The sequence below is a fragment of the Salvia splendens genome, chromosome 6 (assembly GCF_004379255.2).
Source record: "Salvia splendens isolate huo1 chromosome 6, SspV2, whole genome shotgun sequence".
NCBI classification, from domain to species: domain Eukaryota; kingdom Viridiplantae; phylum Streptophyta; class Magnoliopsida; order Lamiales; family Lamiaceae; genus Salvia; species Salvia splendens.
In genome coordinates, this window is record NC_056037.1 from 23,927,332 (window position 1) to 23,999,420 (window position 72,089).

Genomic DNA, 72,089 nt, shown 5'->3' on the forward strand with positions numbered 1-72,089 from the left:
AGAATCCGTCTTCTTTATTTAAGTCCTAGTACTCTGATGAGATCAGCCCACACTGATATCAGATTACAGTCCAGGAACCAGTCAGAAGATCTCTGGTTTAGTACTCAAGATCTTCACGTAGAGAAGGCGAGAGCTATCTTCGATTCTTCAGTGAATCAACGAGGTAAATTGGCTTACTCCGTAGCAAACATGTTTTAGGTGTTGATTGCGCTAAAGCATGTTTAAATCAAGTTATGAGCATGATACATGTGAGAATTACTCGAATAGAATTTGTCTAAATAATCTGCTAAATAGATCAGAATTGTTATGTTATCCGTTTAAACGCACGCTTCCGCTGCCAACCCCTTCAATTGGCATGAGAGCCAGTCTTTGGCTCAGATTATTTGGATTTAAATTTCGCGAAATTCATGTATGCATGTGTTATTTGCCTCAACTATATAAAACAATGACCACGTTTTAATTTGCCTCAACTATATAAAACAATGTTGAACTACGAAGCGAATGCCTCTTCCTAAATACTTTAAGTACGATAATTATATAATCCATACGTTCGAATTTCACGATTTATAACTAACATGGATCTGGAAATTTAAATAAAACAAGCAAGGATCGAATAAAATGGAAATGTGTCCGTTTATTCCTTAAGTAAATAAAATACAACGGGTTACTTTCCGAACTATGTCCTAACTTACGAATGTATGATAATGGAAATGAATGAAAAACAATACATTCTAACTTTATAAAATGGTTCATACATGTTGAAAGAAAGGAAATGTTTGGAAAAGCACTATCTCACTACAATTAGGAATGCTAAGTTTCGGCCCTTCCTGAGGCCCGGTTTCGGCCCGTTTGTAGACGGTCCGTTGGGCCCAAGGCGTCAAGGTGGCAGCCATTGTGTAATCAGTCCCCTTGCCCCTGCAGAACACAAACGAAGCAAGCGAAATTAAACAAAAACACTTACCTTTTCAATAATTGAGGATGAGCCTCACCTAATGCAGGCAAGGTCAGCCCTGCCACTCCTGAACTCCCCAGCCTGAGCAAAGGCTGGGACGGGCCACACAAGGCAGCCTCTCCACCTGCAACAGCCGTGAGTTTCAGTTGCACAATCCCTGCCCATTCTTGTGCACCTGCCACACCAAACGAATGCCAGCATCCATAAGGTGCCAAATACAGTTAAAAGTGCTGCAGGATAAAGCAAGAATTCAGTAGCCAATAAGATCCTCACAAGCCATCACCTTTGCATCAATTAGGAAGCATCACAGATAGCAACATCATCAAGTAAAATCCATAAATGTAGAAACAATAGAAATAGTAGCAATAGCAAATAATTCCAGAACCGATTAAAAACTCTGCTCAAATGCCTTAGACGGATCTACTGAACTAGCATAATAACACTAGGCGATATGCTCAAGAGATTGCAGTTCACACTCTAGTTTGAAGCCCATAGGAGAAACACCATAATCTGCCCAAATTATAAATCAGTAATAAGAACCAATTTCGTCTAAGGAAACCTAAATTTAGTGGAGTTAGAGACTTAGCTGCTGCGTCACGGAGGAGAGGCGGCAAAGCCGCTGTCAAGCCTACGCCTCGCATCACACTCTTAGACCCATGTTGAGAGGCGGCAAAGCCGCTGTCAAGGATGAATATTCAAACGAACCAATTCTACATTGTAGTTAAAGGGATTATGTTCAAGTTAATCTAAGACCGAGTCTTGCGACACTCTTAGACCCATGAACTTGTTATGTCCTAGGAACGCTCCCACTACGACACGGTTCTAACAATCTTAGGTGTTGAAGTTGATTTTATTAGTGCATAAGCTTCTAATGGTATTAGTCCTTGGTAACGTGGAAAATTCGATATCTCTCTTTGTACTGAGAGTTATCACACTGTTAGGCTTTTAGTTCCTTTCTTGATCTTCATACAAGAATTCAATCTTTGAAGATTACAGAACTTATAACCTTACATCATTTGGGAAAACCTTAAAACATGCCTGATCAGTACTAAACTCCAATTACTTGGATACCTTTCCAACATGCATTGGAACAACATTACACCTTGAGATGTGCTAGACTAGAGACGCTCTAGTCCACAACTCGTGTTTTGTAGAAGATACTGATGATGGTAGTTTCTTTAAGGTGTATCTCGTTATATTTAACGCTTGTCCCATCAATGATAAGATTTTCATGAGTACAACTCATCATTTCATCAAACTTGTCTTAGAAAGACTTTGATTCCTTCTTACATAATTATCCCGTTCTTTGAAAGAATGCTTGGATTTGTTAATGGAGATTAGACTCCCACTACTGATCATAACGCTTTGCTCGTCTCCTCATTGGTGTAAACCATTGAGACTTGCTAGTCTTTCTACGTTGCACTTATATAAGTATTCTGAATCAAATGATTCTAACTCATAGTGCATCGAATAGACATTCTCGACTTTCAAACTATTTAACAAATAGTTAAAATCTTGATAGTCTAGGTCAGTTTGAACAATAACCAAGTATTTTCTTGGCCTTAAGACTAAGTGCCATAAATACTTTATCATTCATTGTTTAAGAAGTTGATGTGTTGTTTCATACTCAATCTTGTTGCATTTGTATCGTTTCAATACTATGATGCCTTAAACATCAACCATAAAACAATAATTGAGCATTAACAGCTCCCACTGCAACAAAAACCTAACTGGATTAAGATCTCTTACTTAGAAGTTGCATTGTCATGTAAGTCATTGTCCTTCTATAAAAGATGTCAATCCAACTTACAAAGCATCTTCACTCGCTTTAAACAAACTTTGATGACAATTCAGGCTCTCTCATTTCCATATCTTGTCTTTTGTTTAAATGAACTAGGACTTAGGAAAAATCCAGCCTTTACGAATTCGTCATCTATCATGTTACTTTCCTCTAACAGTAATATAACGACTAATATTCTGAAGGTTTCTACTTTTCGGTTAAACCTTCTTTTAGTCATTTCTTATTACTTCAAGCGATGACTTGAGTCAGAAACTATTTGAGTGATCAAAAGATTCCTCAAAATATTCTGTCCCTTTAGGATATTCCAATCGAATCATCTTGACAGATTCTGTTGATATCCATCTTTCATCGTCACTAACCAAGACTTGTCGTGCTACTTAAAAGAAAATAGCTTGACCTTATTCCTTAAAGAACTTGTCAAGTACATGCAAGATGTATTCTCGAACAATCTTCATGGAATTATGTCGAGGAAATGGAGGACATGAATCCATGAGTGTAAACTCCAAGTTTTAGCGATGAAAATCTTATCCATTTACGTTTCCAGTCTACATAATTTTGGCATTCGAGTTTATTTCTTTAAGGATCGCAGACAAGATACTGAATGACATAATGAAGATTTGGCAAATAAACTTATTATTTTACTTATGCTCAATACATAATCACAAATAACCACAAAACAATTATGTATCTTGCAACTGTAAAATTAAAATTTTGTATCCTCCAGAGGAAGTCAATACGCATTAAAATCTTACAATTTTACTGGTCACAACACCAACGAATAGTCCAGAGACCACAGAGTGGCATGGCCGCCTAATGTTGCCTAAGGAAAACCACGGAATTTAGCATTACAGAGTCTCATTTCTACAACATACTCCCATAACAATGCTCATGTGCTGCTAACAAGATCAAGCTATCTCATAAATTCTGTGTGAACTTCTGAATCTCGCAGTTTCTTAGGATTATTGTCCCCACAGAGCAGGTGGCGATAATATTGGAAACCACATTCTAGTTCATACTATTTATTTTTTAGAAGTCCGCCCTCATGAACTCGCTATTTCTAAGGATTATTGTCCCCACAGAGCAGGTGGCGATAATATTAGAAAAAAGCTTCATAAATTGCAGACCAATTGATGGAGACCATATACAACGCACTTGTTGTAATTATCGCTTAGATATTTTATGTGGTTTTTGCATAATTATCACATAAGCAGATAAAACAGATAATCCACTTATAAAGTTAAACACCAAATAAATAGATAAATCCATTTAATGCATGACATTTAAACACACTGGATAATTAATGATAATTATTTAATCTAGTCAAGGGAGAATCAATTAAATAATTATGTTTTATCTTGGATAATTATTATCCAAATTCATTTAGGATTTATCAAGATAGTGTTAACTATCTAAATCCATTTAGGATCATTCTAGATTTTATTTCGATAAAATCAAATCCTTCAATTCAAGATAACGTTGATCTAGGATTATCATTATTTAAATCGTTCTAGGATATTACTAAATAGAAACGATTCCATCATAATCCATACGATAAATGAAATCCAATTAACCAAGATTTATACAAACATTAATTCTATTTAGAATAGACATCTAGAATATATCATGTATTACTTAGGATTTCTTAGATAAATTAATTTATCTAAATCCAATTAAATACAGATTTTCTTATATATTATCTTTATCCTAATCTATCTAGGATATAAATCCAAAATATAAGGATAATCATGGATTAATATTTATTTTAATCCATCTAGGATTTGTCTTAAATCTATTCAAATCCATAGGATAAAATAAATTAATATTAATATTAATCCTAATCCATCTAGGATTTATTCTTGGAGTAAATCCATAAAAATCCATAGAATTAGATAATATTATATTATAATTATTCAAATCCATCTAAGATTTATCTAGGAACAAATCCATATAAATCTATAAGATAAGAATAAAATATTTTATTATCACTATCCAAATCCATCTATAATTTATCTATGAATAAATTCATTTAAATTCATAGGATAAGAATAAAATAATATTATTATTATCTAAATCCAACTAGGATTTGTCTAGGAATAAATCCATATAAATCCATAGGATATAGACAAAATTTAGATTATTATTTTCCAAATATAACTAGGATTCATCTAGGAATAAAATCCATATAAATCCAATGAATAAGGAAAGAATCTAATTAATCCATGATTTAATATTAAATCAAATCTTATATAATACATAAAATCCATAAAATATATATTCAAATATTATTTCAAAATTCATCTTGAATATTTGCCAAAATAAAATCCAAGAATCTAGGGAAATCTTCCCAAAAGATTCTATTTCCATTAAATAATAATATTTTAATGATATCTTATAATAAAATAATTAAATAATCATTAAAATAATCCTTCATCGTTATCTCATCGAACAAGGTTCGCACGAACGATGAACGACGAAAATCCGACGAGTTCTTCGTCGGAATACGACGCACACAACGTCTCGGCCACCGGCGCGCAGGCGGCGCGCCAGTGTCTCGGCCAGCGGCTCGTCAGGAGTCGCCAGCATCTCGGCCAGGAGCGGGTGCGTAGGCGCGGCTCCTCTCTGCCAGCGGCGAGCGCCCGTCTCGGCGTCGTGTTCCAACGAGTGTCGACGCTTCTCGGCCAGGCGAGCACGCGGCGGCGCGCGCCTCTCGGCTAGCGTCTTGATACCCGTCTTGGCCATCCGAGCCGTCGGGTGGCGCGAGCTCTCGGCCAGCGGCGCGCACGGAGGCGCGCCTGCTCTCGGCCAGCTCCGACCGCCCGTCTCGATCCTTCTGCCTAGGGTTGGAGCTCTCGACGCCTGGTGTCTCGGTGGTTCTCGGACGAACCACCGCACCTCGCCAGCTTCATGCGTCGATCTCGACGCGGGTGCGTCTGGGGCTTGCGGTCTCGGCCTGCGGCGCGCGCGAGCCCTCGCTTGTCTGCGCGTCGCCCCGTGATCGTGGCTCCCCGGCTCCCACTGTCTCGACATCCCTACCTCAATTGCGCGTGGTGCGATCCGTCTCGGCGCGAGCGCCGACGGATCGCACATCTCGTACGATCGAGTAATTCAAGTTCTTTGATTCGATAGTTCTTGAGTTCATCATGCATAATAAATTAAACAAAACACCAATAACATGCTTCGAAATCAAATAATACATGCATACATGAATTTCGCAAAATTTAAATCCAAATAATCAGAGCCGAAAACCTAGCTCTGATACCAATTGAAGGGGTTGGCAGCAGAAGCATGCGTTCTAACGGATCACATATACGGATCTATTTTGCAGATTATTTAGACAAATTCTATTCGCGTAATTATCACATGTATCATGCTCATAACTTGAATTTCAAACATGCTTTAGCACAAAAAAACCCTAAAACATGCTTGCTACGAAGTTAGCCAATTTACCTTGTTTATTCTCCAAAGAATCATCGATTCCTCGCGCCTTCTCCACGATGATCTTCAATACTAGGCCACGGATCTTCTGACTGGTGTCCCGAACTGTATTCCGACATCAGGGTGGGCTGATCTTATCGAAACACTAGGACTCGAATAAAGAAGACACAAATTCCTCACGGAGGAGGAGCTGAAAAACTCACGGAGGAGATTTTTCTAAGGAAAAATCGTCCCTCTCTTTAAAATAAGAGTGGGCGAAATTTTCCACTAAAATTGTGTGTGTTTTCTGTCTCCTTTATTCTCCTATTTATAATAGTTCATATTGGGCCCAGTCAGGGATCTATGGAAGGTTTTGGATATGGACTCCCCCAATTAGCTGTTTACTAATTAAATTGAACCCACAATTTAATACAAGCTTATATTGGAATATTACGAGCAGCCACTACAGAAGTAATATTGAACTCCCCATCCAAATCTGAAATTATAAGTATTTCGGGTTTCCATTTTGTTTATTATTTATTTCCCGCTTTTAAGATATAAATGTCCATTAATTAATTAAAGTCCTCTATGGACTTAATTAATTAACATCTTATTATTTTCAAGAGTGGACTTAGCAAGAAACACTTATTTATTATTCATAGAGTAATAAAACTCCAACTGGCCAGTTTTCGAATAATAAAACCTTGTTCAAGCTCCTCTTGAGGACATTATCAAACGAGACTCCCCTCGCGCACGATTCAACATAATAGCAATCCTAGCACCGCTAGATAATGATCACCACTACCCAATATACCTGGATCGTTGGGTGGTGAAAAACCTGCACCTTTGGTAAGTCAAAGTAGTAGATACTCAATATCATATGCTCAATGCTAAAGTACATTGATTAAGAAATAGATATTTATCAAGACCTCGTCTTTCAGTAGATAGCATAAAGACACGTCTTGCTGTTAGATCCATTCAGTGCTATACCACACCAACGTCATCTTATTTCAATAAGGCTTAGAAATAATCGGACTGACATTGCAACCTTTCAGGATAGGTAGCCAAAACCTATCTAGGTTGCTAAATTCTTCTTTTTCTTTTGCAAAGCATTACATAGAACCGACTGTAGTTACCTTAAAGTGGACGACGCCCACAACCAGTCTACTAAGCAAAAGACTTAGGCTTCGTTTACTTCTTATGCATTTAAATGTTTATAAAATATCTTATAAACGCACAAGCAAACACAATGTAATAATATATTGATTCTATTCGTGCAAACTGCTCGAATGATACTGAATCGGGTCAAAAGTGGATTGTAGAGTTTTTCCGTACACAAGCAAGATTCTATTCGTGCGAAGTCGCTCGAAACATGCTTTTCAGTATACTAACCCTAACATCGGACCCCATAGTGGGCACCGATCAGACCGAGGGGAGCTTTTGGCAGCGCGTCCTGATGGCATACGACGAGTTTAAACCTACCAAACGGTTTGCGTGCATATACCAGAACAACCTTCTCCACGCTGAGAGTGGCCGAAGCGAATCAGACGTGAAGGCCCTGTCGATGGGCCAATACAACACGGAGGGCTGGCCGAAGTTCACAATGTGGAAAGAGTATCTAGTCCTCGCGGATTGTCCGAAATGCAAGGCAATCTGCACACAAGAGGTCACTGGAGCTCCCGGGCGGAAGCGTACAAGACACAACCTTGCCGGGGACTACAGCAGCGGAAGCGGCTCGCACTCGTTCGAGCAGAACGACGAGCAAGTCGAAGAGCCCACCCCTACACACACTCGGCGAGGACGGCCCACGGGACAACATGCCTCTATCCGCAGCGCCAGAAGGGCTTGAAGTGCCTCCCGCCTATCGTCGGCAGCGTCTGGATCACGCATCCCGCAACGCGCCCCAATCCCACAGCACATGGTTCCTGGTCCCAACGAGGTCTTGAGGGAGAACCTCGATGTGCAGTTGATGCAACAACTGCAGGACGTCTGCAGCAAATACCTAGCCACCGATGACCCGTACATCAAGAATATATACCAGAAGCTCATCACTCGGATTGAGCGTCGTCTAGGGTTGGCTGATGATGCTCCTGGGGGAACCGCGGCTGGCAGCAGCGAGGGAGGAGGAGGAGGAGGAGAAGAAGAAGACTAGGAAGCCGACTCCGACACCGAGTAGACGGTGGCGGAGTTTTTATTTGTATTTTATTTTAAATATTCGTTATATAATTTTACAATTTTCAATACAACGAATATTCAGTCCCAATTACCTCGTTTTCTAATTATTTACATTGCGATTATTTTAATTATACCTGATTGAATCTAAAAATATTTTAAAATGAAAATTTATTATAAAATTTGGGGCTATTGGAAGTATCCACCATAGTGGCGAAAATAAATTTTTGGAGCTGTGGACAAAAACTGGAGCGGGACTATTAGGGTATCCGTTTTATAGTGGACACTCTAACTGCTATCTTTTGATCATTGAAAATAACAAATTAATAAACATTATTTATGGAAAATATGGAAACAACTACCGTCAACTAACACTCACGCCAGCTAATCAAATACTGATTATTTTATTTTATTTTATTTTATTTTATTTGATATTATTATGGTATCATTGCCGAAATTTAATTGATATAAAAAAAGTTCAGATACATAATTAAAAATCCCCAACTCCAAAACTACACCTAATCTTAGCCGTGCATCGCATGTACAAATCCCATTCGGATACGAATTCTTCAGTTCAAACGGATTACAGCCGTACGACCAAATCTCCAAAACCTACATGTCGTGTTTAGAGCATCCACAATGGCAATAGGTCAACCATAGCCTAGCCACAAATTCCTCCTGCCACATTATCAGCACTAAAAACTCCTCCTGTCACATCATCAGGACAAAATTATAAAAATAATAATCAAACAAAATACGGAATTCAGCTTACGACACAGATACGAGAAAATGCAATAATTTTATTTAAATTAAAAAAAGGTACATTAAAAAAATTACATAATTAAAAAAAAACTAACGCCGTGCAGTCCTCAGTGCCCACAACTCTTCAATTAAATCCTTTTGGAGTCGAATATGAGTTTCCACTTGGCGCATGTCGGCATGTGCTTGGAGGCGGCCGGTTTCATCGTGAGGTACCCCACTTCGTACGTTGGGGGCGGCCACGCCGTGGCTTGGACCGGCTTCATTATCGTCATTGGTCCAACTAGTCAGTTGTACACCTTCATCTTCGACAATCATGTTGTGCATGATAATACAGGCGTACATTATATCAGTAATGCAGTCGATGTGCCACAAACGCGCTGGACCCCTAATTGCCGCCCATCGAGACTGGAGCACACCAAATGAGCGCTCCACATCCTTGCGCGCCGACTCCTGCCGTTACGCAAAGTAGGTCTTCCTCTCATCTGAAGGGCATCCGATCGTCTTCACAAAGACGGGCCACCTAGGGTATATCCCATCCGCCAAGTAGTAGCCCATATCATGCTGGTTCCCGTTGGCGATAAAACTGATGGCCGGACCGACGTCGTGGCACTGCTCGTTGAAAAGGGGCGACGAGTTGAGGACGTTGAGGTCGTTGTTCTACCCGACTACCCCAAAATATGCATGCCAAATCCACATGCGGTAATCAGCTACGGCCTCGAGGATCATTGTGGGATTCTTTCCCTTGTAGCCGGTCGTGTAGAACCCTTTCCAGGCAGCGGGGCATTTCTTCCACTCCCAATGCATACAATCTATGCTGCCTAACATACCCGGGAACCCATGCTTCTCCCCGTGCATCTGCATCAACTCCTGGTAGTCTTCAGGGGTAGGGCTTCGAAGGTATTGTTCACGGAATATTTCAACCACGCCCTGACAGAAATACTTCATACATTCTAGGGTAGTCGTCTCACCGATGTGGAGGTACTCGTCCCACATGTATGCCGCGCCTCTGTAGGCCAACTGCCTAATTGCCGCAGTGCACTTTTGAAAAGGTATGTGGCCGGGTCTTCCAGCCGCATCGTGCCTGAAGCGGAAACACATATATCGACGCTCCAAAGCGTCAACAATACGCATAAACAGGGCCCTGCTCATCCTAAAACGCGGCTCCGGTGCGAAGTAGTCTTCATATAGCCGCTGATGTGCAGCTACGTGATCCCGCTCAATCACTGCTCTGTTAGGTTTAGTATACTGAAAAGCATGTTTCGAGCAATTTCGCACGAATAGGAATCTTGCTTGTATACGGAAAGACTCTACAATCCACTTTTAACCTGATTCAGTATTATTCGAGCAGTTTGCACGAATAGAATCAGTATATTATTACATTGTGTTTACTTGTGCGTTTATAAGATGTTTTATAAACATTTAAATGCATAAGAAGTAACCAAAGCCTAAGTCTTTTGCTTAGTAGACTGGTCGTGGGCTGCGCTCACTTTAAGGTACTAAGTCGGTTCTAAGCAATGCTTTGCAAAAGAAAAAGAAGAATTTCAAAACCTAGATAGGCTTTGGCTACATATTGTGAAAGGTTGCAATGTCAGTCCGATTATTTCTAAGCCTTATTGAAATAAGATGACGTTGGTGTGGTATAGCACTGAATGGATCTAACAGCAAGACGTGTTTTTATGCTATCTACTGAAAGACGAGGTCTTGACAAATATCTATTTCTTAATCAATGTACGTTAGCATTGAGCATACGATATTGAGTATCTACTACTTTGACTTACCAAATGTGCGGGTTTTTTGTCACCCAACGATCCAGGTATATTGGGTAGTGGTGATCATTATCTAGCGGTGCTAGGATTGCTATTATGTTGAATCGTGCGTGAGGTGAGTCTCGTTTGATAATGTCCTCAAGAGGAGCTTGAACAAGGTTTACTATTCGGAAACTGGCCAGTTGGAATTTAATTATTCCATGAATAATAAATAAGTGTTTCTTGCTAAGTCCACTATTGGAATTAATAAGATGTTAATTAATTAAGTCCATAGCAGACTTTAATTAATTAATGGACATTTCTATCATAAGCGCGAGAAATAAATAATAATAAACAAAATGGAAACCTGGATTACTTGTAATTTCGGATTTGGATGGGGAGGTCAATATTACGTCTGTAGTGGCTGCTCGTAATATTCCAATATAAGGTTTTATTAAATTGTGAGTTTAATTTAATTAGTAAAAAGCTAATTGGGGGAGCCCATTTCCAAAACCTTCCATAGATCCCTGATTGGGCCCAATATGAACTTAATATAAATAGGAGAATAAAAGAGACAGAATCATTATTCAAAATATGAGAAAATTTTGTCCCTCTCTAATTGGAGAGGGGGGACGAAAATTTCAGGAATTTCTCCTCCGTGAGATTTTCAGCTCCTCCTCCGTGAGAAAGTTCTGTCTTCATTATTCGAGTCCTAGTGTTTCGATAAGATCATCCCACCCTGATGTCGGAATACAGTTCGAGACACCAGTCAGAAGATCCGTGGTCTAGTATTGAAGATCATCGTGGAGAAGGCGCGAGCAATCGACGATTCTTTGGAGAATCAAATCGGTAACTCTAAACCGTAGAATTCTGTGTTAACATGCGAATAGATTAATTCCATAATCGGTCAAATAGATCCTACGTCTGATTTATTTGTTTGTACAAGTCTTCCGCTGTGCAAGAGGCTCCAAAACCCCAACAATTGGTATCAGAGCCAGGTTTTTGGCTCTGATTATGTGGATTAATTTCATGTTATGTGAATTGCTTGAATGCATGTTTTTCTTCATTGCGTGGTTGTTAATTTTCGAATTAATGAATATAACGTATGAATGAAGAATTGAAAAGCCGTGACATGTGGAATTTTATTTGCCAACACATGTAGTCAAAATAACAGCATCATTACGTGTGATGATTGCTCCAATTTTTTTAATCCATTCGTTGATGACTACCCATGTGTAAAAATCGATTCAATTCATCGGCAATTTGGAGTCATCCCCGACGGGGCAGCAGTGACGTCTTGAGCGATCTGTTGCGATACCGGGCAGATCAGTTTGCTGTTATGCCGGAGGTAACGCGGAGCAGAGTACGCAGAAGAGATGACGCAGCAGCAGCGGCGATCGGGCGGCGGCGGGTGCGACGACGAAGCGACAGCAGCGTCGGTATCCCGCAGTGCAGCGCCGGCGATTGGACGACGACGGAGCAAGGCTGGCAGCGCTGTCAGGCAAGCTGTGACGCTGGGCAGGCGATCAGTGAGCAGAAGCAAGCAGCGCCGACGAGCGACGTCGACGCAGCAGCGTCGGAGACGGCTCGCGAGACGAGTGCGGTGCGTGCAGCGGTGATGAGGACGACACACTAGCGACGTCTTCACGCAGGCCGCAGCGGCGAATTTTGAGTGGGAGTACGATGGCGCAAGATTAGGGTTTCCGTATGCGTGACGTCGTTTTGTCTCGTCTCGTGACTTCGCTTTCCAAATTTTGATTAGGGTTTCCAAATCCTTGGATTCAATTTTGGAAATAATTCAAGATTAATATGGAAATTAGATTTGAATATATCTTTTGAGGATTTTATATATCATATGAGATTTGATTATGAATCAAATCTTGGATTGATTAGATTCTTTCCTTATTTAATGGATTTATATGGATTTTATTCCTAGATTAATCCTAGTTATATTTGAAAAATAATTATCTAATATTTATCTATATATTATGGATTTATATGGATTTATTCCTAGATGAATCCTAGATGGATTTAGATAATCACAATATTATTTTATTCTTATCCTATGAATTTATTCATTGATAAATTCTAGATGAATTTGGATAGTGATAATATAATATTTTATTCTTATCTTATAGATTTATATGGATTTGTTCCTAGATAAATCTTAGATAGATTTGAATAATTATAATATAATATTATCTAATTCTATGGATTTATATGGATTTACTCCAAGAATAAATCCTAGACGGATTATGATTAATATTAATATTAATTTATTTTATCCTATAGATTTGAATAGACAAATCTTAGATGGATTAAAATAAGCGTTAATCCAAGTTATCCTTATCTTTTGGATTTATATCATAGATAGATTAGGATAAAGATAATATATAAGAAAATCCATATTTAATTGGATTTAGATAAACTTATTTATCTAAGAAATCCTAAGTTATGTATGATATATTCTAGATATCTATTCTAAACAGAATTAAGATTTGTATAAATCTTGGTTGGTTGGATTTTATTTATCGTATGGATTATGATGGAATCGTTTCTATCTAGTAATATCCTAGAACGATTTAAATAATGATAATCCTAGATCAACGTTATCTTGAATTGAAGGATTTTATATATCAAAATAAAATCTAGAATGATCCTAAATGGATTTAGATAGTTAACACCATCTTGATAAATCCTAAATGAATTTGGATAATTAATATACAAGATTAATATGGAAATTAGATTTGAATATATCTTTTGAGGATTTTATATATCATATGAGATTTGATTATGAATCAAATCTTGGATTGATTAGATTCTTTCCTTATTTAATGGATTTATATGGATTTTATTCCTAGATTAATCCTAGTTATATTTGAAAAATAATTATCTAATATTTATCTATATATTATGGATTTATATGGATTTATTCCTAGATGAATCCTAGATGGATTTAGATAATCACAATATTATTTTATTCTTATCCTATGAATTTATTCATTGATAAATTCTAGATGAATTTGGATAGTGATAATATAATATTTTATTCTTATCTTATAGATTTATATGGATTTGTTCCTAGATAAATCTTAGATAGATTTGAATAATTATAATATAATATTGTCTAATTCTATGGATTTATATGGATTTACTCCAAGAATAAATCCTAGACGGATTATGATTAATATTAATATTAATTTATTTTATCCTATAGATTTGAATAGACAAATCTTAGATGGATTAAAATAAGCGTTAATCCAAGTTATCCTTATCTTTTGGATTTATATCATAGATAGATTAGGATAAAGATAATATATAAGAAAATCCATATTTAATTGGATTTAGATAAACTTATTTATCTAAGAAATCCTAAGTTATGTATGATATATTCTAGATATCTATTCTAAACAGAATTAAGATTTGTATAAATCTTGGTTGGTTGGATTTTATTTACCGTATGGATTATGATGGAATCGTTTCTATCTAGTAATATCCTAGAACGATTTAAATAATGATAATCCTAGATCAACGTTATCTTGAATTGAAGGATTTGATTTTATCAAAATAAAATCTAGAATGATCCTAAATGGATTTAGATAGTTAACACCATCTTGATAAATCCTAAATGAATTTGGATAATTAATATACAAGATAAACATTAAATAATTGTCATTAATTATCCAGTGTGTTTAAATGTCATGCATTAAATGGATTTATCTATTTATTTGGTGTTTATCCTTGTAAGTGGATTATCTGCTTTATCTGCTTGTGTGATAATTATGTAAAAATCATATAAAATATCTAAGTGATAATTACAACAAGTGCGTTGTATATGGTCTCCATCAATTGGTCTGCAATTTATGAAGCTTTTTTCTAATATTATCACCACCTGCACTGTGGGGACAATAATCCTAAGAAATAGCGAGTTCATAAGACGGACTTCTCAAATATAGATAGTATGAACTAGAATGTGGTTTCCAATATTATCGCCACCTGCACTGTGGGGACAATAATCGTAAGAAACTGCGAGATTCAGAAGTTCACACAGAATTTATGAGATAGCTTGATCTTGTTAGCAGCACATGAGCATTGTTATGAGAGTGTGTTGTAGAAATGAGACTCTGTAATGCTAAATTCGATGGTCGTGCTTAGGCAACATTTGGCGGCCATGCCGTGCTGCGGTCTCTGGACTATTCGTCGGTGTTGTGACCAGTAAAATTGTAAGATTTTAATGCGTATTGACTTCCTCTGGAGGGTACAAAATTTTAATTTTACAGTTGCAAAATACGTAATTGTTTTGTGGTTATTTGCGATTATGTATTGAGCATAAGTATGTGATAATAAGTTTATTTGCCAAATCTTCATTATGTCATTCATATTTTGTCTGCAATCTTAATGAAATAAACTCGAATGCCAAAATTATGTAGACTGGAAATGCAAATGGATGAGATTCTCATCGCTAAAACTGGGAGTTTATACTCAATAATTCATGTCCTCCATTTCCTCGACATAATTCCACGAAGATTGTTCGAGAATGCTTTTTGCATGAACTTGACAAGTTCTTTAAGGAATAAAGTCAAGCTATTTTCTTTTAAGTAGCACGGCAATCTTGGTTAGTGACGATGAAAGATGGATATCAATAGAATCTGTCAAGATGATTCGATTGGAATATCCTAAAGGGACAGAATATTTTGTGGAATCTTTTGATCACTCAAATAGTTTCTGACTCAAGTCATCGCCTGGAGTAATAAGAAATGACTAAAAGAAGGTTTAACCGAAAAGTAGAAAACCTTCAGAATATTAGTCGTTATATTACTATTAGAGGAAAGTAACATGATTGATGACAAATTCATCAAGGCTGCAGTTTTCCTAAGTCCTAGTTCATTTGAACAAAAGACTAGATGTGGAAATGGAAGAGTCTGATTAGTCATCAAAGTTTGTTTAAAGCGAGTGAAGATGCTTTGTAAGTTGGATTGACCTCTTTTAAAGAAGGACAATGACTTACATGACAATGCAACTTCTAAGTAAGAGACCTTGATCCAGTTAGGCTTTTGTTGCAGTGGGAGCTTATAATGATCCAGTTATGGTTGATGATTAAGGCATCATAGTATTGAAACAATATAAGTGCAACAAGATTGAGTATGAAATAACACATCAACTTCTTAAACAATGAATGATAAAGTATTTATGGCTCTTAGTCTTAAGGCCAAGAAAATACTTAGCTATTGTTCAAACTGATCTAGACTATCAAGATTTTAACAATTTGTTTGTTAAATAGCTTGAAAGTCGAGAATGTCTATTTGATGCACTATGAGTTAGAATCATTTGATTCAGAATAATTATAGAAGTGCAACGTAGAAAGACTAGCAAGTCTAGAAAGACTAGCAAGTCTCAATGGTTTACACCAATAAGAAGACGAGCAAAGCTTTATGATCAGTAGAGGGAGTCTAATCTCCATTAACGAATCCAAGCATTCTTTCAAAGAATGGGATAGTTATGTAAGAAGGAATCGAAGTCTTTCTAAGACAAGTTTGATCAAGTGATGAGTTGTACTCATGAAAATCTTATCATTGATGGGATAAGCGTTAGATATAATGAGATACACCTTAAAGAAACTACCATCATCAGTACCTTCTACAAAACACGAGTTGTGTACTAGAGTGACTCTAGTCTAGCACATCTCAAGGTGTAATGTTGTTCCAACGCATGTTGGAAAGGTATCCAAGTAATTGGAGTTGAGTACTGAGGTATGTTTTAAGGTTGTCCCAAATGATGTAAGATTATAAGTTCTGTAATCTTCAAAGATATAATTCTTGTATGAAGATCAAGAATGGAACTAAAAGCCTAACAGCGTGATAACTCTCAGGACATAGAGAGATATCGGATTTTCCATATTACCAAAGAGTCATACCATTAGAAACTTTTGCACTAATAAAATCAACTTCAGCACCTAAGATTGTTAGAACCATGTCGTAGTGGGAGCGTTCCCAGGAACATGACAAGTTCATAGGTCTAAGAGTGTCGAAAGACTCGGTCTTAGATTAACTTGAACATAATCCATTTAACTACAATGTATAATTGGTTCATTTGGATATTCATCCTTGGAAAGGTGATAGATTCCAAACTACAATATTAGATAGACAACATGTTTTACAAGACTTGCAATACTACCTACAGGTTGTGTCAGTCAGTGAGAGCTAGTACATTTGCAAGTGTAAATGTGGATCTCAAATGGCTAGACAATGACAATGGGCTATGCCCAAAGAGAAATATCATCTTCTCGCTGTCGTTGTGCCAAGATTTGTTCGATCCTATTGTCTATCAGCACTTACATAATTAGAATGTATGTATCATGATTGTCAAGACAGCTTTCTATTAATAGAAGTCTTGAAGAAATCATCTACATGGAACATCCTAATAGGTATGTAATAGAGGGCAAGAAACACATGATTAGAAGCTTATGAAGACCTTTGTGGTCTTAGGCAAGCGTCTAAATCAGAGATAAGTGTTTTGTCGAGATTGTCAAATGTTTGGAATTTGACATGTGCTCTTTAAGTGTGTAGTAAGCACAAGGAAGTTGAAAGTGCATTAAATATGGTATTATTGATACTCTACGATGATGAAATCTACAAAAGTTGTAAACAACTAAGATTGACATCTAGCGTAGGAAACTGGTTGTCTACCCAGTTTAAGATAAAGGATTATAGAGAAACTAATTACATTCTAAGCATCTAAAGTCTTTAAGATTGCTAGAAAGAATGTTGAGATTCTCTTAGGAATCCTATATCTACACATAGCTTGGAACATTTTAGCATTAGAATTTCCATGCAAAGGTTTCTATCTTTCAAGATGGAATTGTCTTGTCTCTAGTCAAGTGTCGTTTGACGCTTAGTGAGAACAAGAATTATGAGACTAGTTTTGCAGATAGATGTCTCATGTATGCTATGATGTGTACTAAGTTTGATATTAGTTGTGCTTTTGCATAGCAAGTATATATCATATTAACCATGGCAAAGGACTTTGATTGAGGTAATGAATATACCATAGTACTTGAGAAAGACTAATCGCTATATTCTAGTTTACCAGTCATTCATGTAATGTCCTTAGGGTTACACTGACTAAGTCTTATGACTAATCAGTGATCGAGTAAGTCATCCTCAGTTTATGTGTTTACATTAGGAGTATACTCCTAGTAGCTTTGATCGTAAGTTTGAGTATACCTATGAGTATTTTTACTATAGCAAAGGCTAACTCAAGAGGAACACGAGATCATAAGCTAAACAATCACATAGAAAGATGAAATTAATTAAAGATTAAGTACGCAGCAAAGACCTAGTGACGCAAAAGATATTATCAGAGAACAACCAAGCAGATTTTTCACAGAAAAATGCCTTTGTGGCAACATGTTTCAAACATGATGTGAAATGAATGATAGTTCGATATATCTAGCTCCAATACCTGCTTTGTTTATAAGTGGGAGATTGTTAGGTTTAGTATACTGAAAAGCATGTTTCGAGCAAATTCGCACGAATAGGAATCTTGCTTGTATACGGAAAAACTCTACAATCCACTTTTAACCCGATATAGTATTATTCGAGCAGTTTGCACGAATAGAATCAGTATATTATTACATTGTGTTTACTTGTGCGTTTATAAGATGTTTTATAAACATTTAAATGCATAAGAAGTAACCAAAACCTAAGTCTTTTGCTTAGTAGACTGGTCGTGGGCTGCGCTCACTTTAAGGTACTATAGTCGGTTCTAAGCAATGCTTTGCAAAAGAAAAAGAAGAATTTCACAACCTAGATAGGCTTTGGTTACCTATTGTGAAAGGTTGCAATGTCAGTCCGATTATTTCTAAGCCTTATTGAAATAAGATGACGTTGGTGTGGTAAAGCACTGAATGGATCTAACAGCAAGACGTGTCTTTATGCTATCTACTGAAAGACGAGATCTTGATAAATATCTATTTCTTAATCAATGTACATTAGCATTGAGCATACGATATTGAGTATCTACTACTTTGACTTACCAAAGGTGCGGGTTTTTCGTCACCTAACGATCCAGGTATATTGGGTAGTGGTGATTATTATCTAGCGGTGCTAGGATTGCTATTATGTTGAATCGTGCGCGAGGTGAGTCTCGTTTGATAATGTCCTCAAGAGGAGCTTGAACAAGGTTTTATTATTCGGAAACCGGCCAGTTGGAATTTAATTATTCCATGAATAATAAATAAGTGTTTCTTGCTAAGTCCACTCTTGGAATTAATAAGATGTTAATTAATTAAGTCCATATCAGACTTTAATTAATTAATGGCCATTTCTATCTTAAGCGCGAGAAATAAATAATAATAAATAAAATGGAAACCCGGATTACTTGTAATTTCGGATTTGGATGGGGAGGTCAATATTACGTCTGTAGTGGCTGCTCGTAATATTCCAATATAAGCTTGTATTAAATTGTGGGTTCAATTTAATTAGTTAAAAGCTAATTGGGGGAGCCCATATCCAAAACCTTCCATAGATCCCTGACTGGGCCAAATATGAACTTAATATAAATAGGAGAATAAAAGAGACAAAATCATTATTCAAAATATGAGAAAATTTCGTCCCTCTCTAATTGGAGAGGAGAGGGGGGATGAAAATTTCAGGAATTTCTCCTCCGTGAGATTTTCAGCTCCTCATCCGTGAGAAAGTTCTGTCTTCTTTATTCGAGTCCTAGTGTTTCGATAAGATCAGCCCACCCTGATGTCGGAATACAGTTCGGGACACCAGGCAAAAGATCCGTGGTCTAGTATTGAAGATCATCGTGGAGAAGACGCGAGCAATCGACGATTCTTTGGAGAATCAAATCGGTAACTCTAAACCGTAGAATTCATGTTTAGGATTTATATTCTATGAGCATGAATTATTTGCGTTCTAGCATGCAATTCTGTGTTAACATGTGAATAGATTAATTCCATAATCGGTCAAATAGATCCTATGTCTGATTTATTTGTTTGTACAAGTCTCCCGCTGTGCAAGGGGCTCCAAAACCCCAACATGCTCGGCGGTGGACAACAGGTCGAGGTCGAGGTACCGCCGGCTGCAAGGCCCTTTGTATCAGCCGGTTTATCTCATGGGACGTATAGGCCTCCAACTCTTCGTTCATTCGCCGTTCGTACTCCTCAGCATCCCCACCACTACCACCATTACTACCACTCGCGTTATTGATCTTGTACATAAATTAAGATAGAGAGAAAACTCGTTAAAACAAGTGGTGCGAATGAAAATGACGTGCAAATCGCGTATATATAGTATTTCGAAAATTAAATAAAAAATAAATAAAAAATCGGCTGGTCGATCGCTCGCCGATCGGGAGCCTGCAATGGCAGGCCAGCCGATCGGCGAGAGCATCGGTCAGCACCCGGGAATCAGCGTGCACTCGCCATTTTTCTCGCCGATTTTGCCGCTCGCCTGCTGCAATGGTTCGACTAGCGGACCGGCCAGCACCGGGAATCGGCTAGCCGGTCCGCTCGCCGCCATTGTGCATGCTCTTATAATAGATTGGCCTTGGCTTGCAATTGACGCAAATATCCCCACAAAACCTATCGCCCCACACACTAACGCACCTTTCAAAACACACAGAAATAAACCGTAGAGAGAAATTGAGAAGCAGCAATCATGGCGGCGACGGTGAAGACGGCGTGGGCGAAGCCAGGCGCGTGGGCCCTGGACGCGGAGGAGAACGAGACGGAGCTCCTCCAGCAACAGAAGGAAGATACGTCGGCCGCGGCGACCAATGGCCACTCCGAGACGGCGGATTTCCCGTCTCTGGCGGCGGCGAAGACTAAGAAGAAGAAGAAGCAGGTTCTCTCGCTCCAGGAATTCACGACCTACAGCGCGGCGAAGCCGGCGGCGTTCCAGGCTAAGGGATTGACGACGGACGAGTTGATGGCTCTCCCGACGGGTCCGCGCGAGCGAACGGCGGAGGAGATCGATCGGAACAAGCTAGGAGGGGGATTCAGATCCTATGGCGGCGGAATGAGGGATGAGCAGCCCCGGCGCCAGGGGAGCTTCAATCGAGAGTCGAATCATGAATTGGCGCCGTCTAGGGCTGATGAGATTGATAATTGGGCGACGGGGAAGATGTCTCCTGCCAGTGGTGGGTTTGAGAGGAGGGATAGAGGGGAAAGAGGGGGTTTCTTCGCTGATTCGCAATCGCGAGCGGACGAGGTTGATAATTGGGCGTCGAATAAGAGTTTTGCCCCTTCTGAGCCTAGGAGGTATGAGCGGAGGGGAAGCTTTGGATTGGAATCAAGCAATGGTGGCGCGGATTCAGGAAGTTGGGTGAAGAGAAGAGGAGAGGAAGGGCCGAGGATGGGCGGCGCATTCGATAGTTTGAGGGAGAGGAGAGGGGGGCAGGAAGGGGCGGAATCGGAGAGCTGGGGTAGGAGAAGAGAGGATATGAGTGCTGGTAGTAGGCCTAGATTGAATTTACAGCCTAGAACAATGCCAGTGATTGAGATTGCTGCTCCAGAGAAGCCTAAGGCCGAGATTGCTTCTCCGGTTGCTGTTACCGTGAGGCCAAAAGGGAGCAATCCATTTGGTGAGGCGAGGCCGAGAGAGGAGGTGTTGAAGGAGAAGGGCCAAGATTGGAAGGAGATTGAGGAAAAGCTCGAGTCTACCAAGATTAAGGAGGTGGTTTCTGATGGACCGGATCCTCCTAGGAAGAACTTTTGGAGTGGGAGAGAGAGGCGGCAGGAAGAGAAGATTGAGAGGGCTTGGAGAAAGCCAGAATCTGCTGATTCCTACCCCCAGAGGTCGGTTAATTGAGAATTTTTTATTGACATGCTTGAATTTTTTGAATGCTTTGCTTCTTGTGATATTTGTGCATGAGTGTTATGAGTTTTATGTTTTCTGAAGACCTCTTTAAGCTGAAATGAATGATAATCTGTTTACTATATCTAGTTGTGAATTACACTACTTATGGTATTCTAGATCTTCTTTTCAGTTAAAGTATCTTTGTAGTTATAGTATCACCTGCAACTGCATGTAGTTATTTTGCAAGTATGCATCTCTACAGATGATATGCACATATATTTCCTGAATTTATAAGTTAGCTGTGGAGCTTTTGGTGGGTTGGTGCACACTGGCCAGGTCTACATCTACAAAAACTCAGATAGTTAACCAAGCCCTCTCCTTGCCTTATTAGAGGGCATTTCTGAACACCACCGTAATTGTGGCTAGTTTCTACTGCATTCGTGGCTTTGGGGGATTTTTAGTGACTGTAATGTGTCTGTTTTCTCTTTAAAGTTGGATTATGTTGACAATTCATTAGTTAGCTTTGGCACAAATTGTTGAATAATATTGGATGATGATGAAGAGAAAAAAACCATCTAAGTTTTAAATAAAATGGATATAGAGAGTGACTTTGGTGATAATAGCTACTATGCAATACGTAGTACTCCATGTATGGACTTGTTGTCACTCTTGAGTTGTGGGGATTGAAGGATGAGATATTCGTATGAGCCATTGTGAAAAATGGATAGGACTATGGGAACGTGAATCAGTTTTAGGTATTTGTCTTGTTTGTTTCTGCATCTTTAACTTCCCTGAATATTTTGTAATTGATGCCATCACTGACCTTTACTACACTTGTTTATCTTGAAGTACTGATGAGTCTGCCAATGGGCCTGCTGAGAAATCCGAAAATGGACATGCTGAAGAGGCTGATGGGGGAGAGTCACAGGCCGCTGACGCTAAGGGAGTGTGAGCTTTGAGAAAACAAAAGAGAATAGGAGTATTGATGTTGCTTAAAAATGCATCTGCTGAGCTGATAGATTTTTGTTTCATATTTATATTTTGTCTTCTGTTTTGCATCGCACAATATATAGCAAATTTTTGGGAGAGAATTATGGCGTGGAATTTTGTTATTGCCTCTCTGGCTTGTTTGCACTTGTCGACTATGGTTTGTTTTGGGTTCAGATACTTTTTATTTATTTGTGTGGGGGGCGCCCTAAGGCGCGCCCTATGGCGCGCCACGTCAGCATTTTTATCCTCCTCCTTCTCCACCTGCAGTGGGCGTCCTAAGGCGCGCCCTATGGTACGCCACATCATCAATTTTGTAATATTTACAAAATACATACGAATTAAAAAAAAAACTAAAATACATTCAAAATACGAATTTTAAAAACTTCATTCATTTAATAAAAATTAATACATTACAATGCGAAATAATAAAAAACGCAAACTCAGCGACGGCGGTTACGAGCCCACACTTCTTCAATCATGTCGCTCATGAGCTGCGCATGCTCTTGTTGGTTGCGCATTGAGGCCTGCCTAGATAAAACCTCATCGAAACCTAACGGTAACCCTCTATCGGGTGTCTCGGTCGATGTGCCGGCAGAGCTAGATGCACGGTCGTCGTCATTCCAATCGGTGATGCTTCCGCCTTCACTCTCGACTATCATATTGTGCATGATTATGCACGCATATATGACATCGGCGATGACTTCCTTGTACCAGAAACGAGCCGGCCCTTTCACAATTGCCCACCGTGATTGGAGCACCCCAAATGCCCGCTCTACATCCTTCCGCGCCGCCTCTTGCTTTTGCGCAAATAAAACTGTCTTCTCACCAATCGGGCAGCTGACTGTCTTTAGGAAAACTGGCCACCGTGGGTAGATGCCGTCGGCCAAGTAGTACCCCATATGGTATTGGCGTCTGTTGGCAGTAAACTCTATGGCCGGGCCGTTGCCGTTACATTGGTCGGTGAAGAGAGTGGACGAGTTGAGGACGTTGATGTCGTTGTTCGACCCGGCTACGCCGAAGTAAGCATGCCAGATCCAAAGCCGATAGTCAGCGACGGCTTCGAGTATCATCGTCGGGTGGCTGTCCTTGTATCCACTTGTGAATTGGCCTGTCCACGCCCTCGGACAGTTCTTCCACTGCCAGTGCATACAGTCGATGCTCCCGAGCATCCCAGGAAACCCGTGCACCTTCTCGTGCATCTGCATCAAACCCTGGCAATCAGTGGCAGTCGGCTTGCGCAAATATGTGTCGCCATAGGCCTCTACTATCCCCCGACAAAAGTACTTCAGACACTCACGGCCTGTAGTCTCCCCACAGTGGAGGTACTCGTCAAAAAGGTCCGCCGTGGTGCCGTATGCCAACTGACGAATAGCAGACGTGCACTTTTGCAATGGTGTAAGGCCGGGTTTCCCGATGGCGTCCTCCCGAAACGTGAAGTATTCTTCACGTGAAGACAATGTACGAACAATGCTGAGAAAAAGGTACCTCGACATTCGAAACCGGCGGCGGAAAACAGTCGGGCCCCAACGTGGTTGATCGGCAAAATAGTCTTCAACCAGACGCCTGTGAGCTTCCTCGTGGTTGCGTCGGACATACGTCCTAGGTCGAATAGGACGATGGACTTGCTCAGCCGCCACCTTCTCGCGCTGCATTTGCGAATAGCATGCCGCCATGGCCTCTTCAATGGCTGCATCTAATGCTTCGTCAATCGAACGACTGGAATCAGACGAACTAGAACTATTGGTGTCTTCGCCGGGATTCATTTTCGTTGGATGTTGAGAGAGAATATGTTGAGAGATAGTCGATATGTTCGTATGCACAATTGAATGAGAAACGAGATTTATATAAAAAAACGAAACCGCGTGCCATCGTCCGCTGCGTCCGCAATGAGGCGGACGATGGCGCGGACGATGGCCATCGTCCGCGGTTTAAGTCGCGCCCGAAGCATAGGCCGCGACTATCGTCCGCGGCCTATGCCACACACCCACAGTGGGGGCGGACGATGAATGGCGCGGACGATGCGCGCCATCGGGCGTGCCATCGTCCGCCCATTGCGGATGGTCTTATGCTGTCAATTGTTGCAGAAGGAATTGGTGCGACTCAAGTTTGATTTGTCTTTGATCCCACATTTTATTACTCTCCGTCTCATAATAAGAAATAGATAATTACATAACTAGGCTTGTTCTCTCTCCGTCTCATAATAAGAAATAGATAATTACATAAGTCGGCTAGTTCGTTGCTAGTTCTTATATGTATATGAGTTTGGCATTAAAAAAAGGGAGGAGAAAGGGAAACGAGAGAAGAAACAACGAGAGCTTTTAAGCTCTAAATTAAAAAGGCGTCCCAATAATTACATAAGTAAGTTGGCTAGTTCGTTGCTAGGTCTTGTTCTTATATGTATATAAGTTCTGGCATTAAAAAAAAGGGAGGAGAAAGGGGAAGGAGAGAAGAAACAACGATAGCTTTTAAGCTCTAAATTAAAAAGGTAGACTATCAATTGCGTAAATTTTCATCCATCCCAATTCTTAGTTTTTCATATTTTCTTTACTTCCAATTGCTTGATATATAAATGATATTTTTACCTAGATTTATATATTACTTGATATATAACTGATATTTTTACTTTAGAATTATAACGTAACTATAGAGTTTTGAAGGGAGTATGTGTTATGTGGTGGATTGTGAGAAGTTAAATTGGAGTGAATATTCGGTTTATGTGGTGGGATATGATATGAATATATGAATAGTGTAAGGGATATGTTTTTATATTGTATTGGAATTATTTAGTAGAATATAATATGGATATATAGTTGATAGAATTGACATGTTTCACATATGATATTGAAAGTATATGAATCATTTGTATTAAAGAGGATATGAGACAGTCTTGCCCTGGGTCTGATATCAATGCAATGGACCTACAGGTCATATATACAATAGCAATGAACCCACGAGCCATATATATAATGACAATGTATACAATGTCAATGGGACTGGATGGGCCTCGAGAATGGGCGCGAATAGAGTATGGATCAAGTTATATGGAAGATACCCGAACCGGTTGGATCAGTTAGCAAATGTCGTTGCCACTTGATCAATGCAATCTCGCTCTCACTTGTTTCCTACCAAAGTAATTTATAAACTCCCAATTTTGCACTACTTTAACAGTAAAGCGGCAAGTTCAGGGTCGATCCCACAGAGAAGCTAGTGTATCAAGTGTGTGAGTAGTGTACAGGGGGTTGGCTGCTGCCACGCTTTAACTTTGGGAGTTTTTAACTACTGATTTTACTCTAGACAGAATTTAACTTACTAACTTGATCAAGGAAATTTTAACTACTGGGTCAAGTGAATTTCAGACTGGAATGAAAATTAACTAAGTGAAACAGTAAACACCACTATGAAAACGAAAGAAACTTTGATTAAAACTAAAACTCAGAACAGTACAACGTGAAATTTAAACTAAGCTAACACTTCGGAAAATACGAAAGCAAGTAAAACCGAGGAGATCCTCGGCGGAAAACTTAAGAATACGCTAACAGATATCAAGTATTCTGCAGCACTCATTCGATCGCCCTTTCTAACTAAACATTACTTTATCTAAGCTATCTAGAGAACTGAACTAAACTTGAGAGCTAAGCTAAACTAAACTAAAGACGGAAAGTAAAGGATCAGATCTCTCTAATGTGGTGGCACATCCTCTATTTATAGGCTCGGCACGACCTTCAGCTGGATAACGATCTTGGCAGGGAATATTCGCTCAAGCTGAGTGTGAGCTACTCATCGATTGCTACGTGTTCTGCTTCTAGAATGACAACGCTTTCAGTAACAGATTCATGACTCAGCTCCGTCCTTGCGTCTCATATATCAGCACGTGTCCCCATCTAGAACGTTGTCCTTGCTAACAGAATGATGTGCACCATCCAGCTCATTGCCTCGCGTGTCCTTCTTCTGGAAGCCTGCGGTCCCCTCCTTGCCTGCTTGGTTACTCCCTTTGATCAACTCCCCCGATTTCTGGCCTCTTTTCGCCTATTGTACTTGCTTGATCAGTTTGGCCTTGTTGCCTTGGTCAAGCGACATTCCTGAACATTTAACACTTGCTTGCGAGATAAACCGATAAAGTAGCGTACATTTTACCCCTAAACCGATGCATGAAATGAGCCTTATCAAACTGCTCACACTTAAAACATACTTGTCCCCAAGTATAAAGAAAAAGAAAAGAAAAAGATAAGGCAAATTTCAGGCATGGTTTACTCATTTCAAGAAATTAAAAGAAAACGAAAAAGAAAACAAGACTCGAAATAAAAACACATATTCACATAGAAGCATTAGATCGAATAAATTTTCAACAATTATACCCGAGGTCGAGGTCAACCCATTTGCCAGCAACTTATGTTTCTTCCTTTTTGCTTTTACTTGATCAAGGTGTCAGTTCGTCAAGATTGCTCAATTTAAAAACCACTGTTGGATTCACTCAGTCACTTATTTCTTAACAGAGATGTTAGGACTGTTCACTCGGTATTGCCACAAATTTAATATCTCGAATCGAATTGCACAAGATAGTTCCTTAAGGTCTTTATTTCGGGTGTAATGAGGCTTAAGGGTAGTGGTGTATCAAGGTAGGGTCCTAGGGGTTCTAAGTTTAAAAACATAAACTGTAAAAAGAAAAACACGTGAGTCAAGAAACCAAAGATTTGAACTATTTATTTCGCCGCTAGATATCTTACTTGGTCAAGTGGCGACTTCTAGCCTTGAACTTTTAGCTTATATTTCTAACTTCCGACTTATCGGGTCAGATTACAACTTTTCCTGCTATCTTTTTCTCAAACTTTTCTCGATAACAACACATTTTTTTTACTTGATTTCTGACTTGATCAACCTGATTGACTAACTCGCTCAACCCGACTACCCTTTTATTTTTACTTTCTATCGTACTACCCCTTACTTTGAAATGACTCATCTCTCTGACCCCTTTTCCTCACGTATTTATAAAAAGTATATGGATGTGGGTCTCAGTTATCAAAGAAAGGGTAAAAGTGTATGGGCTCAACTTAGCTAACTAGGGGGTGCCTTTCTTGACGAGGCGGGTTCGTGGAGCGAAAGAAGAAAAGGCTCAAAGGGTTAAGTCCTAATGCCTTTAGTCATTACTACTTCTAAATATTAAAATTCAGCCTCTCGTAAAAATATTTTTCTTTGTAAAGTAGTAGACAATGTTCTATTTTGGCTTATAACTCTCATATAGAGGGGCTTCGCAGTAAGTTTAAAAATTGAGCATTTCCATCATACTTACGTCGTTCAAACTGATCAAGTTTTTGCAATCAAGTTTCTAAATGTAAACATACTGATTCCTTTCTCTAACTCTTCCCAAAGTAATCAAATCTTCCACTTATCCGATTTCATGCATATTGCCTATTTACTACTATATGATATTTTGTATTTTAAATTTTTTTTACATGCATGATTTTTATGTTCTGGAACTAACCCTCCCCCCTCCCACTGCATATGAACTCGTCCTCAAGGGACTGGATGCAGTGGAAAAAGGGTTAGGTACAGGCAACGGCACAACATAAACCAAGGAAAACTTCTCACACTTAGACCAGACACTGGGCTAAGTGTGAGACAGTGCCAACAATCAAACATGCCAACCAAAACAATAAACAAAACACATAGGCAAAAACGGATAGCAACCTACACAAACTTCTCACACTTAGTCCATGCACAGGACTAAGTGTGAGAACGGAAAAGAAAAACAATAATTTATACAAATAAACTGAGTTAAGGGTGATACTACTGCCTTTGAGATGGTTGAACAGGGGATGTTGCAAGCCTTCCTTATTGCCTCCATTTCACAGACCTTCCTTATTGCCCGCAGGGCGTTTGCATTCATCGGAGCTCCTTCTCCTTGGTATCTTTTCCCTTATCTCCTTTGCGTGGAGGAGCACGCTGGGCAGCGTCAGTAAGCCCCATACCTTGAAATGGTATGGTGGCCCTTCTTGGGAGGAGGAAGGATACTCTCTTCCCCTTCCTCTTGCCTTCTTCCTCTACTCTCACCCGACTGTCCTCCACAGCCTTGCTTGCTTCTACGGCTGCCCCGGTCCCTTGGGTCGCTTGTCTCTTCTCATCCACCTGCCGCCTCAAAACCTAAGCTTCCTTCAGCAGTTGATCCGTCGTCCGGCGGCGCGTCCTTCCTGAGATAGAGTCATCCTCCATAGTCGAAAAGAGGTTACATTCTGCCTCCCTTCGTCGTAGTAGGAGATCACTGGGGAGAGGCAGAGAATCTTTTCTCTCAATATTTACCACTGGGGAGACGGAGTCCAGACGCCTGATGTAAGCCGGGTCTACATATTGGAGTGGACCGATGAATCTGGAAGGCGATAATGGGGTTCTGGTGGTCGGTGGGGAAAGGTTAGGGTTATCTGGGTTGGCTGGTGACAAGGGTCTCCGATTACCACTGTTGATACCTGCTCCTGAAGAAGAAGATGAAGTATTGAGTTGAGTGGTCTGCATTTTTTTTCTGGTGATGATTGTGGGCGATTCCTTGGAGGGGATTTGAACTTAGAGAGAATTAGATGAGGATAGCACGAATGTACTGAAGGTAGTTGATGAAAAGTGGGATCAGAGAGACCCCTTTTATACTGAAATCCCGACTGTTGAGATCCCTGCCTGTTGAGATCTCTGCGACTCTTCGCATGCAGGCGCGCCTTTTCAGAATGCCAGGTGGCAAAGCTTCTCCGATAAGCTTCCTTTTTCTCTGTAAGACGTCCTTTCATTGCGACAGTTCGCGCCGCCTGACACCTCTCTAATGACTGCACACGTCCTATCACCTGCCATTTTCAACTCAATCACTGTACCACCAATTAAATTCAAATTGCACTGATCAAGTGGACAATTAAATCCAGATGAAAACTCACATAATTTCACTTGATCAGTTTCTTTCCTCTACTTCCGACTTTTAATTTTCTAAAAATAAACAACACACTAAAAATTATTTACACTAACAAGGACTTGACCGGGTTCCCCTGGGATGTCACTTGATCAGTTTTAATAGATTAAGAATTTATTGCTTGATCAAGCAGATTACCCATGAGTACCCGATCACTCCTTTTACCTGCTTACTGTCGAGAGTTAGGCATGAGTAGTGGAATGTCGTCCACCACAAATGCCTCCATTCCTTCTCTGTACGGCTTCACCCTGTGACCATTCACCATGAAGGAAGGCAAATTTGGATCGCTCCCCTAGAGTTCGATTGCTCCATTCGTTCAGATGGCGATAATGGTATAAGGGCCTATCCACCTTGACCTAAGCTTCTCTAGCATCAATTTCAATCTGGATTGGATCAGCAGTACCCTCTGGCCCACCTTAAGTTCCTTCTTCCGAAGGTTCTTATCGTGCCACTGAAGGGGCTGGCAGCGGAAGCGTGCGTTCAAAACGGATCACATGAATTTGATCTATTTAGCAGATTGTTTAGACAAAATCTATTCGCGTAATTATCACATGTATCATGCTCATAACTTGAATTAAAACATGCTTTAGCACATAAAATTCCTAAAACATGCTTACTACGGAATTAGCCAATTTACCTCGTTGATTCAATCAAGAATCGATGATGGCTTCCTCCGTCTCCACGTGAAGATCTTCAATACAAGACCTCGGATCTTCTGACTGGTGTCCCGGACTATACGCTGATATTTGTGTGGGCAAATCTCACCAACGTACTAGGACTCGAATAATGGAAGACAGAAACTGCTCACGGAGGAGGCACAATTTTCGAGATCTCTCTTAGAGGGGGGGACGAAAATTTTTAACAAATAATTGTTCTGTTTTCTGTCTCCTTTATTCTCCTATTTATATAAGTCACATATTGGGCAGTCAGGGATCTAAGGAAGAATCTGGAACAGGCCACACCCAATTAGCTTTTTACTAATTAAATTGAACCCACAATTTAATATAAGCTTATATTGGAATATTACGAGCAGCCACTACAGAAGTAATATTGCACTGCCTTCCAAATCCGAATTTACAAGTATTCCGGGTTTCCTTTAATTGTATTTGATTTATTTCCCGCGCTTAAGATGGAAACATCCATTAATTAATTAATGTCTGCTATAGACTTAATTAATTAACATATTTCGAATTCCAAGAGTGGACTTAGCAAGAAACTCTTATTTATTATTCATAGAGTAATCAAACTTCAACTAGCTAGGTTCCGAATAATAAAACCTCGTTTCGAGCTCCTCTTGTGGATGTTATCAAACGAGACTCTCCTCGCGCACGTTTCAACATAATAGCAATCCTAGCACCTCTAGATAATGATCACCACTACCCAATATACCTGGATCGTTGGGTTACGAAAAACCCGCACCTTTGGTAAGTCAAAGTAGTGGATACTCAATATCGTATGCTCAATGCTAACGTACATTGATTAAGAAATTAATTCTCAAGACCTCGTCTTTCAGTAGATAGCATAAAGACTCGTCTTGCTGTTAGATCCATTCAGTGCTATACCACACCAACGTCATCTTATTTCAATAAGGTTTAGAAATAATCGGACTGACATTGCAACCTTTCGCGATAGGTAGTCTAGGCCTATCTAGGTTGTGAAATTCTTATTTTTCTTTTATTAGAACTGACCGTGTTACCTTAAATTGGACGACGCCCACAACCGGTCTACTAAAACAAAGACTTAGACTTTGTTACATTTGCTCATACATTTAAATATGCAATAAACAACCATTAAATATAAAACATAACAACATTATGACAAAAATAATCTGTTGCATTTATTGGAAAATAACCATTAGAGTTTTACAGTATCCAATCACTCGAAAGGTGATTTCTAGTATACAAAACCCTAACAATCTCCCACTTATACTCAAAACAGCTTTCGAGTATACAAAATAGTAGTGCACACGTCTAAATTTCTCCCACTTATACTGAAAGCGAGTTGAGGTCTTGAATGAGTCGAACTCCCATCCCTTCAACGTGGCACTCGAACGGTTTTACCGCCAAAGCCTTTGTAAAAGGATCTGCCAGGTTGTTCTCTGACGCAATTTTGACCACTTTTATGTCTCCTCTCTGCATTATATCTCTAATGATATGATACTTCCGCTCTATGTGTTTGCTCGCTTTGTGAGCTCTTGGTTCTTTCGAGTTTGCCACAGCACCAGAATTGTCACAATAAATAGTGATGCTCTTAGGCAGATTCGAAACCACACCTAAATCCATAAGGAAGTTCTTGAACCATACAACCTCTTTTGCAGCCTCTGATGCGGCCACATACTCGGCTTCCATGGTCGAGTCTGCGATGCATTTCTGCTTCACACTCTTCCAAATTACGGCTCCACCTCCTAAGGTGAACACATATCCTGAAGTAGATTTTCTCGAGTCCTGATCAGCTTGAAAGTCTGAGTCAGTATATCCCAAAGGACAGAGCTCGGCTGCATTGTAAACTAGAGCATAGTCCTTAGTCTGTTTAAGGTACTTGAGTATGTTCTTTACGGCAGTCCAATGTCCTTGGCCCGGATTCGACTGATATCTTGCCACCATGCCAACAGCAAAGCAAATATCTGGTCTAGTACAAAGCATAGCATACATGAGACTTCCAACTGCCGAAGCATATGGAATCTTTCTCATTGCTTGTATCTCAGACGGTGTTTTAGGGCACATCTCTTGAGATAAATGGATGCCATGTCTAAAAGGTAAGAAACCTTTCTTGGCGTCCTGCATGCTAAAACGACTAAGTACTGTTTGGATGTAAAATTCTTGAGATAGCACAACATCTTCTTCTCTCGATTCCGAAGAACCTTGATCCCGAGGATGTGTCCCGCGTCTCCCATATCCTTCATCTCGAACTGGTTTGATAACCATGTTCGAACTGATGACAACATCTTTTTATTGTTTCCAATTAGAAGAATGTCATCTACATATAAAACTAAGAACACCACATTCCCCTTATCAACTTTCTTATACACACAGCTTTCACTTGGGCACTTTTCGAATCCAAACTTACAAACAGTTTGATCGAAACATTGGTTCCACGATCTGGATGCTTGCTTGAGGCCATAAATGGCCTTCTTAAGCTTCCAAACCATGTGTTCTTTGCCCTTTATGGCATATCCTTCGGGTTGTTCCATGTAGATGGTCTCCTCAAGACTGCCGTTTAGAAATGCAGTCTTAACGTCCATCTGCCATACATCCCAATCCATATAAGCTGCAATAGACAACAGTATCCGGATCGATTTTAGCATGGCCACTGGGGAGAAGGTCTCATCATAATCGATGCCTTCCTTTTGGGTATACCCCTTGGCCACTAGTCTTGCTTTGAAGACTTTAACTCGTCCATCGGGTCCACGTTTACGTTTATATATTCACTTGCTCCCAATGGCAGTACAACCTTCGGGTAGGACGGAAAAATCGTAGACGTCTTTGTCTATCATAGATTGTAGTTCCAAATCCATTGCTTTTACCCATTCGCAATGATCGATATCTGCCTGCGCCTCCGCAAAGTTCCAGGGATCTAATACATTGCTGTCCGAGGAGTGATCCATAGATTCTCCCAAACCAATGTATCTGTCGGGCTCATGTGAGATCGTCCCACTGCGGCGCGGCACTATAATCTTTTGAGTAGAAGTTGATGTTTCGGGAATTGTTTGTACACTTGGTACTTGTTCTTGGTTAATGAAACTTGTGACTGAAGTTAGCTCATCAAGAGCCACTTCACTGCTGGGTTTATGATTCATTACATAGTCTTCCTCTAAGAATGTCGCGTGAATGCTCACAATGACATTCTTATCTCGGAGACTAAAGAATTCATAACCTTTCGTTCCTTTGGGGTATCCTATAAACAAACATACCTCCGTCCTAGATCCTAGCTTAGTTGGATCCTTTTCCAATACATGAGCAGGGCAACCCCAAACCTTGAGATGTGCTAGATTGGGCTTACGCCCAGTCCACAACTCATATGGAGTTTTAGGTACGGATTTTGATGGTAAATTGTCTAAAATGTGACTTGCGGAAAGCAAGGCATGTCCCCAAAACGAAATAGGCAGACGTGCATAACTCATCATCGACCGAACCATGTTTAATAAGGTCCTGTTCCTTCTTTCAGCCACGCCGTTCTGCTGGGGCGTGCCCGGCGCAGTCAGTTGGGATTGAATTCCCATTTCTGATAAGTAGTCCAAAAATTCGGCACTGAGGTATTCGCCTCCATGATCAGATCGTAGGCATTTGATATTCTTCCCATGATACTTCTCCACAAGAGTCTTAAAGTCTTTAAACTTGTCAAAAGACTCTGACTTGTGACGCATCAAGTAGACATATTCAATTTTTGAAAAGTCATCAATGAATGTGATGAAGTATAGAAAACCACCTCTTGCCTCAGTTGACATTGGTCCACATACATCGGAATGAACGAGCTCAAGTACTTCCTTGGCCCTATTGCCCTTAGCCTTAAAAGGCCTCTTGGTCATCTTGCCTTCTAAGCATGACTCACACTTATGAAAAGGTTCCTCCTCTAGACTTTTGATAAGATCTTGTTGAACAAGAGAATGGATCCTCCTTTCATTGGCATGACCAAGTCTAAGGTGCCACAAGTACGTTTCGTTCATTGAATTTGAAGGTTCTTTTCGTTTCTTTGAAATTTTCGATGTTGTGTTGAGTTCTGATTTGCGATTATTAAACTGTGTAGAAGTGATTGTGTACAGATTGTTTTCCATGATACTACGACAGATATAAGAACCATCTTTCTTAGTAACGCAGTTGTCATTAAAAGAAATCGAATATCCATCATAAACCAATTTAGAAACTGAAATTAAATTTCTTCTAAAAGAAGGTATCAACAAAACATTCTTCAAAATCAAAAATCTATCACTACTAAAACGCAAATAAATGTCTCCCACTGCAACGGCCGCCACTTTGGTAGCGTCGCCCAGCTGGACTTCGATCTCACGATCATGTAGCCGTCTTGTCACCTGCAATAAGTCAGGATCAAAACAAATATGATCAGTGGCTCCTATGTCAATAACCCAAGTGCAAATTGATGTCGAAGTCAAACAAGACTCGACAACTAGAGCCTGGTGCATACCTGTAGCCTTGCCCCGTTTAGGACAGTCTGGCTTCCAATGCCCCTTTTCTCCACACTTGAAACACTTCCCCGTGGGCTTCTTGTTAGCCCTCTTCTTCTTCTTTCCCTTAGCTATCTTGGCCGGTCCTGAGTTCGGTGCCTGCCTTTTTCCTTTGCTAGGCTTTAAGCCAGAGGAACGAGGCGCCGAAGTCATCATGGCCGCCTTAGCCTGGACCATAAGGTCCTTTGCCGACTGAAGTTCAGTCAACAACTCTGCCAAGGTGTAATTCCTTTTGTTCATCTCGAAGTTGAGCTTGAACTGTTGGAAGCTAGGGGGAAGACTTTGAAGGATGATAGTCACGTGGGACTCGGGATCGATCGTCCCTCCCAAGACCTCAATTTGGTTGAGGTGGCCCATCATCTCGAGGACATGGTCCCTCACAGACGAGCCTTCCTTCATTGTCTTCGACATGATACTCCGAAAGGCTTGAGACTTCGCCGTTCGATTCTGAGTACCAAAAAGATTTTTGAGATTCTGCATAATCTCGGCGGCTGTTTCCATGGCTGAATGCTGATGCTTGAGTACTGAAGACATAGAAGCCAACATGTAGCACTTAGCCATCTCATTCGCCTTATGCCACCGTCTGTGTGCATCTCTGACTCCTGCCGCAGCGGTAGCCGCCGGCACTGGAGGTCGCGGGGTGGTGAGCACAAAGATGTACTCATCTGCTGTGAGAACGATGTCCAAATTTTGTTTCCATTCTATGTAATTTTGGCCCTCGAGTTTATTTTCTTTGAGAATTGCGGAAAGAGGATTGAATGACATATTGACGATTTGATTTGCACTGCAAAACAGAGTATTTTACTATTGTCATAAACTTATGTAAGAAGTTTGATTAGATTAACCATAAAACTTTTCAAAATCTTACAACTGTAAAATTAAAATTTTGTACCCTCCAGAGGAAGTCAATACGCATTAAAATCTTACAATTTTACTGGTCACAACACCGACGAATAGTCCAGAGACCACAGAGTGGCATGGCCGCCTAATGTTACCTAAGCAAGACCACCGAATTTAGCATTACAGAGTCTCATTTCTACAACACACTCCCATAACAATGCTTGTGTGCTGCTAACAAGATCAAGCTATCTCATAAATTCTGTGTGACCTTCTGAATCTCGCAGTTTCTTAGGATTATTGTCCCCACAGAGCAGGTGGCGATAATATTGGAAACTACATTCTAGTTAATACTATTTATATTTGAGAAGTCCGCCCTCGTGAACTTGCTATTTTCTTAGGATTATTGTCCACACGGAGCAGGTGGCGATAATATTGGAAAAAGGCTTCATAAATTGCAGACCAATTGATTGAGACCATATACAAACGTTGAGTTCGTAATTATAGCTTAGATATTTTGGGTTATGGTTTTACTTTAATTATCCTTAGCCTTGAGGCAGTTTAAGGCTTAATTAAATTCTGTTGGTATTTAATCTTCTGGATAATTAAATCTTTTATTAATCGGTATCTTCCTTTAGGGAATAATTATTCTAGAATATAATTCTTATTCATGTCTACTATAAGATTTTACTAAAATAAATGAATTATTTAATTCTTAATAAGACATGAAAAATTAAATCCAAATTAATTCCATGTTCAAGATTAGGAAGAGATATTTCATTATTTAATGTATTCATGCATATCTATCCTTATTAGGATCTTAGATATATAAATATTAGGAAACTATTAAATTATTCTTATCCATATCATCTAGGAATCAAAATAATATTATTTATTTCCATAGATATAGAAAATAATAAAAATATTCCTCAAATCTAGATTAAATATTAGGAAACTATTAAATTAATCTCATCTATATATTAAATTAATCTCATCTATATCATCTATTAAATTAATCTCACAGGTGGCGCGCCAGCGTCTCGGCCAGCGGCTCGTCGGGTGCCGACGTTCCTCGGCCAGGCTCGCACGCGGTGGCGTGCGCCTCTCGGCCAGCGTCTCGGCGCCCGTCTCGACGTCTCGGCTCGTCGGGTGCCGACGCTCCTCGGTCAGGCGCGCGCGCGGCAGCGTGCACCTCTCGGCCAGCGTCTCGGCGCCCGTCTCGACGTCTCGGCTCGTCGGGTGCCGACGCTCCTCGGCCAGGCACGTGCGCAGCGGCGTGTGCCTCTCGGCCAGCGTCTCGGTGCCCGGCTCGACTCTCGGCCAGCGGCGCGCACGGTGGCGCACCCGCTCTCGGTAAGCTCCAACCTTCCGCCTAGGGTTCGGCTGGTGGCTCGCGGTGTCTCGGTGGTTCTCGGACGAACCACCACTCCGCGCCAGTCACTGCCATGTCGGCCTCAACCCGGATGCCGTCTGGTGCGTGTGGTCTCGGCCGACGGCGCGCACGAGTCCCCACTCGTCTGCGTGTCGCCCCGTGATCACGGCTCCCGGCTCCCACTGTCTCGACATCCCTCCCTCGATCGCACGTGATGCGTTCGAACAATTCAAGTTCTTTGATTCGATAGTTCTTGAGTTCATCATGCATAAAATTAAACAAAAACACCAAGAACATGCTTCGCAATCAAATAACAGATGCGTACATCAATTTCGCGAAATTTAAATCCAAATAATCAGAGCCAAAGACTGGCTCTGATACCAACTGAAGGGGCTGGCAGCGGAAGCATGCGTTCAAAACGGATCACATGAATTTGATCTATTTAGCAGATTATTTAGACAAAATCTATTCGCGTAATTATCACATGTATCATGCTCATAACTTGAATTAAAACATGCTTTAGCACATAAAATTCCTAAAACATGTTTACTACGGAATTAGCCAATTTACCTCGTTGATTCAATCAAGAATCGATGATGGCTTGCTCCGTCTCCACGTGAAGATCTTCAATACAAGACCTCGGATCTTCTGACTGGTGTCCCGGACTATACTCTGATATTTGTGTGGGCAAATCTCACCAACGTACTAGGACTCGAATAATGGAAGACAGAAACTGCTCACGGAGGAGGCACAATTTTCGAGATCTCTCTTAGAGGGGGACGAAAATTTTTAACAAATAATTGTTCTGTTTTCTATCTCCTTTATTCTCCTATTTATATAAGTCACATATTGGGCCCAGTCAGGGATCTAAGGAAGAATCTGGAACAGGCCTCACCCAATTAGCTTTTTACTAATTAAATTGAACCTACAATTTAATATAAGCTTATATTGGAATATTACGAGCAGCCACTACAGAAGTAATATTGCACTGCCTTCCAAATCCGAAATTACAAGTATTCCGGGTTTCCTTTAATTGTATTTGAATTATTTTCCGCGCTTAAGATGGAAACATCCATTAATTAATTTATGTCTGCTATAGACTTAATTAATTAACATATTTCGAATTCCAAGAGTGGACTTAGCAAGAAACTCTTATTTATTATTCATAGAGTAATCAAACTCCAACTAGCTAGGTTCCGAATAATAAAACCTCATTTCGAGCTTCTCTTGTGGATGTTATCAAACGAGACTCTCCTCGCGCACGTTTCAACATAATAGTAATCCTAGCACCTCTAGATAATGATCACCACTACCCAATATACCTGGATCGTTGGGTTACGAAAAACCCGCACCTTTGGTAAGTCAAAGTAGTGGATACTCAATATCGTATGCTCAATGCTAACGTACATTGATTAAGAAATTAATTCTCAAGACCTCGACTTTCAGTAGATAGCATAAAGACTCGTCTTGCTGTTAGATCCATTCAGTGCTATACCACACCAACGTCATCTTATTTCAATAAGGTTTAGAAATAATCAGACTGACATTGCAACCTTTCGCGATAGGTAGTCTAGGCCTATCTAGGTTGTGAAATTCTTATTTTTCTTTGTTTAGAACTGACCGTGTTACCTTAAATTGGACGACGGCCACAACCGGTCTACTATAACAAAGACTTAGACTTTGTTACGTTTGCTCATACATTTAAATATGCAATAAACAACCATTAAATGTAAAACATAACAACATTATGACAAAAATAATCTGTTGCATTTATTTGGAAAATAACCATTAGAGTTTTACAGTATCCAATCTCTCGAAAGGTGATTTCTAGTATACAAAACCCTAACAGCCACATCTTAGTCTTTTCCTTGTACCACATGGCAGAGTCATAGGCATCCAGACGGAGCTCTTCAAGCTCTTGTAGCTGCATTCTCCTCTCTGCAGCACCAGCCCCGGTATTCATATTCATTTCCTTGACTGCCCAGTAAGCTTGATGCTCCACTCCCACCGGCAGATGGCACATCTTCCCAAATACCAGCCGTTATGGGGACATTCCGATATGTGTTTTGAATGCTGTCATGTAGGCCCAGAGTGCGTACTCCAGACGACGGCTCGAGTCTTTCCTCGTGGGATTGACCGTCTTTTCTAAAATAGCCTTGATTTCTCTGTTTGATACTTCAGCTTGGCCATTGGAATGCGGGTGATAGGGTGTGGAGAGGCGGTGGTGGACTCCATATTTTCTCATCAAGGCTTCGATGGTTCTGTTGACAAAGTGAGTTCCCTAGTCTGAGTTAATAGCTCGTGGCACCCCATAGCGGGTAAAGATGTTCGACTTTAAGAACTTCGCCATTTCTCTGGACTCACATGTCCTTGTTGCCTTTGCCTCGATCCACTTGAACACATAGTCCACCGCTACTAAGATATAGAGATTGCCTTCAGAAGATGAGAAAGGTCCTATAAAATCCATTCCCCATACATCAAATATTTCACAGACAATAATGGGGACCTGAGGCATCTCATCTCTTGTAGATATCACTCCAGTAAGCTGGCATCGAGGGCACCTCTTGCATAACTCATAAGCATCTCTATGGATGGAAGGCCAGTAGAATCCGTTGTTCAGTACTTTCCTTGCTATTTTCTTTGGTCCGAAGTGACCACCCAAGCCAATGCGTGGCAGTGGACCATCACATCTTCTTGCTCCCAGTCTGGTATACAGCGTCAGATCACTTGATTTGCTCCCATTTTCCATAGGTAAGGATCATCCCAATAGAAGTATCGGGAGTCGCTTTTAAGCTTTAGCTTCTGTGCCCTTGTAGCTTCATCACTTCCAGGTAGCTCACCTGTCACCAAGTAGTTGGCCATGTCTGCAAACCATGGCTCTTTCCGCGTATGCTGTCCCTTGCTTCCTTGCTCGGCTTGATCAACCTCTTCCACTTGGTTGACCCATGGTCGGTCAGATGTTGACTTGATCATATAGAGGTGCTCCTCAGGGAATGCGTTTGGGATAACTTCATCTTATCTTCTTGTAAAATTCGGCTTAAGTGATCCGCCACTTTGTTCTCACATCCCTTCTCGTCGACTGCCTCCCTGTCGAATTCTTGTATGAGGAGGACCCTTCTGATCAGTCTTGGCTTTGATTTTTTCTTAGCCAACAGGTACTTGATCGCAGCATGGTCAGTATAGACTATCACTTTGGACCCTAGCAGGTACGGCCTGAATTTTTCAAATGCGAAAACCACCGATAGCATCTCCTTTTCGGTCATGTCATAGTTCTTTTGTGCCTGATTCAACGTTTTTGACGCGTAGAAGATGACATAACTCTTTCCTTTGATTTTCTGACCTAATACTACCCCCACAGTATAGTCGCTAGCATCGCACATCACCTCAAATGGGTGATTCCAGTCGGTGGCGCGTATTTTCGGAGAACTTATCAATCTGTCCTTAAGAAATTGGAACGCGGCCTTGCAGGCATCAGAGAATTCAAACTCCACATCGTTCTAGAGAAGCTTCGTCAGAGGCTGGGCTATCTTTGCGAAATCCTTGATAAACCTTCTATAGAACCCAGCGTGGCCTAAAAAGGCTCTGATATCCTTCTGATTGGTAGGATACGGCAGCTTTGCAATGACCGCTACCTTTGCTGGGTCGACCTCTATCCCCCTGCTCGACACTACATGGCCCAGGACTATTCATTCAGTAACCATAAAATGGCATTTCTCGAAATTCAGTACCAAGTCCTTCTGGCGACATCTTTCCAATACCCTGTTCAGGCTACGCAGCCCTTGATCAAAGTCGTCCCCATAGACAGTAAAGTCATCCATGAAGATCTTAATGCAGTCTTCCAACAGGTCAGAGAAGATACTCATCATGCATCTTTGGAAAGTGCCCGTGGCATTGCAGAGGCTAAACGACGTCCTCCTATAAGAGTAAGTGCCAAAGGGGCAGGTAAACGTCGTCTTCTCTTGGTCATCTGGATTTACAATGATCTGGAAGTAGCCACTATAACCTTCCAAAAAAGCTGAAGTACTACTTCCCTACCAATTTCTCCAACATTTGATCAATGAATGGCAGAGGGAAATGATCCTTCTTTGTAGCTTGGTTCAGCTTCCTGTAATCTATGCACATCCTCTACCCCGTGACCGGCCTAGTCAAAATCAACTCATTTTTTCATTTTTCACGACTTGGATTCCTCCTTTCTTGGGCACCATGCGTACTGGGCTGACCCAGTTACTATCTGGAATGAAGTAGATAATTCCGATCGATACCAACTTGACAATTTCCTTGAGCACTTCTTCCATCATGTTGGGGTTGAGTTTCCGTTGTTGGTTGCGGTGTGGCTTGGCTCCTTCTTCCAGTTGGATGTGGTGCATACACAAGTCTGGGCTGATGCCCACCAAATCTGTCAGCTTCCAGCCGATAGCCTTCTGATTCTTTCTCAACACTTCCAGCAATCTGTCTTTCTGCCCCTGAGTCAACTGACTGTTGATGATAACGGGCATTGTTTCTTCCTCCCCCAGGTAGGCGTACTTAAGATGTGCTGGAAGGGGTTTCAACTCCTTCGCGGGCTTTGGCTCTTCAGTAGGCAGAGGATTTTCTGCCACTTCTTTTTCTAGTGCCTTGCCTTGATCAAGCCGCTTCGTTAGGCTAGATACTTGAGCTATCCCACTTGACCTAGCTGGCTTCGGGCGCTCGCAGAAATCCGTTATTGCTTTCGCAATGGCCTGGTCGTCCATCTCTCCGACCTTCATGGTACCATACCACTCTTCTACTTCTTTCTCGACCTCCTCGTCTACAGCGGAGTATATGTTCTCGTTGTCGCTGGCCTCTTCATGGCTTCATCTATATTGAACATGAACTGCTCTCCATTGAAGTCCGAGCTTATCGTCCCATTACGGACGTGTATAGAACGGCCATCCCGGTAGGACTCCACTCGACTCCCTTGCTGCTGGCTCCGTCATCTTGATTACGAAAAAATCGGTTGGGTACAGAAAGTTATTCACCTTCACAATAACGTCTTCTAGAATTCCTTCAGGGTGAATACACTATCTGTCGGCCAACTGGATCATTATGTCAGTGTCAATGAGCTTGGCCGCTTCCAGCTTCTCATAGATAGTATATGGCAGCACATTGATGGATGCCCTGAGATCGCACAACGCGTGCTCTACTTAAATATCTCCATTGAAGGAAGATCACTTCGCTGGATAACGGCAGAGATATTCTCATCTGCAATCATTTTACCTTCCTCATTGACCTTCCCTGCCAGGTAGTCTTTAATAAATTTGCTGATCGGGGGCATCTTTATCGCCGTTAAGAGTGGCACCTTCATCTCCACGTCCTTGAACATACTTGCCACATCGATTGTGGCATCCCTCTTTCTTGTCACCGTTCCACGGTATGGATATGGCTTAACTTTCTCAGTTTCCTCTCTCCGACTTTTCTCTGAGGATTCACCTCCCACTTTTGCCTTGCCCTTTTCACTCCCGTTTGCTTGCTCTGCTCCACTGGATTCTCCTTCTCCTTCATGGCTCGGCCCAGACATAGATGCTGGAGATTCCGTAGGTGGAGTTGGGCCCTAGTAGGCTTTTCCTGATATTAGGGTTACTTCGCTAATGTTTTCTCGACCAGGTGGCTGCACAGTGGCTGGAATCCTGCCTTCATTTCCCCTCAGCTCGCCCAGTGACATCGCAACTTGAGAAAGTTGCTTTGTCAGCATCTCCAATGCCGCCTGCTGCTCCTTCTAAGCCTCTTGGATTTCCCACATTGCATTGTTAGGATGGTGTGGTACTATCATATCTCCCTGACTATCATTGGGGTGTCGGTTATATCTTTGATTCGGCGGTCCCCCACTGTAGTTGGGTTGCGGGTAGTCATATTGCCCATAATGCTCTTGCTGGTATTGCGGCTGATTGTGCTGTTGATTTCCAGGGTACAGATTTCCCCGTTGGTGTGGTGGAACGTAGCTGACCATCTGGTTGTTTGGCTGTCTTCCCTGGTTGCTTGACTGTGGGCCCTGAAGTCTGTATCCCCAGTTTCCCCCCGATTGTCTGCTTGACCAGTTGGGTTGTCCTCCATTAGATCAGTTCCCTTGAGTTCCGCTTTGTACTCTGTTCCCTCCAGTGTTTGGTTTATCCTGGATCCGAGCAGGCCAGTTGGGCTTCCCTTCAGAGGGTTGCATCTGCTGTGTTGAGGGTTGAGGTAGTTGGCTTTGACTCTGATCAGTCCACCTAAAATTGGGGTGGTCTCTCCATGGAGTTTCTCTCTGCTTTCCCTGAATCCAGTACCACTCGCATTCCAGTGACCCACAACATTCACTTGTGGTTGCGGCTCCGTCTGAGGGGGAAACTTGCAATAATAATAATGATGCTCTTCTGGCGGTGGCGGCCCATACTGCGTCTCTTTCGGTGCAGGTGGTGGAGGCGGTCTGGCTTTCTCCACTGCCTCGAGCAGGTCCTTCTCCATCTGCTCAAATCGAGCTTCCAGCTTTTTGTTATTGCGCGCCTCGGCTGCGTGCACCGCACTCCTTCTGTACTGGCCACGGGACGTTTCGTACGAGCGTTTGGCCTCGATGAGCTTCTCCAGGATGTTCTTGGCTTGGCTGAAGGGGGGTCTTTGAGAAATTCCTCTGAGCTGCGAGGTTTAGATCATTCTTGCTATCGACTGTCAGTCCACCATAGAAGATCGAATAGATCTCCCGCTCCTCCAGCTTGTGGTTGGGGCATGTTTGAAGCAGCCCTTGGAATCTATCCCAATACTGGCCGAGGGGCTCATCGTACTCCTGTCTGGCTTCTGTAATCTCCCTCTTGAGGGCACTTGTCTTTGACGCGGGGAAGAAACGATCTAGGAAGATCATTCGGAAATCGGCCCATGTTTTGATGGACCCTTCTGGTAGTCTCGACAGCCATACTCCAGCATCACCCTTCAAGCCGAAGGGGATAGCTTTCAGCCTATAGTCCTCAGACGTAGATCCAGCCGGTACGGGCTGGATATCATAGTATCGGCAAAATTCCTCCAGGAAGGCGTACGAACATTCTTTTGAAAGGCCGTAAAAATGGGACAAAATGGTCAGTACTCCTGACTTGATCGCAATGGTCCATATCCCAGGAGTAACGGCAATGGCATGTGTGGGCTCCTTCTCATCATAAGCGTGCAGAGAGCCAATTCCTGAGTCGTCGGTGACGAGGGCCATCTCTGCTTCTATTGTTCAAGTGGTGGTGGTTTAGGTTGCGCGTTCTGCTCTCATTATTCTTCGCTGGTCAGTTGGTCAACGACTCCTGCTGCTGCTAGTGCGGCTCTGTAACGAGTGGTAACGACGCCGGCTTCCTGGACTCTCCAATGAGCGTTAGTGCCTCTGTATATAAGAGGGTAATTCCAGTGGCTGCTGCGGTGGTACCTTCTCATCAACAGAAGAAAAAACAAATGAGAAAAGAAAGAAACAAAACTATATACACCTATACGCTACACACAAACATAAAATAACACCATGCTTCCCCGGCAACGGCACCATTTTGGATGGGCCTCGAGAATGGGCGCGAATAGAGTATGGATCAAGTTATATAGAAGATAACCGAACCGGTTGGATCAATTAGCAAATGTCGTTGCCACTTGATCAATGCAATCTTGCTCTCACTCGTTTCCTACCAAAGTAATTTATAAACTCACAATTTTGCACTACTTTAATAGTAAAGCGGCAAGTTCGGGGTCGATCCCACAGATTAGCTAGTGTATCAAGTGTGTGAGTAGTGAACAGGGGGTTGGCTGCTGCCACGCTTTAACTTTGGGAGTTTTTAACTATTGATTTTACTCTAGACAGAATTTAACTTACTAACTTGATCAAGGAAATTTTAACTACTGGGTCAAGTGAATTTTAGACAGGAATGAAAATTAACTACGTGAAACAGTAAACACCACGATGAAAACGAAAGCAACTTTGATTAAAACTAAAACTCAGAACAGTACACAAGGTGAAATTTAAACTAAGCTAACACTTCGGAAAATACGAAAGCAAGTAAAACCGAGGATATCCTCAGCGGGAAACTAAAGAATACGCCGACATATATCAAGTATTCTGCAGCGCTCCTTCGATCGCCCTTTCTAACTAAGCATTACTTTATCTAAGCTATCTAGAGAACTGAACTAAACTAGAGAGCTAAGCTAAACAAAACTAAAGACAAAAGGTAAAGGAACACATCTCTCTAATTTATAGGCTCTGCACGACCTCCAGCTGGATAACAATCTTGGCAGGGAATAGTCGCTCACGCTGAGTGTGAGCAACTCATCGATTGCTACGTGCTCTCCTTCTAGAATGACGAAGCTTTTCAGTAATAGATTCATGACTCAGCTCCGTCCTTGCGTCTCATATATCAGCACGTGTCCCCTTTTAGAATGTTGTCCTTGCTAACAGAATGATGCGCACCATCCAGCTTATTGACTCGCGTGTCCTTCTTCTGGAAGTCTGTGGTCCCCTCCTTGCCTGCTTGGTTACTCCCTTTGATCAACTCCCCCGATTTCTGGCCTCTTTTCGCCTATTGTACTCTCTTGATCAGTTTGGCCTTGTTGCCTGGTCAAGCGGCATTTCTGCACATTTAACACTTGCTCTCGCGATAAAACCGATCAAGTAGCGTAACATTTTACCCATAAACCGATGCATGAAATGAGCCTTATCAAACTGCTCACACTTAAAACATACTTTTCCCCAAGTATAAAGAAAAAGAAAAGAAAGACTTGAAATAAAAATACATATTCACATAGATGCATTATATCGAATAAATTTCCAACAATCATACCCGAGGTCAAGGTCAATCCATTTGACAGTAGCTCTTGTTTCTTCCTTTTTGCTTTTACTTGATCAAGGGTGTCAGTTCGTCAAGATTGCTCAATTTAAAAACCACTGTTGGATTCACTCAGTCACTCATTTCTTCCCAGAGATGTTAGGACTGTTCACTCGGTATTGCCACAAATTTAATATCTCGAATCGGATTGCACAAGATAGTTCCTTAAGGTCTTTGTTTCGGGTGTAATGAGGCTTAAGGGTAGTGGTGTATCAAGGTAGGGTCCTAGGGGTTCTAAGTTTAAAAATATAAACTGTAAAAAGAAAAACACGTGAGTCAAGAAACCAAAGATTTGAACTATTTATTTCGCCACTAGATATCTTACTTAGTCAAGTGGCGACTTCTAGCCTTGAACTTTTGGCTTATTTTTCTAACTTCCGACTTATCGGGTCAGGTTACAACTTTTCCTGCCCTATTTTTCTCAAACTTTTCTCGATAACAACACATTTTTTTTGGATGGGCCTCGAGAATGGGCGCGAATAGAGTATGGATCAAGTTATATGGAAGATAACCGAACCGGTTGGATCAGTTAGCAAATGTCATTGCCACTTGATCAATGCAATCTCGCTCTCACTCGTTTCCTACCAAAGTAATTTATAAACTCCCAATTTTGCACCACTTTAACAGTAAAGCGGCAAGTTCGGGGTCGATCCCACAGAGAAGCTAGTGTATCAAGTGTGTGAGTAATGAACAGGGGGTTGGCTGCTGCCACGCTTTAACTTTGGGAGTTTTTAACTACTGATTTTATTCTAGACAGAATTTAACTTACTAACTTGATCAATGAAATTTTAACTACTGGGTCAAGTGAATTTTAGGCTGGAATGAAAATTAACTACGTGAAACAGTAAACACCAAGATGAAAACGAAAGTAACTTTGATTAAAACTAAAACTCAAAACAGTACATCGTGAAATTTAAACTAAGCTAACACTTCGGAAAATACGAAAGTAAGTAAAACCGAGGAGATCCTCGGCGGGGAAACTTAAGAATACGCCGACAAATATCAAGTATTCTGCAACGCTCCTTTGATCGCCCTTTCTAACTAAGCATTACTTTATCTAAGCTATCTAGAGAACTGAACTAAACTAGAGAGCTAAGCTAAACTAAACTAAAGACGGAAAGTAAGGATCAAATCTCTCTAATGTGGTGGCATATCCTCTATTTAAAGGCTCGGCACGACCTCCAGCTGGATAACGATCCTGGCAGGAATATTCGCTCACGCTGAGTGTGAGCGATCATCGATTGCTACGTGCTCTCCTTCTAGAATGACGACGCTTTTCAGTAACAGATTCATGACTCAGCTCCGTCCTTGCCTCTCATATATCAGCACGTGTCCCCTTCTAGAACGTTGTCCTTGCTAACAAAATGATGCGCACCATCCAGCTCATTGCCTCGCGTGTCCTTCTTCTGGAAGCTTGTGGTCCCCTCCTTGCCTGCTTGGTTACTCCGTTTGATCAACTCCTCTGATTTCTAGCCTCTTTTCGCCTATTGTACTTGCTTGATCAGTTTGGCCTTGTTACCTTGGTCAAGCGGCATTCCTGCACATGTAACACTTGCTTGCGCGATAAACCGATCAAGTAGCGTACATTTTACTCCTAAACCGATGCATGAAATGAGCCTTATCAGGGACCTACGGGTCGTATATACAATGACAACGGACCTTCAGATCATATATATATGTACAAAGGCAATGGAACCTTCAGATCATATATAATGGAATTTGATGAGGTTCATTTCTTGCATGTGTTCCTTGATAAAATGCTCCAATTCTGTGATACTAATGTGCAATTGTGAGAGCTAGGTGTGTGTGAAATCCGCCATATTCGAAGGATGAACTGATCAAGTAGGCGGACAAGCGGATCAAGGAAAGGAAGTGTTTTACTACGCAAACTGAGCAAGTCAGCAACCAATTGGAGCTAGCCGATGTCCTGCATGGAAGTTAGAGCTAAATACTCCACCAAAAGTAGAGGGCAAGAAATACAATTCCAGAGGACGGTACCCTAGGGATAAGAGCCCTACGCCTCTCTATAAATGGAAAATCCAGCGCGAAGAAAGGTATGCGCGAGAGGGGGGAGGGAATGCATTGACACAGAGACACACTCCTTAGAATTTAGCTCTCTTCTAGGGCTGAATCGGCAGCTCAATCTACTCAAACTCCTGAATTCCGTCTCAAACACACTTGGTTCTTAGTCTAGTTTAGTTTAGAGCAGTTTCGGGTGTTGGTTTTACTTGTTTTGCTCTGTAATGCCGCTTCACGAATGAGCGATGAAACAATTTCCCATTTTCTTTAGTTTACTTCCAGTTCATGTTTTTGTTGCAACTCATGACTTTCAGATTCAGTAATTTTAGTATATTGATCTCACTTTCTCGTTGGACTTCTCTGTTGTTATGCACGATCTCTCTGAACTGTTTCTGATTTCTCTCTTGCGATGCATATCTTAGCTCAAATGCTTTGTTGCTATTTGATTCTGGTAGATCTGATTTTTGATTCATGTTTTTTCGATTGCAAGGAAGCAAACTATGGTTGAAATGTTTTAGGATGTTTAGATCTGATAGATTAGTTGAAAGTTCGGCATGATCATGTGTTAGTTTCTTATTTACGTAAGTGTCGTTTAGATCTTAGGTGTTGATTTAAATTTACAAGTTGTTCTGATGAGTTTGTCATTCGTAAGACTCCAGATCTAATTATGCTCTGTATTTCAAGTTGATTCTGTGAAGAAGATGAAGTCGTTAGGAAAGTTCTACTTTATCTTACGTTTTGCAAGAGACTGACAGTGATCGCATTTTTCAAGAAATGATAGGATAAGTTGATCAAGTAGAGTTTAATTCCGTTTAACAAGTGGATCAGTTTTGTTAGTTTAGTCTCTCAAGTGAAGAATCTTATTCGTGTCCGCAACCAATGTTAAACACATCATATCTGTGGGATCGATCCTTACTTCCCTATACTAGTTAATATTATTGTGGGTTAAGGTTTTGAAAGCTCTTTTGAGCTCTCGCTCAAGTAAGATCTAGTCAGGTTGATCAGTCTGAATCACCAATTGGATCCATTCACCGGCACTTTTGATAAGGCTCGTTTCATGCATTGGTTTTTGGTGATATTACATGCCTTTTTTGGGAGATAATGCGCAAATTTGAGATTAAGTGTGCAGATATTGGCTAGGTCAAGTAGATGCTGCAAATTGACCGAGCAGATGCAAAATGAGCATAAAAGAAGTAAAAATTGTCAAAAATCTGCTAGGTCAAAGAGAATTATCAGGAGAGCATGTGCGTGAAAATCTATCGGACCTAGTAACGCGCACAAATTACCCGGGGCAGGGAAAATGGAGCAGAAAAAGTTAAGAAAGGAGCAGATTTAAAAGATCCTATTTTAAGGGTACAAACGTCAAATCATGAAGGGCATTGAAAACTCGCTTTGGAAAAGTGTGTGCTTTTAATGCTAGGTCAAGCTTCTCAGATCTAGAGAATCCGCTAGATCACGAGGTCTTGGAACTCAGAGGATATCAGAAATCTCAGTCGTTGGACACACTGATTCTGTGTTCAAAACCCTCAACCTGCTATACTATGAATTAGTACAGGGAAGCAGGGATCGATCCCACGAAGATGGACGCGCAAGAAAGCATTTAGAAGACCTTGGAAATGGTGAATGGCTGCTGCCACGCAATTTTGGGTTGAGGTAAAACTACTACTAGACCTAGGAGAATTAAACACTAGACCTAGGAAGCTGAAAACATCATGCTGACATCGAACTTCCTTATAACTACGAGATATTAAACTAACTTCTTAGACCGAGCAAATAGCTTCCTAATCTAGCTAGACAGAAAGTGAGTAAACAACGGGGACCATCGTCTAGAAACAGCAAGTACGGAATAAAAGTGCGGACGTCGGAAACTTGCTATTAGCCAGAAATAAAACAGATCTACATATACTAGACGAAATGAATGAACACGTAAACTAGGCATCAACCACGATCAAATCTGTTTCAGATCCAGACGTCGGATGCTTAATCCACTCCGGATCCAAGCATTCCGAACCAACCCCAACAAAATCAACTTCATAACTTTCAGGACGAAGTCCAGGGTTAAAAAGAAATATCCCTAAAGGGAGAAGAAAAGGGAAATATTCTAAGGACAGGAGCAATAGTTACCTGACCGGGAAGTTAAAAAAGGGAGATGTAGGAAGGAGAAGAAACTCTCATAACCCGACGGCATCAGTGGTATAAACATTGACTTAGAGTGATTCGATCCTAACATCCCTAGTGAGGAATGAGTGATCGAGTGAATCAAACAATTAGGAAGTCAATAGGCTATCTTGACGAACTGACAGACCGACTAGGTAGAAGAGGGAAAAGGGAGGATTTGGAGACTGTAGACGAATCGGATAGACCTTAAGCTTGTGAGGACGACTGCTTAAAAGTTGAAGCTAGTTCATACATTTGTGTTTTCTTTGTGTTTTTCTTTAAGTGTTGTTTTCTTTTTGTTAGTCTGTAGTGTGACTAGGTCTAGGAGTTTGTGTTTTTGCTATTGTAGAGTCGGTCATAGGACAATCATGCATTGAAATTCGCCTTATTTCTTTTTCTTGTCTTTATACTTGAGGACAAGTATGGTTTAAGTGTGAGCAGTTTGATAAGGCTAATTTCATGCATTGATTAAGGGGTTAACTCATGCATTTACGGGGTCTAACACATCTTTTTAAGCCAGGTGTGTAGAGAATTCGCCAGGTTCAGGAAAAAGAGAAGGTCGTTTTCATGGCGCAAGGAAATGGCGATAAAAGTGAGCATTGTCGAAAAATGACCAGACGGAGGAGATCAAGAAGCTGAAGGGCAGAACGGAGATTTCCGTGAAAGCTTCTAGAAGATCAAACCCGCACCTATATAAGGAGGAGAGCATGCATTTTAAGAAAAAAAATCTAGGGAGGAGACTTTAGACAAGGAGCTCTCGTCTCTCGGCACTGTTGGCTCTCTTAGCTCACTCGCCATACTCTACACACTTGTTTTATCGGGAACTTGAGGGGTTTTCGGGTTTCAATTGTTGTTACGTAGTTGGGTAACACCATCCTTGAAGAGGGTGAAGATACAATTTATTGCTTTCGTTTTAGTTTGTTATCGTGAATTTCACCGAGCTTCGTCGTTCGAAGCTCGACTCTGTTTTCTATTGAATTTCCGTTATCTATGCAATTTTCTGTTTCTGAATTTACCTTGCTGCTGTTGATTTCAATTATGGATGCACTTGATTTTGAATTTATCATAGTTATTGAACTGGATGTTTGATTTCTGCGTTGGTTTACTGAGTTTGAGTGGAAGTATTGGAAGTTTGTGTTGATCGAAGAAGATCTGTTGAATCGAAAGTTATGAAGTTGATTTTGTTGGTGGTTGGGTTCGGAATGCTTGGATCCGGAGTGGATTAAGCATCCGACGTCTGGATCTGAAACAGATTTGATCGTGGTTGATGCCTAGTTTACGTGTTTTCATTTCATTTCGTCTAGTATATGTAGATCTGTTTTATTTCCGGCTAATAGCAAGTTTCCGACGTCCGCACTTTTATTCCGTACTTGCTGTTTCTAGACGATGGTCCCCGTTGTTTACTCACTTTCTGTCTAGCTAGATTAGGAAGCTATTTGCTCGGTCTAAGAAGTTAGTTTAATATCTCGTAGTTATAAGGAAGTTCGATGTCAGCATGATGTTTTCAGCTTCCTAGGTCTAGTGTTTAATTCTCCTAGGTCTAGTAGTAGTTTTACCTCAACCCAAAATTGCGTGGCAGCAGCCATTCACCATTTCCATGGTCTTCTAAATGCTTTCTTGCGCGTCCATCTTCGTGGGATCGATCCCTGCTTCCCTGTACTAATTCATAGTATAGCAGGTTGAGGGTTTTGAACACAGAATCAGTGTTTCCAACGACTGAGACTTCTGATATCCTCTGAGTTCCTAGACCTCGTGATCTAGCGGATTCTCTGGATCTGAGAAGCTTGACTTAGCATTAAAAGCACACACTTTTCCAAAGCGAGTTTCAATGCTCTTCATGATTTGACGTTTGTACCCTTAAAATAGGATCTTTTAAATCTGCTCCTTTCTTAACTTTTTCTGCTCCATTTTCCCTGCCCCGGGTAATTTGTGCGCGTTACTAGGTCCGACAGATTTTTCACGCACATGCTCTCCTGATAATTCTCTTTGACCTAGCGGATTTTTGACAATTTTTACTTCTTTTATGGTCATTTTGCATCTGCTCGGTCAATTTGCAGCATCTACTTGACCTAGCCAATATCTGCACACTTAATCTCAAATTTGCGCATTATCTCCCAAAAAAGGCATGTAATATCACCAAAAACCCAATGCATGAAACGAGCCTTATCAAAAGTGCCGGTGAATGGATCCAATTGGAGATTCAGACTGATCAACCTGACTAGATCTTACTTGAGCGAGAGCTCAAAAGAGCTTTCAAAACCTTAACCCACAATACTATTAACTAGTATAGGGAAGTAAGGATCGATCCCACAGATATGATGTGTTTAACATTGGTTGCGGACACGAATAAGATTCTTCACTTGAGAGACTAAACTAACAAAACTGATCCACTTGTTAAACGGAATTAAACTCTACTTGATCAACTTATCCTATCATTTCTTGAAAAATGCGATCACTGTCAGTCTCTTGCAAAACGTAAGATAAAGTAGAACTTTCCTAACGACTTCATCTTCTTCACAGAATCAACTTGAAATACAGAGCATAATTAGATCTGGAGTCTTACGAATGACAAACTCATCAGAACAACTTGTAAATTTAAATCAGCACCTAAGATCTAAACGACACTTACGTAAATAAGAAACTAACCCATGATCATGCCGAACTTTCAACTAATCTATCAGATCTAAACATCCTAAAACATTTCAACCATAGTTTGCTTCCTTGCAATCGAAAAAACATGAATCAAAAATCAGATCTACCAGAATCAAATAGCAACAAAGCATTTGAGCTAAGATATGCTTCGCAAGAGAGAAATCAGAAACAGATCAGAGAGATCGTGCATAACAACAGAGAATTCCAACGAGAAAGTGAGATCAATATACTAAAATTACTGAATCTGAAAGTCATGAGTTGCAACAAAAACATGAACTGGAAGTAAACTAAAGAAAATGGGAAATTGTTTCATCGCTCATTCGTGAAGCGGCATTACAGAGCAAAACAAGTAAAACCAACACCCGAAACTGCTCTAAACTAAACTAGACTAAGAACCAAGTGTGTTTGAGACGGAATTCAGGAGTTTGAGTAGATTGAGCTGCCGATTCAGCCCTAGAAGAGAGCTGAATTCTAAGGAGTGTGTCTCTGTGTCAATGCATTCCCCCCCTCTCGCGCATACCTTTCTTCGCGCTGGATTTTCCATTTATAGAGAGGCGTAGGGCTCTTATCCCTAGGGTACCGTCCTCTGGAATTGTATTTCTTGCCCTCTACTTTTGGTGGAGTATTTAGCTCTAACTTCCATGCAGGACATCGGCTAGCTCCAATTGGTTGCTGACTTGCTCAGTTTGCGTAGTAAAACACTTCCTTTCCTTGATCCGCTTGTCCCCCTACTTGATCAGTTCATCCTTCGAATATGGCGGATTTTCACACACACCTAGCTCTCACAATTGCACATTAGTATCACAGAATTGGGAGCATTTTATCAAGGAACACATGCAAGAAATGAACCTCATCAAATTCCATTATATATGATCTGAAGGTTCCATTGCCTTTGTACATATATATATGATCTGAAGGTCCGTTGTCATTGTATATACGACCCGTAGGTCCCTGATAAGGCTCATTTCATGCATCGGTTTAGGAGTAAAATGTACGCTACTTGATCGGTTTATCGCGCAAGCAAGTGTTACATGTGCAGGAATGCCGCTTGACCAAGGTAACAAGGCCAAACTGATCAAGCAAGTACAATAGGCGAAAAGAGGCTAGAAATCAGAGGAGTTGATCAAACGGAGTAACCAAGCAGGCAAGGAGGGGACCACAAGCTTCCAGAAGAAGGACACGCGAGGCAATGAGCTGGATGGTGCGCATCATTTTGTTAGCAAGGACAACGTTCTAGAAGGGGACACGTGCTGATATATGAGAGGCAAGGACGGAGCTGAGTCATGAATCTGTTACTGAAAAGTGTCGTCATTCTAGAAGGAGAGCACGTAGCAATCGATGATCGCTCACACTCAGCGTGAGCGAATATTCCTGCCAGGATCGTTATCCAGCTGGAGGTCGTGCCGAGCCTTTAAATAGAGGATATGCCACCACATTAGAGAGATCTGATCCTTTACTTTCCGTCTTTAGTTTAGTTTAGCTTAGCTCTCTAGTTTAGTTCAGTTCTCTAGATAGCTTAGATAAAGTAATGCTTAGTTAGAAAGGGCGATCAAAGGAGCGTTGCAGAATACTTGATATTTGTCGGCGTATTCTTAAGTTTCCCGCCGAGGATCTCCTCGGTTTTACTTACTTTCGTATTTTCCGAAGTGTTAGCTTAGTTTTAATTTCACGCTGTACTGTTTTGAGTTTTAGTTTTAATCAAAGTTGCTTTCGTTTTCATCTTGGTGTTTACTGTTTCACGTAGTTAATTTTCATTCCAGCCTAAAATTCACTTGACCCAGTAGTTAAAATTTCATTGATCAAGTTAGTAAGTTAAATTCTGTCTAGAATAAAATCAGTAGTTAAAAACTCCCAAAGTTAAAGCGTGGCAGCAGCCAACCCCCTGTTCATTACTCACACACTTGATACACTAGCTTCTCTGTGGGATCGACCCCGAACTTGCCGCTTTACTGTTAAAGTGGTGCAAAATTGGGAGTTTATAAATTACTTTGGTAGGAAACGAGTGAGAGCGAGATTGCATTGATCAAGTGGCAATGACATTTGCTAACTGATCCAACCGGTTCGGTTATCTTCCATATAACTTGATCCATACTCTATTCGCGCCCATTCTCGAGGCCCATCCAAAAAAAATGTGTTGTTATCGAGAAAAGTTTGAGAAAAATAGGGCAGGAAAAGTTGTAACCTGGCCCGATAAGTCGGAAGTTAGAAAAATAAGCCAAAAGTTCAAGGCTAGAAGTCGCCACTTGACTAAGTAAGATATCTAGTGGCGAAATAAATAGTTCAAATCTTTGGTTTCTTGACTCACGTGTTTTTCTTTTTATAGTTTATGTTTTTAAACTTAGAACCCCTAGGACCCTACCTTGATACACCACTACCCTTAAGCCTCATTACACCCGAAACAAAGACCTTAAGGAACTATCTTGTGCAATCCGATTCGAGATATTAAATTTGTGGCAATACCGAGTGAACAGTCCTAACATCTCTGGTAAGAAATGAGTGATTGAGTGAATCCAACAGTGGTTTTTAAATTGAGCAATCTTGACGAACTGACACCTTGATCAAGTAAAAGCAAAAAGGAAGAAACAAGAGCTACTGTCAAATGGATTGACCTTGACCTCGGGTATGATTGTTGGAAATTTATTCGATATAATGCATCTATGTGAATATGTATTTTTATTTCAAGTCTTTCTTTTCTTTTTCTTTATACTTGGGGACAAATATGTTTTAAGTGTGAGCAGTTTGATAAGGCTCATTTCATGCATCGGTTTAGGGGTAAAATGTACGCTACTTGATCGGTTTATCGCGAGAGCAAGTGTTAAATGTATCGGAATGCCGCTTGACCAAGGCAACAAGGCCAAACTGATCAAGCAAGTACAATAGGCGAAAAGAGGCCAGAAATCGGGGGAGTTGATCAAAGGGAGTAACCAAGCAGGCAAGGAGGGGACCACAGGCTTCCAGAAGAAGGACACGCGAGGCAATAAGCTGGATGGTGCGCATCATTCTGTTAGCAAGGACAACATTCTAAAAGGGGACACGTGCTGATATATGAGACGCAAGGACGGAGCTGAGTCATGAATCTATTACTAAAAAGCTTCGTCATTCTAGAAGGAGAGCACGTAGCAATCGATGAGTTGCTCACACTCAGCTTGAGCGACTATTCCCTGCCAAGATTGTTATCCAGCTGGAGGTCGTGCAGAGCCTATAAATTAGAGAGATGTGTTCCTTTACCTTTCGTCTTTAGTTTTGTTTAGCTTAGCTCTCTAGTTTAGTTCAGTTCTCTAGATAGCTTAGATAAAGTAATGCTTAGTTAGAAAGGGCGATCGAAGGAGCGCTGCAGAATACTTGATATATGTCGGCGTATTCTTTAGTTTCCCGCTGAGGATATCCTCGGTTTTACTTGCTTTCGTATTTTCCGAAGTGTTAGCTTAGTTTAAATTTCACCTTGTGTGCTGTTCTGAGTTTTAGTTTTAATCAAAGTTGCTTTCGTTTTCATCGTGGTGTTTACTGTTTCACGTAGTTAATTTTCATTCCTGTCTAAAATTCACTTGACCCAGTAGTTAAAATTTCCTTGATCAAGTTAGTAAGTTAAATTCTGTCTAGAGTAAAATCAGTAGTTAAAAACTCCCAAAGTTAAAGCGTGGCAGCAGCCAACCCCCTGTTCACTACTCACACACTTGATACACTAGCTAATCTGTGGGATCGACCCCGAACTTGCCGCTTTACTATTAAAGTAGTGCAAAATTGTGAGTTTATAAATTACTTTGGTAGGAAACGAGTGAGAGCAAGATTGCATTGATCAAGTGGCAACGACATTTGCTAATTGATTCAACCGGTTCGGTTATCTTCTATATAACTTGATCCATACTCTATTCGCGCCCATTCTCGAGGCCCATCCAAAATGGTGCCGTTGCCGGGGAAGCATGGTGTTATTTTATGTTTGTGTGTAGCGTATAGGTGTATATAGTTTTGTTTCTTTCTTTTCTCATTTGTTTTTTCTTCTGTTGATGAGAAGGTACCACCGCAGCAGCCACTGGAATTACCCTCTTATATACAGAGGCACTAACGCTCATTGGAGAGTCCAGGAAGCCGGCGTCGTTACCACTCGTTACAGAGCCGCACTAGCAGCAGCAGGAGCCGTTGACCAACTGACCAGTGAAGAATAATGAGAGCAGAACGCGCAACCTAAACCACCACCACTTGAACAATAGAAGCAGAGATGGCCCTCGTCACCGACGACTCAGGAATTGGCTCTCTGCACGCTTATGATGAGAAGGAGCCCACACATGCCATTGCCGTTACTCCTGGGATATGGACCATTGCGATCAAGTCAGGAGTACTGACCGTTTTGTCCCATTTTTACGGCCTTTCAAAAGAATGTTCGTACGCCTTCCTGGAGGAATTTTGCCGATACTATGATATCCAGCCCGTACCGGCTGGATCTACGTCTAAGGACTATAGGCTGAAAGCTATCCCCTTCGGCTTGAAGGGTGATGCTGGAGTATGGCTGTCGAGACTACCAGAAGGGTCCATCAAAACATGGGCCGAGTTCCGAATGATCTTCCTAGATCGTTTCTTCCCCGCGTCAAAGACAAGTGCCCTCAAGAGGGAGATTACAGAAGCCAGACAGGAGTACGATGAGCCCCTCGGCCAGTATTGGGATAGATTCCAAGGGCTGCTTCAAACATGCCCCAACCACAAGCTGGAGGAGCGGGAGATCTATTCGATCTTCTATGGTGGACTGACAGTCGATAGCAAGAATGATCTAAACCTCGCAGCTCAGAGGAATTTCTCAAAGACCCCCTTCAGCTAAGCCAAGAACATCCTGGAGAAGCTCATCGAGGCCAAACGCTCGTACGAAACGTCCCGTGGCCAGTACAGAAGGAGTGCGGTGCACGCAGCCGAGGCGCGCAATAACAAAAAGCTGGAAGCTCGATTTGAGCAGATGGAGAAGGACCTGCTCGAGGCAGTGGAGAAAGCCAGACCGCCTCCACCACCTGCACCGAAAGAGACGCAGTATGGGCCGCCACCGCCAGAAGAGCATCATTATTATTATTGCAAGTTTCCCCCTCAGACGGAGCCGCAACCACAAGTGAATGTTGTGGGTCACTGGAATGCGAGTGGTACTGGATTCAGGGAAAGCAGAGAGAAACTCCATGGAGAGACCACCCCAATTTTAGGTGGACTGATCAGAGTCAAAGCCAACTACCTCAACCTTCAACACAGCAGATGCAACCCTCTGAAGGGAAGCCCAACTGGCCTGCTCGGATCCAGGATAAACCAAACACTGGAGGGAACAGAATACAAAGCGGAACTCAAGGGAACTGATCTAATGGAGGACAACCCAACTGGTCAAGCAGACAATCGGGGGGAAACTGGGGATACAGACTTCAGGGCCCACAGTCAAGCAACCAGGGAAGACAGCCAAACAACCAGATGGTCAGCTACGTTCCACCACACCAACGGGGAAATCTGTACCCTGGAAATCAACAACACAATCAGCCGCAATACCAGCAAGAGCATTATGGGCAATATGACTACCCGCAACCCAACTACAGTGGGGGACCGCCGAATCAAAGATATAACCGACACCCCAACGATAGTCAGGGAGATATGATAGTACCACACCATCCTAACAATGCAATGTGGGAATCCAAGAGGCTTAGAAGGAGCAGCAGGCGGCATTGGAGATGCTGACAAAGCAACTTTCTCAAGTTGCGATGTCACTGGGCGAGCTGAGGGGAAATGAAGGCAGGATTCCAGCCACTGTGCAGCCACCTGGTCGAGAAAACATTAGCGAAGTAACCCTAAGATCAGGAAAAGCCTACTAGGGCCCAACTCCACCTACGGAATCTCCAGCATCTATGTCTGGGCCGAGCCATGAAGGAGAAGGAGAATCCAGTGGAGCAGAGCAAGCAAACGGGAGTGAAAAGGGCAAGGCAAAAGTGGGAGGTGAATCCTCAGAGAAAAGTCGGAGAGAGGAAACTGAGAAAGTTAAGCCATATCCATACCGTGGAACGGTGACAAGAAAGAGGGATGCCACAATCGATGTGGCAAGTATGTTCAAGGACGTGGAGATGAAGGTGCCACTCTTAACGGCGATAAAGATGCCCCCGATCAGCAAATTTATTAAAGACTACCTGGCAGGGAAGGTCAATGAGGAAGGTAAAATGATTGCAGATGAGAATATCTCTGCCGTGATCCAGCGAAGTGATCTTCCTTCAATGGAGATATTTAAGTAGAGCACGCGTTGTGCGATCTCAAGGCATCCATCAATGTGATGCCATATACTATCTATGAGAAGCTGGAAGCGGCCAAGCTCATTGACACTGACATAATGATCCAGTTGGCCGACAGATAGTGTATTCACCCTGAAGGAATTCTAGAAGACGTTATTGTGAAGGTGTATAACTTTCTGTACCCAGCCGATTTTTTCGTAATCAAGATGACGGAGCCAGCAGCAAGCGAGTCGAGTGGAGTCCTACCGGGATGGCCGTTCCTGTCTACGGCCAGCACCATTATACACGTCCGTAATGGGACGATAAGCTCGGACTTCAATGGAGAGCAGTTCATGTTCAATATAGATGAAGCCATGAAGAGGCCAGCCAACAACGAGAACATATACTCGGTAGATGTGACGGAACCCTTAGTACAGGAATTTTTGGAGGAAGAATTCCTAAAGAGGCAGTTCACTGACTCCGCTGTAGACGAGGAGGTCGAGAAAGAAGTAGAAGAGTGGTATGGTACCACGAAGGTCGGAGAGATGGACAACCAGGCCATTGCAAAAGCAATAACGGATTTCTGCGAGCGCCCGAAGCCAGCTGGGTCAAGTGGGATAGCTCAAGTATCTAGCCTAACGAAGCGGCTTGATCAAGGCAAGGCACTAGAAAAAGAAGTGGCAGAAAATCCTCTGCCTACTGAAGAGCCAAAGCCCGCGAAGAAGTTGAAACCCCTTCCAGCACATCTTAAGTACGCCTACCTGGGGGAGGAAGAAACAATGCCCGTTATCATCAACAGTCAGTTGACTCAGGGGCAGAAAGACAGATTGCTGGAAGTGTTGAGAAAGAATCAGAAGGCTATTGGCTGGAAGCTGACAGATTTGGTGGGCATCAGCCCAGACTTGTGTATGCACCACATCCAACTGGAAGAAGGAGCCAAGCCACACCGCAACCAAAAACGGAAACTCAACCCCAACATGATGGAAGAAGTGCTCAAGGAAATTGTCAAGTTGGTATCGATCGGAATTATCTACTTCATTCTAGATAGTAACTGGGTCAGCCCAGTACACATGGTGCCCAAGAAAGGAGGAATCCAAGTCGTGAAAAATGAAAAAAATGAGTTGATTTTGACTAGGCCGGTCACGGGGTAGAGGATGTGCATAGATTACAGGAAGCTGAACCAAGCTACAAAGAAGGATCATTTTCCTCTGCCATTCATTGATCAAATGTTGGAGAAATTGGTAGGGAAGTAGTACTTCAGCTTTTTTGGAAGGTTATAGTGGCTACTTCCAGATCGTTGTAAATCCAGATGACCAAGAGAAGACGACGTTTACCTTCCCCTTTGGCACTTACTCTTATAGGAGGACGTCGTTTGGCCTCTGCAATGCCACGGGCACTTTCCAAAGATGCATGATGAGTATCTTCTCTGACCTGTTGGAAGACTGCATTAAGATCTTCATGGATGACTTTACTGTCTATGGGGACGACTTTGATCAAGGGCTGCGTAGCCTGAACAGGGTATTGGAAAGATGTCGCCAGAAGGACTTGGTACTGAATTTCGAGAAATGCCATTTTATGGTTACTGAATGAATAGTCCTGGGCCATGTAGTGTCGAGCAGGCGGATAGAGGTCGACCCAGCAAAGGTAGCGGTCATTGCAAAGCTGCCGTATCCTACAAATCAGAAGGAGATCAGAGCCTTTTTAGGCCACGCTGGGTTCTATAGAAGGTTTATCAAGGATTTTGCAAAGATAGCCCAGCCTCTGACGAAGCTTCTCCAGAACGATGTGGAGTTTGAATTCTCTGATGCCTGCAAGGCCGCGTTCCAATTTCTTAAGGACAGATTGATAAGTTCTTCGAAAATACGCGCCCCCGACTGGAATCACCCATTTGAGGTGATGTGCGATGCTAGCGACTATACTGTGGGGGTAGTATTAGGTCAGAAAATCAAAGGAAAGAGTTATGTCATCTTCTACGCGTCAAAAACGTTGAATCAGGCACAAAAGAACTATGACATGACCGAAAAGGAGATGCTATCGGTGGTTTTCGCATTTCAAAAATTCAGGCCGTACCTGCTAGGGTCCAAAGTGATAGTCTATACTGACCATACTGCGATCAAGTACCTGTTGGCTAAGAAAAAATCAAAGCCAAGACTGATCAGATGGGTCCTCCTCATACAAGAATTCGACAGGGAGGCAGTCGACGAGAAGGGATGTGAGAACAAAGTGGCGGATCACTTAAGCCGAATTTTACAAGAAGATAAGATGAAGTTATCCCAAACGCATTCCCTGAGGAGCACCTCTACATGATCAAGTCAACATCTGACCGACCATGGGTCAACCAAGTGGAAGAGGTTGATCAAGCCGAGCAAGGAAGCAAGGGACAGCATACGCGGAAAGAGCCATGGTTTGCAGACATGGCCAACTACTTTGTGACAGGTGAGCTACCTGGAAGTGATGAAGCTACAAGGGCACAGAAGCTAAAGCTTAAAAGCGACTCCCGATACTTCTATTGGGATGATCCTTACCTATGGAAAATGGGAGCAAATCAAGTGATCTGACGCTGTATACCAGACTGGGAGCAAGAAGATGTGATGGTCCACTGCCACGCATTGGCTTGGGTGGTCACTTCGGACCAAAGAAAATAGCAAGGAAAGTACTGAACAACGGATTCTACTGGCCTTCCATCCATAGAGATGCTTATGAGTTATGCAAGAGGTGCCCTCGATGCCAGCTTACTGGAGGGATATCTACAAGAGATGAGATGCCTCAGGTCCCCATTATTGTCTGTGAAATATTTGATGTATGGGGAATGGATTTTATAGGACCTTTCCCATCTTCTGAAGGCAATCTCTATATCTTAGTAGCGGTGGACTATGTGTTCAAGTGGATCGAGGCAAAGGCAACAAGGACATGTGAGTCCAGAGAAATGGCGAAGTTCTTAAAGTCGAACATCTTTACCCGCTATGGGGTGCCACGAGCTATTAACTCAGACCAGGGAACTCACTTTGTCAACAGAACCATCGAAGCCTTGATGAGAAAATATGGAGTCCACCACCGCCTCTCCACACCCTATCACCCGCAGTCCAATGGCCAAGCTGAAGTATCAAACAGAGAAATCAAGGCTATTTTAGAAAAGACGGTCAATCCCACGAGGAAAGACTGGAGCCGTCGTCTGGAGTGCGCACTCTGGGCCTACATGACAGCATTCAAAACACATATCGGAATGTCCCCATAACGGCTGGTATTTGGGAAGATATGCCATCTGCCGGTGGGAGTGGAGCATCAAGCTTACTGGGCAGTCAAGGAAATGAATATGAATACCGGGGCTGGAGCTGCAGAGAGGAGAATGCAGCTACAAGAGCTTGAAGAGCTCCGTCTGGATGCCTATGACTCTGCCATGTGGTACAAGGAAAAGACTAAGATGTGGCTGTTAGGGTTTTGTATACTAGAAATCACCTTTCGAGAGATTGGATACTGTAAAACTCTAATGGTTATTTTCCAAATAAATGCAACAGATTATTTTTGTCATAATGTTGTTATGTTTTACATTTAATGGTTGTTTATTGCATATTTAAATGTATGAGCAAACGTAACAAAGTCTAAGTCTTTGTTATAGTAGACCGGTTGTGGCCGTCGTCCAATTTAAGGTACCACGGTCAGTTCTAAACAAAGAAAAATAAGAATTTCACAACCTAGATAGGCCTATACTACCTATCGCGAAAGGTTGCAATGTCAGTCTGATTATTTCTAAACCTTATTGAAATAAGATGACGTTGGTGTGGTATAGCACTGAATGGATCTAACAGCAAGACGAGTCTTTATGCTATCTACTGAAAGTCGAGGTCTTGAGAATTAATTTCTTAATCAATGTACGTTAGCATTGAGCATACGATATTGAGTATCCACTACTTTGACTTACCAAAGGTGCGGGCTTTTCGTAACCCAACGATCCAGGTATATTGGGTAGTGGTGATCATTATCTAGAGGTGCTAGGATTACTATTATGTTGAAAAGTGCGCGAGGAGAGTCTCGTTTGATAACATCCACAAGAGGAGCTCGAAATGAGGTTTTATTATTCGGAACCTAGCTAGTTGGAGTTTGATTACTCTATGAATAATAAATAAGAGTTTCTTGCTAAGTCCACTCTTGGAATTCGAAATATGTTAATTAATTAAGTCTATAGCAGACATTAATTAATTAATGGATGTTTCCATCTTAAGCGCGGGAAATAATTCAAATACAATTAAAGGAAACCCGGAATACTTGTAATTTCGGATTTGGAAGGCAGTGCAATATTACTTCTATAGTGGCTGCACGTAATATTCCAATATAAGCTTATATTAAATTGTGGGTTCAATTTAATTAGTAAAAAGCTAATTGGGTGAGGCATGTTCCAGATTCTTCCTTAGATCCCTGACTGGGCCCAATATGTGACTTATATAAATAGGAGAATAAAGGAGACAGAAAACATAACAATTATTTGTTAAAAATTTTCGCCCCCCTCTAAGAGAGATCTCGAAAATTGTGCCTCCTCCGTGAGCAGTTTCTGTCTTCCATTATTTGAGTCCTAGTACGTTGGTGAGATTTCCCACACAAATATCAGCGTATTGTCCGGGACACCAGTCAGAAGATCCGAGGTCTTGTATTGAAGATCTTCACGTGGAGACGGAGCAAGCCATCATCGATTCTTGATTGAATCAACGAGGTAAATTGGCTAATTCCGTAGTAAGCATGTTTTAGGTATTTTATGTGCTAAAGCATGTTTTAATTCAAGTTATGAGCATGATACATGTGATAATTACGCAAATAGATTTTGTCTAAATAATCTGCTAAATAGATCAAATTCATGTGATCCGTTTTGAACGCACGCTTCCGCTGCCAGCCCCTTCAGTTGGTATCAGAGCCAGTCTTTGGCTCTGATTATTTGGATTTAAATTTCGCGAAATTGATGTATGCATGTGTTATTTGATTGCGAAGCATGTTCTTGTTGTTTTTGTTTAATTTTATGCATGATGAACTCAAGAACTATCGAATCAAAGAACTTGAATTGCTCGAACGCATCACGTGCGATCGAGGGAGGGATGTCGAGACAATGGGAGCCGGGAGCCGTGATCACGGGGCGACGCGCAGATGAATGGGTACTCGTACGCGCCGCCGGCCGAGACCACACGCACCAGACAGCATCCGGGTCGAGGCCGACATGGCGGTGACTGGCGCGGAGTGGTGGTTCGTTTAAGAACCACCGAGACACCGCGAGCCACCAGCCAAACCCTAGGCGGAAGGTTGGAGTTGGCCGAGAGCGGGTGCGCCACCGTGCGCGCCGCTGGCCGAGACCTCACGCCACCCTACGGCTCTAAGGGTCGAGCCGGGCGCCGAGACGCTGGCCGAGAGGCGCACGCCGCCGCGCCCGCCGTGCCGAGAAGCATCGGCATCTGACGGGCCGAGATGTCGAGACGGTCGCCGAGACGCTGGCCGAGAGGTGCACGCCGCCGCGCGCGCGCCTGGCCGAGGTGCGTCGGCACCCGACGAGCCGAGACGTCGAGACGGGCGCCGAGACGCTGGCCGAGAGGCGCACTCCACCGCGTGCGAGCCTGGCCGAGGAGCGTCGGCACCCGACGAGCCGCTGGCCGAGACGCTGGCGCGCCACCTGCACGCCGGTGTCCGAGACGCTGCATGCGTCGTGATTCGACGACGAATTCGTTGGATCTTCGTCGTTCATCGTTCGTTTGAACCTCGTACGATGAGATAACGATGAAAGATTATTTTAATGATTATTTAATTATTTTATTAAAAGATATCATTAAAATATTATTATTTAATGGAAATAAAATCTTTTTGGAAGATTTACCTAGATTTTAGAAATATTTTTATTATTATCTATATCTGTGGAAATAAATAATATTATTTTATTCCTAGATGATATAGATGAGAATAATTTAATAGTTTCCTAATATTTAATCTAGATTTGAGGAATATTTTTATTATTTTCTATATCTATGGAAATAAATACTATTATTTTGATTCCTAGATGATATGGATAAGAATAATTTAATAGTTTCCTAATATTTATATATCTAAGATCCTAATAAGGATAGATATGCATGAATACATTAAATAATGAAATATCTCTTCCTAATCTTGAACATGGAATTAATTTGAATTTAATTTTTCATGTTTTATTAAGAATTAAATAATTCATTTATTTTAGTAAAATCTTATCGTAGACATGAATAAGAATTATATTCTAGAATAATTATTCAATAAAGGAAGATACCGATTAATAAAAGATTTAATTATCCAGAAGATTAAATACCAACAGAATTTAATTAAGCCTTAAACTGCCTCAAGGCTAAGGATAATTAAAGTAAAACCATAACCCAAAATATCTAAGCTATAATTACGAACTCGACGTTTGTATATGGTCTCCATCAATTGGTCTGCAATTTATGAATCCTTTTTCCAATATTATCGCCACCTGCTCTGTGGGGACAATAATCCTAAGAAAATAGCAAGTTCATGAGGGCGGACTTCTCAAATATAAATAGTATGAACTAGAATGTAGTTTCCAATATTATCGCCACCTGCTCTGTGGGGACAATAATCCTAAGAAACTGCGAGATTCAGAAGTTCACACAGGATTTATGAGATAGCTTGATCTTGTTAGCAGCACACAAGCATTGTTATGGGACTGTGTTGTAGAAATGAGACTCTGTAATGCTAAATTCGGTGGTCTTGCTTAGGCAACATTAGGCGGCCATGCCACTTTGTGGTCTCTGGACTATTCGTCGGTGTTGTGACCAGTAAAATTGTAAGATTTTAATGCGTATTGACTTCCTCTGGAGGGTACAAAATTTTAATTTTACAGTTGTAAGATTTTGAAAAGTTTTATGGTTAATCTAATCAAACTTCTTACATAAGTTTATGACAATAGTAAAATACTATGTTTTGCAGTGCAAATCAAATCGCCAATATGTCATTCAATCCTCTTTCCGCAATTCTCAAAGAAAATAAACTCGAGGGCCGAAATTACATAGAATGGAAACAAAATTTGGACATCGTTCTCACAGCAGATGAGTACATCTTTGTGCTCACCACCCCGCGACCTCCAGTGCCGGCGGCTACCGCTGCGGCAGGAGTCAGAGATGCGCACAGACGGTGGCATAAGCCGAATGAGATGGCTAAGTGCTACATGTTGGCTTCTATGTCTTCAGTACTCAAGCATCAGCATTCAGCCATGGAAACAGCCGCCGAGATTATGCAGAATCTCAAAAATCTTTTTGGTACTCAGAATCGAAAGGCGAAGTCTCAAGCCTTTCGGAGTATCATGTCGAAGACAATGAAGGAAGGCTCGTCTGTGAGGGACCATGTCCTCGAGATGATGGGCCACCTCAACTAAATTGAGGTCTTGGGAGGGACGATCGATCCCGAGTCCCAGGTGACTATCATCCTTCAAAGTCTTCCCCTAGCTTCCAACAGTTCAAGCTCAACTTCGAGATGAACAAAAGGAATTACACCTTGGCAGAGTTGTTGACTGAACTTCAGTCGGCAAAGGACCTTATGGTCCAGGCTAAGGCGGCCATGATGATTTCGGCGCCTCGTTCCTCTGACTTAAAGCCTAGCAAAGGAAAATGGCAGGCACCGAACTCAGAACCGGCCAAGATAGCTAAGGGAAAGAAGAAGAAGAGGGCTAACAAGAAGCCCACGGGGAAGTGTTTCAAGTGTGGAGAAAAGGGGCATTGGAAGCCAGACTGTCCTAAACGGGGCAAGGCTACAGTTATGCACCAGGCTCTAGTTGTCGAGTCTTGTTTGACTTCGACATCAATTTGCACTTGAGTTATTGACACAGGAGCCACTGATCATATTTGTTTTGATCCTGACTTATTGCAGGTGACAAAACGGCTACATGATCGAGAGATCGAAGTCCAGCTGGGCGACGCTACCAAAGTGGCGGCCGTTGCAGTGGGAGACATTTATTTGCGTTTTAGTAGTGATAGATTTTTTATTTTGAAGAATGTTTTGTTGATACCTTCTTTTAGAAGAAATTTAATTTCAGTTTCTAAATTGGTTTATGATGGATATTCGATTTCTTTTAATGACACCTGCGTTATTAAGAAAGATGGTTCTTATATCTGTCGTGGTATCATGGAAAACAATCTGTACACAATCACTTCTACACAGTTTAATAATCGCAAATCAGAACTCAATACAACATCGAAAATTTCAAAGAAACGAAAAGAACCTTCAAATTCAATGAACGAAACGTACTTGTGGCACCTTAGACTTGGTCATGCCAATGAAAGGAGGATCCATTCTCTTGTTCAACAAGATCTTATCAAAGGTCTAGAGGAGGAACCTTTTCATAAGTGTGAGTCATGCTTAGAAGGCAAGATGACCAAGAGGCCTTTTAAGGCTAAGGGCAATAGGGCCAAGGAAGTACTTGAGCTCGTTCATTCCGATGTATGTGGACCAATGTCAACTGAGGCAAGAGGTGGTTTTCGATACTTCATCACATTCATTGATGACTTCTCGAAATTGGATATGTCTACTTGATGCGTCACAAGTCAGAGTCTTTTGACAAGTTTAAAGACTTTAAGACTCTTGTGGAGAAGTATCATGGGAAGAATATCAAATGCCTAAGATCTGATCGTGGAGGCGAATACCTCAGTGCCGAATTTTTGGACTACTTATCGGAAGTGAGAATTCAATCCCAACTGACTGCGCCGGGCACGCCCCAGCAGAACGGCGTGGCTGAAAGAAGGAACATGACCTTATTAAACATGGTTCGATCGATGATGAGTTATGCACGTCTGCCTATTTCGTTTTGGGGACATGCTTTGCTTTCCGCAAGTCACATTTTAGACAATTTACCATCAAAATCCGTACCTAAAACTCCATATGAGTTGTGGACTGGGCGTAAGCCCAATCTAGCACATCTCAAGGTTTGGGGTTGCCCGGCTCATGTATTGGAAAAGGATCCAACTAAGCTAGGATCTAGGACGGAGGTATGTTTGTTTATAGGATACCCCAAAGGAACGAAAGGTTATGAATTCTTTAGTCTCCGAGATAAGAAAGTCATTGTGAGCACCCACGCGACATTCTTAGAGGAAGACTATGTAATGAATCATAAACCCAGCAGTGAAGTGGCTCTTAATGAGCTAACTTAAGTCACAAGTTCCATTAACCAAGAACAAGTACCAAGTGTACAAACAATTCCCGAAACTTCAACTTCTACTCAAAATATTGTAGTGCCGCGCCGCAGTGAGAGGGTCTCACATGAGCCCGACAGATACATTGGTTTGGGAGAATCTATGGATCACTCCTCGGATAGCAATGTATTAGATCCTTGGAACTTTGCGGAGGCGCAGGCAGATATCGATCATTGCGAATGGGTTAAAGCAATGGATTCGGAACTACAATCTATGATAGACAAAGACGTCTACGATTTGTCTGTCCTACCCGAAGGTTGTACTGCCATTGGGAGCAAGTGGATATATAAACGTAAACGTGGACCCGATGGACGAGTTAAAGTCTTCAAAGCAAGACTAGTGGCCAAGGGGTATACCCAAAAGGAAGGCATCGATTATTATGAGACCTTCTCCCCAGTGGCCATGCTCAAATCGATCCGGATACTGTTGTCTATTGCAGCTTATATGGATTGGGATGTATGGCACATGGACGTTAAGACTGCATTTCTAAACGGCAGTCTTGAGGAGACCATCTACATGGAACAACCTGAAGGATATGCCATAAAGGGCAAAGAACACATGGTTTGGAAGCTTAAGAAGGCCATTTATGGCCTCAAGCAAGCATCCAGATCGTGGAACCAATGTTTCGATCAAACTGTTTGCAAGTTTGGATTCGAAAAGTGCCCAAGTGAAAGTTGCGTGTATAAGAAAGTTGATAAGGGGAATGTGGTGTTCTTAGTTTTATATTTAGATGACATTCTTCTAATTGGAAACAATAAAAAGATGTTGTCATCAGTTCGAACATGGTTATCAAACCAGTTCGAGATGAAGGATATGGGAGACGCGGGACACATCCTCGGTATCAAGGTTCTTCGGAATCGCGAGAAGAAGATGTTGTGCTTATCTCAAGAATCTTACATCCAAACAGTACTTAGTCGTTTTAGCATGCAGGACGCCAAGAAAGGTTTCTTACCTTTTAGACATGGCATCCATTTATCTCAAGAGATGTGCCCTAAAACGCCGTCTGAGATACAAGCAATGAGAAAGATTCCATATGCTTCGGCAGTTGGAAGCCTCATGTATGCTATGCTTTGTACTAGACCAGATATTTGCTTTGTTGTTGGCATGGTGGCAAGATATCAGTCGAATCCGGGCCAAGGACATTGGACTGCCGTAAAGAACATACTCAAGTACCTTAAACGGACTAAGGACTATGCTCTAGTTTACAATGCAGCCGAGCTCTGTCCTTTGGGATATACTGACTCAGACTTTCAAGCTGATCAGGACTCGAGAAAATCTACTTCAGGATATGTGTTCACCTTAGGAGGTGGAGCCGTAATTTGGAAGAGTGTGAAGCAGAAATGCATCGCGGACTCGACCATGGAAGCCGAGTATGTGGCCACATCAGAGGCTGCAAAAGAGGTTGTATGGTTCAAGAACTTCCTTATGGATTTAGGTGTGGTTTCGAATCTGCCCAACAGCATCACTATTTATTGTGACAATTCTGGTGCTGTGGCAAACTCGAAAGAACCAAGAGCTCACAAAGCGAGCAAACACATAGAGCGGAAGTATCATATCATTAGAGATATAGTGCAGAGAGGAGACATAAAAGTGGTCAAGATTGCGTCAGAGAACAACCTGGCAGATCCTTTCACAAAGGCTTTGGCGGTAAAACCGTTCGAGTGCCACGTTGAAGGGATGGGAGTTCGACTCATTCAAGACCTCAACTCGCTTTCAGTATAAGTGGGAGAAATTTAGACGTGTGCACTACTATTTTATATACTCGAAAGCTGTTTTGAGTATAAGTGGGAGATTGTTAGGGTTTTGTATACTAGAAATCACCTTTCGAGTGATTGGATACTGTAAAACTCTAATGGTTATTTTCCAATAAATGCAACAGATTATTTTTGTCATAATGTTGTTATGTTTTACATTTAATGGTTGTTTATTGCATATTTAAATGTATGAGCAAACGTAACAAAGTCTAAGTCTTTGTTTTAGTAGACCGGTTGTGGGCGTCGTCTAATTTAAGGTAACACGGTCAGTTCTAAACAAAGAAAAATAAGAATTTCACAACCTAGATAGGCCTAGACTACCTATCGCGAAAGGTTGCAATGTTAGTCCGATTATTTCTAAACCTTATTGAAATAAGATGACGTTGGTGTGGTATAGCACTGAATGGATCTAACAGCAAGACGAGTCTTTATGCTATCTACTGAAAGACGAGGTCTTGAGAATTAATTTCTTAATCAATGTACGTTAGCATTGAGCATACGATATTGAGTATCCACTACTTTGACTGTAATACCCCGACTTTTTCTATCTTTTTAGTTGTTCTTGAAGGGACGTCATTTGTGTAGCCGAAAAAATTCCTTCAATTCTTTTAGAATAGCCAGTATTTTTATTATTAAATTTGGGCTATGATCTTTTTCTTGATTTGTACGAAGCCCAATTCTTCGTCACCAACTTTTGGAAGTCCTTTTCAACTTCCTTTTGGGCCTAGAGCAATTATTCCTTTTAGCCCAATTTGAAATCCATTTATTATGAGTTATTAATTTTCATCCCACTTTGAATATGCAAGAATTTAACGTGAGATTAGTCTCGCCCAATTTCTGTTCCACAAAATCCGGTTTCTACTTCCCATATTCCATGAAATCGGTTTCTACACCTATATCTCCCATGATCCCACGTTCATCACTCCCAATCAGTCAATCAACATCTTTTTATTTTAACCAATTTCGCAATTATCACAATCCTTTTCACCACTTCCATAATTGTAAAGAAACAGAGAAAACGAGAGAGAGTTAGAAAAGAGAGAAGGGGGCGGCGGTGGTGCAGTGTTGAGAAGCAGGCTGCGCAAGCTCCAGCAGCGAGGACGGCGGCGTGGTTCCGAACGGAGCGATAGCGGCGGCAGCAGCGCGAACCGGAGGAGATGTCTGACCGAGGGCAGCGCTGCAGCGAAATTCGTCGCACAGCAGACACGGTGGCGTGACTGCTCAGTGGCGGCGGCCAACGGACAGCAGCGGCTTAACAGCAAGCCGAACCATTGAGGGTAGCAGCGATGGCTGCTCGGAACAGCAACAACAGCGACGGTGATGGCTGCTAGGTACATCAGCTGCGTAGTGACAGAGGGCGGACACCCGGCGGCGAATTGAGGTCGGAGATGGCGGAGTGAGATACAACCATGGCTGTTGTTACAGAAAGCAACTCGGAGGGTGGCGATGGATTTGATGTCGCTCAATTTTGGGTTTCTGCATTTGGGGATTTCTCAATTTGGGGAAAATTGGGAAGGAAAAAGAAGATAGAACGATGCTGGAGAAGGGAGTATGTGGTTTTTTTCAAAAATTGATTGGGCTACTAATTGGGCTCACAAATAAATCGAAGACTAATAGTTGGGCTGGGAGAGTAAGGAAAAGAAATAAGGGTCTTGGGCTGATTTATTTGGTTTTGGACCAACTAATTGCAGATTTAGAATTTTATTCCACCGGGGACTAGTGTAGCCGATGGAAATGGGAGTATATCTTGGGGCTGCTACTTTTTATACTATTGGTTCAAGTAATAGCATAAATGGAAGTGTTGGGTTGAGTTTTTTTTATTTAGTTGAGCCAGTTGTGAAGGAGAGGAAATCTTGGGCTGGAGAATTTTATATCAAGGATTTTGAATCGGCACGTGTTTTAAGTTAATTGGGCAAGCTGGATATGTGATGCGGGCTAAATTTATGAGTAACACGCGAGAATTTCTGAATTTTTCAAGAAAGATCGAAGGGTAAGATTTAGCATCACGTAGGATGCATGATTTGTTTGAATTCAATTTATTTCTCCTAGGTTCTAATTTGCAGCATATTATGTTCTTTCAAAAGGGGATCATTTTTGGCATGCTATTTGAGAACGGAATGGAAAGACAAGTTGAGGAGTTAAACAATTGAGGTGGGCTTTCTTTTTAAATAAGGGCAATGCCCTAAGTATATTTTTGTGTGAAAAATGATATGAATATTTGTCATGCCGTGTTTTGTTTTATTCTATGGAACCTATCTGATGTGGCTTTTGCCATCAATGGATAATCGAATT

General features: G+C 41.6%; 2 protein-coding genes across 2 annotated transcripts; both read left to right on the forward strand.

The window, feature by feature from the left end:
* Positions 1 to 20,433: 20,433 nt before the first annotated feature.
* Positions 20,434 to 22,763, forward strand: LOC121806182 (eukaryotic translation initiation factor 4B3-like). The gene is made up of 2 exons (XM_042206129.1): positions 20,434 to 21,650; positions 22,501 to 22,763. The coding sequence occupies exons 1-2, from the start codon at positions 20,512 to 20,514 to the stop codon at positions 22,601 to 22,603; spliced, it is 1,242 nt and encodes a 413-aa protein (XP_042062063.1). The 5' UTR covers positions 20,434 to 20,511; the 3' UTR covers positions 22,604 to 22,763.
* Positions 22,764 to 59,064: 36,301 nt separating this feature from the next.
* LOC121808998 lies at positions 59,065 to 61,144 on the forward strand. Its single transcript, XM_042209548.1, has 3 exons — positions 59,065 to 59,892; positions 60,083 to 60,341; positions 60,447 to 61,144. Exons 1-3 carry the CDS (start codon positions 59,065 to 59,067, stop codon positions 61,142 to 61,144), a joined length of 1,785 nt encoding a protein of 594 aa, XP_042065482.1.
* The last annotated feature ends 10,945 nt before the right edge of the window (positions 61,145 to 72,089 follow it).

Excerpts from the sequence above, each read along its gene's own strand:
- LOC121806182 (XM_042206129.1), top strand. The coding sequence starts at position 20,512 with ATGGCGGCGACGGTGAAGACGGCGTGGGCGAAGCCAGGCGCGTGGGCC. Across the intron at positions 21,651-22,500 it reads GCTGATTCCTACCCCCAGAG|TACTGATGAGTCTGCCAATG; the intron begins GTCGGTTAATTG and ends TTTATCTTGAAG.
- LOC121808998 (XM_042209548.1), top strand. The coding sequence starts at position 59,065 with ATGACGGAGCCAGCAGCAAGCGAGTCGAGTGGAGTCCTACCGGGATGG. Across the intron at positions 59,893-60,082 it reads TCATTCTAGATAGTAACTGG|GGAAGTAGTACTTCAGCTTT; the intron begins GTCAGCCCAGTA and ends AGAAATTGGTAG. Across the intron at positions 60,342-60,446 it reads CGACTTTGATCAAGGGCTGC|TGTCGAGCAGGCGGATAGAG; the intron begins GTAGCCTGAACA and ends TGGGCCATGTAG.